The following is a 72,089-nucleotide window of genomic DNA, read 5'->3' as shown; positions in this document are numbered from 1 at the left end:
TGGGCGTCACACGCACATACAAAACAAAACCGCAAAAACAAAAACCAATAGCGGGTTATTAAACTTTTAACAAATGTGCCCTTTCACAAATTTGATTCATCTTGTTCCGCCTGTGAGTGCGAGTGTTAGCCGGACAGATTTTACCATTTTTCCCTTTACACACCGGGGGGAAAAAGACGGTACTTTTTGGGCTTACCTTGTTTCTTCTAAAACAAGAGGTACACGCATAAAATTTGAGTAGGATAAAAAGATAACCTTCCCGAGAGCAACACATCTGGCACACCTTGCGAAATTCCAATTCCATACGTATACATTGGGGCACGCTAACGTAGCTTTTCAAAACGTTTATGTCTGTTTTTCTCAAAGCTAAAGCAAGATGTGGAAAAACTTTAAAAATACAGCAAAAACGACTCCGTCAGGGTTGAAACGAAGGGTGTGATTGATTGTCATGCGACGGTTACAAAAACGATTCCCTCATTCGCTGCTCCTGATGTCACGTGGCCTTGGTGTGCGAACCTGGGTCGCCGCTGTGCTAGATTTTGGCCGTGCTTGCATCCGGCACATGACGCCGCATGTACTCGGAGTTTTCGAGAAGCGAGAACCGGGTTTTTTGACACGTGTAAAGGAACTATGCATCGCAGAAGGCTCAAACTCTGTGACAATGGGACGCTGCCGGTTGGGATGGAACGCGAAAGTTTGAGAACATGACGTTGCCTCGATAAAAATAGAATCGAGAAAAAAAATTCTATGAGCCGAAGTCCGCCTAAGCCTAACATTTTTAAAACAAGAAATGACACTGTGGGAGCATGTAGCGTCTACCTGAGTTAAAAAGACTTCTCAGCAAGAAATTGCTTTGTTTTGTGCTAACAAGGTTTTTTTTTTTTATTAATGAAATAGATATTACAAGCGCCGAGAGTAATTTCTTGTTTTGATGATATTAGGCTTAGTTGAACGTCGTCCATAAAAACATTTTGTTTTTCCTCAATTATCTTTTGATTCAGGTGACGTCATGCTCTTAAACATTTGCGGCCTATCCCAACCACTAGGGTCACATTCTGACGAAGTTAAAGCTTGCATAATTCATTTACTCCAGTTGAAAAACACTGTTCTCCTTTCTCAGAATCTCCTTGTAGATTCGTTTGTGAGCTTGCTCCCAGGTAGTCATAGTTCATATGTTTCGTTAAAAGTGTTATTTACTAAGATCATCATGCTCATTGCCAACCTCTGCTATTGGTTTTTGAGGGTGCTTGCGTTCAGCAAGTCACCACGGTACGAGCTCATAAACCAGAGTGCAGACGACAAACAAGCTGGTATAGGACAGTGACACACACAACCTCCTAAATTTACTTTACTTTTAATATTTCAGTACCTAGGAATTGAGAAATTGAGCTCTAAAAAAACATATACAGAAAACGTCTGGCGAAACTACGTTCCAGTGTCCATTTCCAGGTATGTACGTTTGGACTTCAAAGTTCGCAAGGCGTGCCAAAAGTGTTAGTACTTGTCCGATCACACCCTGTACCATCTGTGAAAAGAAGCGTCAACCAGAGGATTTGTACTGCTTCCTAATTTGCACAAAAAAAAAAAAAAAAGACAGAATAAGAAAAATTATTTTAGAGCGCAGCTCTTTGGCGCTCGTTTCCGGCTTGAGTGGCGTCGCCGTCGGCGTAACCGCGCGTTGCATTACGGGACGTTTCCTATAATGACATCACGAGGTTCACGAGTGACGTCACTGAGGTCACGGGTGACGTCACGAGGCTCACTTGTGAAAGTCGCGACGAAGGTTACGACCTTCACGTAGTGACCTTCACGAGGCCTTTACAAGGGGGGGGGAGAGAAGGGGAGGAGGGTGGATGAGGAGAGGAGGAGGATGGAGGAGGAGCGGAGGAGGAGGAAGGGGTATCCTCTTTTCCTTACCTCTCCGGCTGCAGACTGTCCTTTGTATGACATATTAACAATGCGACCGCGGCTTTAGAGTGTAGTCTACCGTACAAGCCACTATATTTTAATTTTTTGGTCGATTGCGGTCTCTCGCTTGTCGGTGCCATTTCCTGTCAATATAGGTCCTTTATAAACCCCTTCAATAGTTACGCCCCCTTACAAGCGATCTGAAAATACTGCTCAGTGGCGTGCGGAAAAAACACAATCAAGCTGGCGAGTCTATAACTGATATAATATTCGATCACTTCCAAGGGACTACACAATTGAAAGACCTGCTATTTTTATGGTGTCTTTTGCGCACGCTACTGAGCAGTATTTTAAAGACTGTAAGAGGGCGTAGTTGTTAAAGGGAGTCATACGCCATCTCACATATGTCTGCAGTACTGCTAAAAGTAAAGACCAGCTCAGCAGAAGCCCAGCCCAACCCAGCTCAGCAGAAGGCTTTTGTTTGTACGAGAACTCATGGATTGGAGGCGCTTTCCAAAGCCACGCGCTCGTGCTTATGCCTTTATCGGCACTGTAGATGTTTGTGAGATGGATTATAAACGCTAAGCACTAAACTAATGGTTCGAGTTGCTCGTTTTCTTGCTGCACGAGTATAACATTTTTACAATGGCTCGCGCATTCATAATTGTTTTTTCGTTTCTTTTGTTGTTCATCATAAATATGCGGTGCAAAATACAGTTGGCGTGGGGGATCGGTGCCCGAGTGGGCTAGCGCATAGAGTTAGTGCAATTAACGCTAGAGGCCCAGCTTGCGCTAGTGGCTACGGGACTTCCGGTTGCAAATTGAAGCAGACAGCAATTATTCTAATTTTTCTGTCTTCCTTTGCATTCCTATGGGAAAACGTAAGTGATATTTTCCTCTTCGGCAGAAAATAATAAAAATTAGCGTAGTTTCTTTGCTCGTGATGGGTACTATGGAGATTCATTCGCATTATAAAAGTGTAATTTATTTAGTTAATGGTTTTTTTTATTACTAAGCGATGTTTGAGTCAGCGAAATTCGAGGCCCAGGTCTAGGTTGTACAGCAGGCTATCGATTCAAGCAAAAAAAAAAAAAAAAAGTTAAAAACTGTGTAGGGTTTGACATTAATCCAGTACGTTTGTTACTAATTCACAGTTTGTTACCACTGACCCCACTATAGGGGGCTGGATGGCGCTTAGTTGCTCTCCGAGCCTGGCGCAAGTGAAGCCACCGGAAGTTCGATGCTTGTCCCAGAAATCGGGCCTGTGCTAGGCTGTCCAGTGCATTCAGATGATATTTTGGTGCATGTTTTTTGTGTCTTTGATTGGGCTTTAATACTCCCGTTCTGAATTAAATCCTGAAAATAAGGCCTTTTTAACGTGGGATACACACACACTTGATCAACTGAAATCTAAAAACTTTGAAATCGAATAGCTTCCCAGCAGACTTTTCAGGTCCACATGCGGTGTTACTTCGCAACCAGCTGGCTCTCTTGGGATGACAAAACATATATATATTCAAAAGATCCAGCGCCCTGAACGCTGTTTGATTCAGCACTGGGTAGAGTTGAAAAGCCTGCCAAGCGCTTACTTCTGGGACAAGCCGCTTACTTCCGGTGGCTTCATACCTGTCTTCTCAATGCGCCATCCAACCCCCTATAGTGGAGATCCGTGTTTGTTACTAATCCAGTACGTGTTCCTCGTTTCATAACTTCATGCTTCGTTTTTGTCGTTTGTTTTGATTGTTTGATTTTGCATATATTAGCATCATTTTGGCGTTTTTTGAAACTGATTTACTCTGTGTGCTATAAAGCATTGGCTATACGTGTAAATACGTGGCCCACTATAGCGCGCAGTCTGCAACGTCAAAACGTATTACACATGTGCATTCGGCTATTGCAGCGCAGTGTTCGACTCCATGAATTCTAAAGAAAAACGCTCTGACACATATTTTAGAGCGCAGCTCTTAGGCGTCCGTTTCCCGGCTTGAGTGGAGTCGCCGTCGCCTCGGCGTCGGCGTAACCGTGAGGTCACGTGACCCCCTAATGTCACGTGACCCCCTGAGGTCACGTGACCCCCGAGGTCACGTGACTCCCAAAGTCACGTGACCCCCCCAGGTGACGTGACCCCCCTGAGGTCACGTGACCCCTCCCCCCCCCCCCGAGTTCACGCGACTCCCCAGGTCACGTGACCCCCTCAGGTCACGTGACCCCCCGACGTCACGTGATCTCCGGGAGTCGCCTATCTTTCAGTATCCCTTCATCCTATCCCTCAGTACCCTTCCATCCTCCTCCTCAAGAGCAGCGCTCTAATCCGGCGTTACAGGGAGTTGTAAACGGCTTTCATTTTTAGTAAATCCGATTGTAAAACGTTCCAAACTTTTCATCTTCTCAGACCACTAAGCAATATTTTATCTTATAATCAGGCGAGAAAAGAAAACGCATTTGCGTTTTCCCGTCGTAGTTTATTACCGGATGTCAAATTTAGACTGGTTGCTGTCTGCATAGAGTTATTATAATGTACGCTAGAAGTTCAACTGGCGCTAGTGTCTATGCAACTTCCGGGAGGCAAATTGAAGCAGACTGCAACCAGTCTACTTTTGCGGTGCTCCTGTGCATTCCTATGGGAAAACGCGTGTGAAATTTGTCTCTTCGTCGGAAAATAACATGAATAACTTTTATTATTTTGGTTGTACCGGATAGTAAATACATTTAACCCTTTAACTGGCGAGATAAAAAGCAGTGAGACTAGAATTTTTTCGTACCTTTATTTCGGCTCCGCAACACACTAATACATACCAGAATAAATATAAAACTGTTTCATCAAAAACTATTCTAGGTACAAAAGGTCGACAATTTTGTTGATCTGCCAGTTAGGGGTAAAGTTACGGTACAAGGTCAGCGGGAGTGCACTAATGTTAACATTAAACCTGGGCCCCGCAGAGGCAGTCACAAGCAATTTTACCGCTGGACGGCTTTAGCGCCATCCAGGAGGTCTTCATTATCAGGAAAGAATGGATGTTGAATAATGTACCCTTGGTACAGGAGGAGGTCATGAATGATCCCCGTGGAGCTGGATCTGCCAAAAATTTTGAAACCCCATTTGGGTGGCTTGTTGCGGACAAACTGTCCCAAGTTTCCTGCACGTGTGCCTTTGTAGGCTACCATCACCTCGTCAATGTTGTCTTTGCTTTCTGTTGGAATATTAAAAAAAAAAAGAAAAAAATTGCGTTCTTAGGTTTTCAAACAGAGGCCGCACCTTGAAAAGCCGCTCACCACTCCCAGGTTGAGCAAGGTTATCAGCAAAGTGCACCTAACGTCTCAGTGCCTCAAACCTTTTCAACGGCATGTCGTCAGCAACTGGGGAAAATTGTCTGTCCCGTGACCAGCAGTCTTCCAGTAAAGGAAAATTTTATACGCCCATAAGCACCCAAGAAGCTTCGGATTTCCTCGAGCGTTGTTGCTATAGAAGTTCCTTGCTGTTGTGTGCTGTATAAGCTTCTCTGGAAAGTTCTCAGGCCAATCAACTCGGCTCAGTGAACATAAACGTGTGGTAGGCGTACGGAGTAAACCACCTCATGAGGTGGCTCGTGGACCTCTTCTGGAACTGGCAGCTTGGGGATGTCAGCTCTGTTCTATTCCCTTGATGTGGCACGACCCTTACTCGTTCCCTGTGATCCCTCATCCTCCTCGTCGTCGGGAACGGAAACGAGCGCACGACTACGGCTCTTTTTCTTTTTTGGAGGGCAGGTGCTAGCAGCTGTGAGCGAGCGTTTACGACGCTATGAACCCGTTCCTCATTGGAATCAAAAGTTTTGGTCACGCATTCGTCTTTGCTTGGTGGCCTTTCTGATGTGTCCGCACCTTCTGTTTCACGAAGTATGCCGTCGTCGGTTGATTCAAGTTCAGAATCACTCAAGTGCAGCCAAAGAAGCGCTACACCTCACTCCTTTCTGAGTTTCCCGTAGAACGTTGTCTTGTTCATGGCTACAAAAAGAAGAATACTCCTGAATTGCAACCAGATCAATAACCAGAGTCTTATTTCTAGATGGATATTACCTGCTGCACAAAATCATCTCTAAAAAAAACCACGCGGGAACTAGGACATGAGGCAACAGCGCGCTAGAGACAGATACTTTAAAGTCGCAAGCACACACAGACACACACACACGTACAAACACACATACAAAAGGAGCATTTACACAGCGCTTTGTAAGTGTTTTTTTTTGTGCTTAGGACATGAAATGTATGCCTAAATGTTTTCCACCACTTTAGCTTTAATACGAGCGCTATTGTCGATAAATAATTTCAGTATCAAAGCCGTAGCGGCATGCCTGCAACACTTTGGCTGTACCAGCATGAGGTGCGCCTCTTTGCCCTGAACTGGCAGCTCAACAATTTTGTCGACTATGATCGCGAACCGCCAGCGAGTCTTTCAAGCACCTAAACATAACAATATTTCTATACTGTGTTCCTGATGCATGCTCTTTTGAATGTGGAAAATATGAATTTGCTCGCCTAAGATAAACGCTTCCCACAGCGGCCAGAATGCGGTCAATACAAAGAACGCCAGCGAATGACAAAACCCGCGCTTTTAACCATTGAAGCAGCCGCATCCGCCCTTTGTTAATAGTTTTATCGACTATAATGAAGAACATGTGTCTCGAAAACGCTAAATTTAGTGAATTGCGTTTGTATTTAGATTCCACCTTATTTTAGTGTCCTTTTAACTTAGGTCTACAATATTGTTGATCTGCGGGTTAAAGGGTAATATTGTAGAAGTGTAATTGCTTTAATGAAAGCATTTTTCTTTAGCACTGAACGATGTTAAGCTTCGCTATATTTCAGGCCCAAACCTATGTTCCATAGTAGGTATGTAAAACGAGCGACGATTCTAAGCAAACTAACGATCGAAAAGAATGTAGAGTGTGTTCAAGGTTCGCTAGCATTGCGGTGGCGCTTATATATTGCTAATATGCCCGTCCTGACTGTGATGGCCAGCGGAGCCACGCGACCACCAAATATCAAAAGCGATCTGCAGCCAGAGCGCGTGCCCGGAGAGCGCGATCCAGAGACACGAGCCCCGATGGCGCAAGCCAGTCGTCCCCGAACGCTGATCCGCTTCTGATCAATAAACCTAAGTATTTGGGCGGTAGCCACCTAGTCTACGCGAATACAACACTGGCGACGAGGAACCAAGGACCAACGAAGCCTGAAACCACCGACCAGAAGCCATGGCCATGCAAGGGAAGCTGGAAGCCTTCTCAGGCAAGTCATGGACATCGTGGTTCGAACGTCTCGGATTTTACTTCGTGGCCAACGGCATCAACGCCATGGATAAGAAGCGAGCGCTTTTTTTAACGCTCTGTGGCCCAGAGACTTACGAAGTGGTACGAGCATTAGTGGCACCCAGAGGACCTGGCGAGGTTGAGTTCGACGAGCTCGTGACCATCCTTAGTGCGCACTTCGACCCTCGACCTTCAGAGCTCTACAGCCGGTTCAAATTTCAACGGCGAGACCAATCGCCGGAAGAATCAATAAGTAGCTACGTTGCGGCTCTCAAGCAGCTAGCAAGCGACTGTAATTTCGGCATCTTGCCCTCCGCAACTCCGCAAATCGCTTCGACGACTGCGCAGCTTCCAGCGTCGGGTTTACCAGCGTCGTCTCAAACATCCGGTGCTGCAGCTAGCACTCAGCAACAAGCGATGCCACAAGTGGGCACCAAACTGCCGCTGGAAGTGATGCTGCGCGACCGGTTCGTCTGCGGCATCCGCGACGAACTCCTGCAACAACGACTGTTTGCGGAGAAAGACCTAACGTTCTCCAGTGCATTGGACATTGCTGTCAGAGCAGAGAGCGCCTACAAACAACAGAAAGCCATCAAGAACCAGGAGGAGCTCCAAATTAACAAGACTGTGAAAGCCGACAAGAGTTCTGCTTCACACAAAGAACGTCGTTGCTACCGATGCACGGGTCAGCACGAGCCACAAGAGTGCCGATTCCAGAAGACTGAGTGTCGGTACTGTAAGAAGACTGGACATATCGAAAAGGCATGTCTGACGAAGAAGCACCAAGGCAAAGCAGGACGCAAGAAAACAAATCACAACGTTGAACCATTGATGGAAGGCGGGAGCCAGCCGACGTGTTCTTCCAGAAGTTCATTTTATGAACTGAACAAGCTGTCCACCAGAAGGCACGTTCCCAAATTTCACGTTTCTCTTCAGATTGAGGGCAAGCCTCTTCAGTTCGAGGTTGATTCTGGCGCCGCTTGTTCACTGATTAGCGAAGAGACATTTCGCTCCACGTGGCCTAAGAATCCCCCGAAAATCACGAAGAATGACTTGGAACTTTTCACTTGGAGTGGTGAGGGCCTGAAACTTCTTGGTTCGCTTCAAGTGCATGTACGTTTCAAGTCAAAAGATTATATCCTGCCGCTGCTAGTGATGAAAGGGTCCGGCTGCAGCCTTTTGAGCAGAGATTGGTTCGACGCACTCCGCATCAGAGTACAGGGGATCAACCTGGTGCAGCAACAAACCACGCCGCCAGAGGTGGAAGCAGTCCTTCAACGACATCCCAAGGTGTTCCAGGATGAAATCTCCGGCTACATGGGACCCCCAGTGCACTTGGAACTGGAGGAAGGAGCAAAGCCGAAGTTTTGCAAAGCTCGCCCGGTTCCCCTCGCGCTCCGCTCAGCTGTAACGCTCGAGCTTAAGCAGCTACACCAGCAAGGAATCATTGAACCAGTCCAGCACGCTGAATGGGCTACGCCGCTGGTACTCGTCCGGAAAAAGAGCGGAGCTATCAGATTGTGTGGCGATTACAGGAGCACTGTGAACGCCGCACCAAAAAAGTCAAGTTATCCGCTACCTACGTCAGGAGAAGTCCTGTCAAACCTCAGAGGAGGGACCATCTTCTCCACAATGGACTTGTGCCAAGCGTACCAGCAGCTGAAGGTGACAGAGTCCACAGCAGCTGTGCTGAGAATCAACACAATTAAAGGATTGTACAGAATGACACGGCTGCCATTTGGAATTTCAGCAGCGCCAGCGATCTTCCAGAGGATGATGGAGACGACACTAGCTGGCATTGAAGGTATAAGCGTCTACCATGACGACATCATTATCAGCAGAGCAACCATAGAAGAGCATAATGAACGTCTGGACCAAGTTCTATCCAGGCTAGACAGCTGCGGTCTGAAACTCAAGAAGGAAAAATGCAAGTTTGCAGTCAGCGAGGCTACATTTCTGGGACACAGGATTGACGCCGCAGGTGTTCATACAACCGCTGACAAGGTGCAAGCGATCCTCAATGCTCCAGAGCCAACAGGAAGACAGGAACTGTAAGCCTTTTTGGGGTTGCTTGCGTTTTACGATCGCTTCCTCAAAAACAGGGCTACGGTCGCAGCCGACCTCTACAAGCTTCTTGAGAAGGACAGGCCATGGCTCTGGACGGACAGTCACAGGGAGGCATTTCGCAAACTTAAGGAGTTGATTAAGGACTCTACCGTTCTCAAGCATTATGACGAAAATAGGCCCCTGCTGTTGTCTTGTGACGCGTCTCCGTACGGCATTGGAGCAGTACTCGCTCAGAAAGACTCCGATGGACGCGAAGCTCCAATCGCTTTTGCGTCCAGAACACTAGGAGCCGCGGAGAAAAACTATTCCCAGTTGGACAAAGAAGGGTTGGCCATCGTCTACGCTGTATGCCATTTCCATGAGTACATCGCTGGACGACAGGTCGTAATCTACACCGACCACCAACCACTTTTGGCAATACTGGGAGGCTCGAAACTCATACCGCAAGTTCTATCCCCCCGTATGACGCGATGGTGTATAAAACTCGGCGCCTACGACTATGAACTAAGGTACAGACGAGGAAAACTACATCAAAACGCAGACGCCCTCAGCCGGCTACCCCTTCCTGCTGATATCGACGAGCCCTGCACCCCAGGTGAGGTGCTCATGCTTGCAGGCTCGCCGATTCCTCTACTATCTCCAGGACGCATTGCAGCACTCACTCAAGAAGACGAAGCCTTAGCGACAGTTTACAAGGCTGTACATCACGGCAGCGTAAAAGAGCTCAACGGTGATAACTGCAGGCAATACAAAAGTGTCGCCAAAGAACTCTCGACGCTCAACGGCTGCTTGACCAGAGGATCACGAGTGGTCATCCCCAGCGCAGCCAGAGCTCAGGTACTCGATTTACTGCATGCTGGTCATCGAGGCATGGTGACAATGAAGGCGGCTGCTCGTGGCTACGTCTGGTGGCCTGGAGTAGACAAGGATATCGAGGTGAAGGCAAGGACATGCTGCATTTGCCAACAGCACCAACGAGCACCGCCCAAGGCACCTGTTCCGGAATGGCAACGACCATCGAAGCCATGGGACACTCTACACGTCGACTTCGCCGGACCCGTGGAAGGAAAAATGCTATTGATAGTTGTTGATGCCTTCAGCAAATGGCTCGAAGTTCGCCAAATGAACAACATCAACTCCGGTTCACTGATCCAAGAACTCCGAAACTTGTTTGGAACGTTCGGAGTACCACGTAAGATTGTCAGCGACAACGGCACATCGTTTGTATCCGCCGAGACCAAACAATTCTAACTGAATAACGGTATTCGTCACGTAACAAGTGCTCCATACCATCCGGCGACAAATGGCCAAGCAGAAAGAATGGTGTACGATACTAAACAGGCCTTATCTAAAGACAAGACGGGAAGCTTGTCGTGCCGGCTTGCTCGATTTCTGCTTAAACAACATACCACAATCAGTCTCACGACAGGAAAGACGCCTGCTGTGCTCATGTTCGGTCGAGAATTGTCAACAGCACTCACACGTCTACAACCGCAGAGAGAGCGAGATGAAGAAGCGACAAAACCAGTCACGTCTCCTAGGAAGATTGCGGTCAACAGCAACGTATTCATTAGAAACTTCAGAGGAACGCCGTTGTGGATACCAGGAACAGTGGTTAAAAGGCTCGGACTCCGTTCTTGGGTTGTGAAGACAAGGGATCGCACTGTACGAAGGCACGAAGATCATATCAGATATTCCGCAGAAGACGCTTCAGGACAAGTGGTCACGATACCATCTTCAGCAAAAGGCATCAGCAACAACAGCCCACAAGCTTTACCCGCGCAGTGGACCATTCCGATGGTTGTGCAGCCAGCAACAAAAGATGCACAGGAATTTATAGAGGTTCATCCCGATGGGCAGATGGTTCCGCCACCTACCTCTAGACCACAACGTTCAAGACGGCCTCCTGATAGATATGGCGACGGCATCTAGAGGGGGAAGGAGTGTGATGGCCAGCAGAGCCACGCGACCACCAAATATCAAAAGCGATCTGCAGCCAGAGCGCGTGCCCGGAGAGCGCGATCCAGAGACACGAGCCCCGATGGCGCAAGCCAGTCGTCCCCGAACGCTGATCCGCTTCTGATCAATAAACCTAAGTATTCGGGCGGTAGCCACCTAGTCTACGCGAATACAACACTGTCACTCTATGAAAATGGCTCTTTCGTGCTTCTTTACGACGGTTAAAAAACATTTGAATGTACAAAATAAAGTACGTGGACTACGAAAGGTTTTACTTTTTATTATTACCTATGTCGGGCAGTTTTTATCGGGCATCTGCTCTCTGGCTTCTCCCTATTTCCAAAGATTTGGAGCGTGTGGGTGATGATTTGAACCCAGAACAAGCATCTTCGCAGATATTCATGAGCAGAAAGTAAAGCAGTACTTATTTATTGCAAATCGGACTATATTACGTGCCTTTCAATTAATTTTGATCGCCTGCATGCACAAGGAGTTACTTATCCAGTGTTACTGCGTAGTTCTTGCCGTCTCTCTTGGTTTTCCACATGTCCTTCGTTCGTAAAGCGGCGATGCCGTGTTCGCGCTAACAGTGTCCGACAGTGCACATAAATACATGCAAGAAGCGGGTTTTCGCACCGTTTTTCATGCCACGAATTTCAATTTCACTCGTCACGTGACCTTCCTAGAGCCGTGACGTCACCGGTAACATAGCAGCGCCCAGAGCTGGCGGATGGATGCGAATTTGTTCGGTGCGCGGTAGCCGTGATGTGCAGCTGCATTCCGACGACTTCGGACTTCTTCGTGCTCTCTGACGCAGGTATAATGAGAAAACATGAAGGAATGAGATTTTATACCCTTTTCGCGCAAGATTGCTCTTTATCATCTGGATATTAATGCCTGTGAGACAGCATGAGCCATATCGCTGTACCGGTGCTGGAATTCCCGGATGTGTTCGAGGATCGATAGTGCTTTTACCATAAAATTTTCGCATTCTCTTAGCTTTGTTTGAACGTTGGAATCTCTCAGAAGCGACTCGAAATATATGCGTCGGACTTAGGGCCTAGGGGAATTCGTTTCAGCCTTAGGTAACTGCATAATCACAGCCAGCTTTTAGCGAGGAAGCTCCTGCGATCTTTACGTTTTGTACTTATCAACAATTTGACGATATAAGTACTAGCATAAAATATTATAATTTTTCTAGCTTCGTTTGAACGTCTGAGAATCGAAGCGAAAAATATACGTCGCGTTGGGGCATAGAGGCCTGCGTCACCGAATAACCATAGAAACTTTTAGCGAGGAAGCTACTTTCCTCTTTTTGTGAGTGCAAAGTGCACACTTATGTTCAGCTGCGAGGATGACGTTTTACTGAGTGTGGGGATGAATAAATCGTTGCCGACATCTGCTTCAAAGCTATTAGACTTGCTATAAGTACAACCGATTTGGTGTACGCATAGATTAACTGTACATTCTCCTCTTTCGTAGGATTTATTGCAGCAGTACTTTTTTTCATCAAGAGTGCGTATTAGTTGGTCAAATATTTTCTTGTTCTAATTACCTGGACAATATTCTTAATATTTGTGTTTATCCCTTCCCCGAAGAGCAGTCTTGTTGAAAAATGTTGACTGCCATTCCTTTCGGTCTCTTCAATAGACTTTTTTCAAAAGTGTGGGCTGCCTATACTTCGTATCGCAGTAACTTGGAAAAGGGCAACCGCCACAGCCCCCTCGAGCAAATCAGAGAGACGGAGCGAAGGTGTGTGACAAATCTGTGCAGACGAGCACTGTGACGATATGTTGTCATGTGCCTCTCTCCAACGTGCATATTGACTCACCAAGACTGTATAGCCTTTGTCGTTTGCCAAATCGTAATGGAACGAATTACGGCAGCTACTACTTTAATTACCCAAGGCCTACAGACCTTCTGCATTTGTTCAACAAGAATGTTACGTCCGCCATCACTGTGAACTCGGCTGAGCGCCTATCGGGCTCAAATGCTGCACTACTGTTCGACGAACTGGGGCCCGTTCGTGTGCTTTACGCCGAAAAAAAATGGTGACAGTTGCGTTGCTCCATGGGGTTTTGCAAAGGGTGTATTGTGTCATACGCATAAGAAGTGCACATCTATATAACAATGCATCAACACATACTATTAAACTAGATGCTCAGAGCTGTGTTTGTTTTTGCAATTAACAAGTTACAGCAGTGTGCTTTAATTTTATTGCCCTGTATGTAGTTTTAAGTATCCTCTCTGGAATGCCTACAAAGGCCCCTGGATGGAATATATTAATAAATAACATGTTCACATCACTGGAGTTGGTTTTCGGATGCGCCACATGGTTCAGGAGAAGTGGAACCAGTGCAGCCCAATGCAACTAGTCTGCCAGTCTGGTATGTCCCAATAATTAATATTGCGGGGTCAGAGATGCGAGTGTCCTCAAAAGGTCTAGGACGCGCGGTGAACACAATTCTTTGTGTATAGACTCTAAAGGCGTAAAGGGGGGAGGAAATATGTTTATTTGGTTAGTGTATCAAATATCTTTATTTCCACTTGCAAATGGTTTCATAACGAATTCTTTCTGCGACAGTCCTGTATCAGGTGTTCAGTCGTAGTACATGTGCTCTTTGCTCTCGGATGACGCTCCTGGCACGTCGGTGTTCAGATTGGTCGAGCGACAACTTTGACCGAAAGATGAAGTCTTGTAGTCATACGTCATGTGTGGCCACTGACATCTGATGCACTGAAGCTTCAGGGCTGGCTTCTAATCCGCAAAGTTTCGTGGTAGTTTTCTGCACCAATGCAGCAAGCTCGGGCACGTATTGCTTACGTGGCTGTGCCTTTTGCTGTACCGTTGACTTGATAGCTGGCAAAGATGTTTGTTTGCTATCCAAGTCATTTCACTTCCATTTCGTAATGGCGATTTTTTCTGCATCCTGCGATCACTGCAACATGTGCAAGTCTCGTGTGGCAAAGTAAGTCTAGTGATGCTTGGAGTCCACCTTTGAGAACAGCCAACCATTCTATTTCTTCAAGTCACTCAGCGACATACTCCCTCAAGTTGGAAATTGTGTGCTTCGTGGCGTGGACACACATCATCAGTGTCAGCAAAGTATTAGGTATCGTCCTTGGACGACAATCGACACCAAATCAACTGTCCTTGCATTGTCGCTCACCTGCTTACCTCCCGTCGAGGAGAAGGGGATCAGGAGCTTCGGGGTAATGTCGGCACCAGGGACAACGGCTGCCCAAGATAATCCTTAATGTTTCGCGGAGGCTCGTCGAGATGTGGTCGAGGGTCGTTCGGCACGAACGCTTGCAGGCCAATTCATTGGTGTGGGCACCTCCAGTAGACATGGTCGGCCTCATGCAGTGGTAGCAGAGTGGCTTTCGGTCGACCATTCGCAGCACCTCCGTTTTCTTCGGTGTACTTTGTTCAGCGCTGACCTTCACTGGTTCTTCCCGATGTCGGGAATGCTTCGGCGTTGGGGTGTCTCGTTTAATTGGCATTGAATAGTAACAGGTAGCCGGTGGCGAGCATCGTGACTTTGTTGGTATAAGTCGCCCGCGGTTCGTCAGACGTCCCTTCGCTCGAAGAAGTCTCCAGTTAAAATACTTGTCGAAGTTGTTCCGAAACAATCTCGGCAATCAAATTAAAAGCTGGGCAACTGATGGCAGGAAGTAGCTTCCTGATCTCTTCCCAGACAACGTTGTGGATGATGTTGCAGGTGCCTGGGAGGCTGGTGTCGAAGTTGCAGCTGGACGACTTGAGTGTCGAGACGCTGGGGAAGTGTTGATAGTGACAGGCTCAAGGCTGGAGTGCACATTCAATGTTGGAAGCCTCGGTGATATGAACCCTTCGACTGCTATCGTGGAGGTGAAGACAAGGCTGCCGAAGGTGTTGTCTCTCACATGAGGTACATGGGATTCTTAGCTTCTTGTCTTCTGTAGCATCAGGGTTTGCGGTGGTGCTCGACCAGGCTCAAAACATCATCCACGAAGGCGGTGACACTCTCGTTGGGGCCATGTCCTAGACAGGATCTGAATTCAGCTCTCTCTCGTCAATGGTGGCTGATGAGCGCGCACTTCAGCTTGGTCTCGTAAACTTTTCATGAGAATAAGAAGGATCTGTGGTTCTCAAACCAGTGTCTGCAGTTTCTTCCACGAGAAGCATAGGTTCTGCAGGAGCTGGTCTTCTGTCCACCCACTGTGGCGGGTGACACGGTCATATTGTTCAATCAAGCCCTTAACATCTTCATACACCTTGTGTGGAAGAGCATCAGAGTGTGAGGTGCGACGGGCATACAAACAATGGTGAGAGCGGAATTGGTTTGCTACAACAGGTTTGTCATTGTTGGCTTAGTCAGCTTCGGTGTTTCTGGCAAAAGACCGAATTCCGGTGGTTCTTGCTGGTAGCAGCGACTGCCTCGGATTTCAGGTTCTTCGTGGTGTATTTCCGAGGTTTGTCCTTGCGGTACTCGCTAGTTTTGCGGTTTTTTGCCGGGCTCGGGATAGGACTTGGTTCACGGCTCGCCGTTGGTTTAAGACGCGGGATAATCCGCCACCCATGCCCTGCTATCAGGCCACTCGGCTGAGGAGCTGCCAGGGTGCACACAGAGTGAAGGGCTATGGGTAAAGTGCGCAGCAATTCCACCAGAACATACAATGACAGCTGAGCATATCCTGGAACGTTCCATAATAGCAAATATTGATAGAAAATAGGAGTGAAAAAAGCATTTGTGACAATTTAACAAAAACAAACAGAAGAGGGTCCACCCTGATCACTAAAGAAGCTGCATTTTTCTTAGTTGCATTCTGTCCGAATAAATTCTCTCCTTCGGGGTTTGGCGACTGCCGTGGACGAGCTGAACTGAAATGGATGTTGGACCACTTTTCTGGTAATGAGCCGCTGCAGACTGTCGTCGCAAAGCAGCGCGAACGGGTGGACTGGGTAGGTAACACGCGGGATGAAATGTCCATACAGCTTACAATTCGAGTAAAGAGTGTTGACAACCTCAGCATTCCTGGACACGATCTTCTTGCGCCCTCTTTTGGCTGTTCTCAGCGAAACTCAGTAAAATGATAATTTTACAATAAAATTAAAATTCGAATTCTTTATTGATCCCAAAATCTGAGAAAGGAGGCAGAGAAAAAAGCAACTGACACGCTGCTTGACTAGCCTCTGCCCCCCCATAGCAGCCCAGGGAAGAACAAACATAAACGTAAAGACAATAGCATTTGACATATTCATAATAGAATGGGAAAGACATATAATGTATATTGCTAAAAAGGAGAATGTAAGCAAAGGGAAAGAAAAAATCAACGAAAATTATGTAAAAAATAAGAACACTACCAAAACGCATACAATCATGTTATACTATTTTTTTACATGGGAGTAATTATTAGACAAAAAGTGAACATAATTGTTTGGCGGAGATCCTGAAGATATCTATATCGCTTTCATAGAAGCGATTCAGAAGGTGGAAGATGGTACATTTTAACATCTGTTTCTCGTTGTTTGTTCTTGAATGTGGCACGTTCCATATCTCAGCATTGCGAGTTGGATAATTTGCTTCTCTAAGTTAAAGTTGGGAAATTGATAGATACATATTTTCGTTCTGTCTGAAAGTCCTTTTGTAGGAGAGTGCGAGTTTATAAATATAGTGATTTGAAATTTGCACTATATTTAATTTATAATATAATGGCTGGGTATGGCTATCGTATGCTGCAAGACATAAACCTTGAATTGCTTTTTTTAAAGATTATGTATTATCTTAAGATATGTAGCAGTCGTGTTACCCCATACTAAAAAGCAATAGTTGTAGTATGTGTAAAAAAGGGACTTGTATATAAGTAGCATCACAGAGATCGGAATCATATTTCGGTATTTATATATAACCCCGACAACTTTCGATAGCTTATTACTTATCTGTTGCTCTGTTTCGTCCCAGCATAGGTATTCATTAAATATTATGCCTTGTACTTTTACATTTTCCGCTATATCTATTTCATATCCACCAAGTGAAGGGATAGTCATGTAGATACAATTTGTATTACGTGTTCTGAATAGAACGGCTAGTTTTATTCACATTTATTTTAAAAAAAAATTATATCGTCCAAGCATTCAGCTTGTCAAGATATTGATTTGCCTTATGCATAATTCGGTCAGCGTCGTTCCCTGAGAAAAAGAGAGATGTGTTTTCTGCATATATGATGTAACTAATGGTATAATCAATATGTACTATATCATTGTTATACAAATCAAAAAGAAGTGGCCCGAGTATACTGCCTTGAGGCACGCCTGCTGTTAATTTCCTGAGATCTGATCTATTTTTATTGATTTCTGCACACTGATAGCGGTTTTCAAAGTAACTTTTAATCATCTCAAGAGCGACACCGCGAACACCAAGCATGTAAAACTTATGAATTAACGTTAAGTGATTAAGGCGATCGAATGCTTTCGAAAATCTATGAACACACCGAGTGTAACCACTGCAGTTTATTTTCAATATTATTTAAAATTAATAATTTTTGCTTTAACAGCGCGAGTTCATTGGAGCGATCTTTTCTGAACCCATACTGAAAGGGTGTCAGGATTGAAAATTTGTCACAAAAACATTATAATCGTTTATGTAAATTTTTTCTACAACTTTTGAAAATATTGGGAATACGGAAATAGGCCTATAATTTCCAAAGCTATTTTTATCCCGAACTTTATGTAAAACTGAAACATTTCCGCCTGCATTTTCTTAGGAAAAGCCCTCTTTGCAACACTAGAATAAAAATATGTGTCAAACACGGAACAATAGAACGTTGTACATGCTTAATAGGTTTAATTTGAAGTTGATAAAAATTACTGCTCTTTATATTTCTTAAGTCTTGAAAAACTGAATATACTTCATCTTCATCAGTTGGATGAGGATGAATTTCAGCGAAACTACCGCAGAAGTCCTTAAGTTCCCCGGGATACCTATAGAGGCCACTAATGCACTCTTATTTAATACCTACTTGAGCCTCAGGATTGTATACTTTTTATTTCTGGGCCCAATATAATATTGTTGCATTGGGTCCAATGGACCACTTTGAAACAATTTTAAATTTCTTCTCACTGAAATGAAGAATTGTAAAGTTCCCGGGGAATATAATAGCTGCTGAATCATAGCGCACACCGCAGTTAAAATTTCGGTATTTTACTTAATACATTTTATTCCTCGAGACTTTCAAATTCGGCCCGTTTTGTGCCCTTTAAAGTTAACGCTCCGCCGTGCACCTTGAAGCTTGCGGCCAAGCTACCTTTACGTAGGCTTATCGAAAAAATATTTGTACGGTGCGTTTGTGATAGCATATTGAAACAGAATGTGGCGGTTATAATGTGACTATATAATAATTATGTGTTTACAATCAAAATGTGTGCCCTGGATTTCAAATATAAGCAATTGTTATGTAGAATCAGAAACACTTGCATTGTATATATTTTGCTTTGAATTTGCCTGTGTACGTAAAGTTTAAGCTCGGTTACAGACACAAACTGAACAATATTGTTTCAGGCGTGTATAACTAGAAATAACTAGAACTAGTCCTAGAACGGCGCGCCGCTGGCTGTTCGATTGTGTGTCTTTTTATCTATCTTTTTTTCTTTAATACATATATACGCCTATAAATAACGAACACAACGACGACGACGCTGAGAGGATGACACACCGGGCGACGGCGGTGCCTCAATTTGAGCCCTGGTTCCTTGGAAGCGGCAGCTTCTACTTTCACTGGCCTACCTCCTTGGAGCCTGATGCTTCGTCCCCAGTGGACCCTGTTCTATTCTGCGAGTCGCAGAGTAAAGACCTCATGACCGGAAAATGAGAAATAGAAATTAGAACATTTATACCATTGAAAGAACACCAACCTATTTACAGATCGAACATCGAGTAGCCAGCCATGCCAGCGGAGCATCCACCTCGTGAGCCCAGCGTCACTGCTCGTGACCACCGGTGTGACACGCGCGAACGCAGCCGTGCTACGTCACACATCTCCCCCCTTTTTTTCAGAAACGAGAAATGAAATAATGCTGGACTGTATACAGTCCTACAGTCCTGCAAACGTTCGTTCTTTTCGGCCAGCACCAAGGTACGGACGAAAAGTTCTCTCCCGCGCTTTGCCTACGACGTCCGAAAGCGTTCAGGAGGTACAAGGCATCTTCCACTCCTTCTGTGTGTATGAGTTGGGTCTTGGCACGATGGGCTCACTTCTGTACTTGCGTCCGAGTCTTCGGTAATGTCGACACTACGGGAAGTCTGCTTTGGAAGCCGGACTAAGTGTGTGTGGTTTCGCCGAACAGACTTTCCATCAGTTTCCAACCAGTAGGACCTAGGCTCCTCTACTGGGCTGCTGACGGCACCTTGGTGTTGTAGGTCAATCAGCCAGACGTCTATATCGTCGTCCAATAAGGGCAGATCCCGGACACCGTGACGTCTGTCGTAGTCTTGCTTCTGCTTACGGCGATGCTCAACCTCAAACAATCTTAGCTGCGTGTCGTCAGGCGTATCGGGACGAAGACTTTCTGCTGCCACTGGGAGTGTCGTTCCAAGCCTTCTTTCCATCAGCAGCTCAGAAGGGCTGTAGCCATTCTTGAGAGGTCTGGTCCGGTACGCAAGGAGCGTCTCGTAGGGATCTTTTGGTTTATCTAGAGATACTTGTCGACGTTTAGCGCACTCGAAAAACTGTCATTCAAGCATTCACACACCCAAAGAACACTCCTTTCACACAGCGCTCACTAACAACTTTGTATTTCGTCTTTTACTTCGGCTTCTACTTCTTCAAATTTTAGATGATTTGCAAATAGAAAAAGAAGACATAAGAGTAAAAATTCCTGTCTAACGCTTCGGCTAATTCGCGGCTAAATAATTAATCTCTTTTTGTGATAATGTTATCGAAGGCGTGCTAACACATTTGTCCTCTAGTCGTATGATATTGTCGGCTTCGATGATTTCCCTTGTTAATTGGTTTACACTTTTGCCCAACACGGTGCTGTTGTTGAAGGGCGCGACACACCCACAATCCCGACAGTGTATCCCCAAGTGGCCAGAGTTAGCGTTTACAATGTTGTTCGAATGTTCTCGAAGGCGGTCATTTAAACATCGCACAGTTTGTCCAACGTTGTCTTCCACAGGAAAGGGGGAATGAATAGAGAACCCCCTCGACGCAAGGCACAAAGTTGGTCGTATGCTTCTTGGAGCAGCAGATTGCGGGATTTGAGGGTGTGGTGACGTTCTTGCAAAGACTGGACAGTTTGGTGGGTACTGAAAACACGATGTCAACATTGACTCTGTTCGCTGTTTTGTTGAGGCCGTGGGAAAAATTGTGGATGTAAGGGATGATGACTGGTCTTCTTGTCCTGTCTCTGTGTGTTTGTTTGACACAGTTCTTTTGCTTCATTTCTTTAAGAAGAGTTTCGACCACTGACACCAATGAGAACACAGGGTACCCTGCTGACTTCAGTCTTGCAATTTGCCCGTCGAAACTCTTTTGTATGGAATGCGAGCACGACTTTGCGATTGAGCTCTTAAGGCATGACCGCACTATGCCTCTTTACACGAGTTTTGAGTGCGCGGAGTTGAAAGGGAGGAGTGGTTTTTTACCCGAAGACAACGAAGACCAGTTTTGTCGGGAGATAGAGTTGCGGTGATGACCTGATATCGGGCGAGTCATGGTAGACGAACAAGCAAGTTTCTTCTCAACGAATGGTAAGTGTCCAGTGTCAAGCACAACACGTGGCTACCAACGTTGTCGATGTTTCGAACACTTACCGCTTTCGACAAAATTCCTGGCACCTGGGCTAACTTTGTGGAAAGACTCGAAGACCTCCTTGAGTCCGACGCCATCATGAACAGTAACTGAAAACGATCCACTATTCAGTCGGTGGGTGGCAAAACGTATCCACATCTGCGGAGTCATGGGCGATGCGTACTCTAAGTGGCTGGAAGTTTACACGATGCCTGCCACGACGCCCACGCACGTCGTTGACGTTCTACGGTCTCTTTTACCTACTTTTGCCGTACCGAAAATACTTTTCTCTTATAACGCGCCAAATCTTGCTTCAAATAAAATAAACAAGTTTTTGAAGAAAAAAAAAACCGGCATCATGCATCACACTAGTGCACCATACCATCCTGCAACTAGCGGGCAAGCAGAACAGATGGTGTGCGGAACGAAAAAAAAGCCTTTTTGAAGCTTACGGAAGAAGCAGTTCAGTGAAGAATCGCCAGGTTCTTGTTCCGGCAGCACGCGACGGTCTCATCTTACACGGAAAAAAACTCCGCCGAAGCAATATTCGGCGTACGAAGAGCCACACCCCTCGATCTCATGATACTATGGCCTACGAACAGAGATCGAGAGATTCCCAGATCGGGAGTAATGGCAGTTTATTCGGGTCGGATATCTCGTCTACGTGGGGAATTGCAGCGGAAGTCGGGCCTTCCATGTAAAACTTGAGTAGAAAAGGGTCTAGGTTGGTTGACCAGGAGGTGTCATCTCTTTGAATACGTTGGATATCAATGCCCTTAAGTGTAAATATAACTAAATCACAAAACTCTCTTTGTGTATTGTGTAACTGCCCTTATATTTGATAGTAGAAGCTATGGTGGTGATTTGGACCTTTCACACCAGGCTCCTTTTTCTTATTTTTCACCTCATACTACTTTGCGGTGTAAGTATGCTTCAAGAATCTTTTGGAACGGGGACACTTTACGTCAACGAGGCCATTTGTTTCAAGTAGTCAATCAGGGAATGCTGCTAGAAATCCGTCCTTCATAATAATGAATAAGCCGCACTTCTGCACAGTGCAGTTTTCCCGTTCCACGTACAGTTGTAAAGCAGCATCCTCATTGATTCTATCTTATACTGTTGCGGGTGAAGAAAGTCTTTGGGTACACGATACTTGAAACAAGTCTGGCACTGTACGTTGTGGCTCGACACCCACTAATGTCATCGTCCTTATAGAGCCTCATCATTTAATCATTACCTCGGCACCTCATATTGCTCTTCATCAACAGTATAGGCTACCGCCATATTACAATCCAAGAATTGAAAAATTTAGTTGTTCAGTCCTTCAACAAGTTTATTATTTATATAATGTTATTACGTTACATTACCTCGAGACGATCGACGTCCATCGTCGATCTTCAAATACTTATACCTGTATATAAATTAGACGCACAAAGGGGGGGGGGGGGGGGGGCGGGGGGGGCCTGTGGCCGAGTGCATGATCTAGCGCACACCAGCTCGGAGCACTTGGAGCGAAAGCTCGCGCTGCAGAACCCACCCCACCCCTGCCCGTTTCGATCTGGAAGAGCATCGTACCGGCGTGCGGTCGTGTATCACTACTGCGTGGTGCACGTTAAAGACCCCCGGTTCGCGGTTGTACCGCACTGGCTAAATTGCTCATCTACAGGTGAGACGCCAGACGCCCACTAAGGCAGACTAACTTCCGGCTGTATGAACATACACATAACAATTTGCAATTAGACGCATAATAACAAAGAACACAGCGTGCCGCCTCTTTTCTTTGGATGCCCTTTTTTTTAAACCAGCGCAAGCTCGTGCGTTATCTTTTTTAAGACGGTTACAACGGTCGCACATAAAACCCGCGTTTCTCCTACCCGCCCGCTTCCTCCTCTTATTATGTGTATTTGGTTATAACTAAATAAGCTATAATAATGTATTATTCATATTTACTTTCAGTTTCAGTCAGGGAAAAGGAGTTTCGCGGGAACTAGAGCCAATAAATGAGCTGCGCTTAGAGTATCGGCACTCTCTTCCCGGACAATGTTGTGCACGCCGCCATTTTTGTGCTTGTGCAATGCAGGCGCAACTGCCGATCGTCATGATTTAAAAGTGCGACATCCTCAGCATTAGATTCGGTGTTAGGAAGCTCATGTGACGTTGCTTTGCTTTGTCGCAAACTGTTTAAAGTGGAGGACGGAAAAGCGTTTCTTCTGATTTCAGATAAAGCTTCAAATAACTGGTAACCATGATTTTAAGCCGCAATAAGGCCAAGTGTCGCTACTCTGAAGCGTAGCTTATTTAATGACACTGTTCATGCTCTTGTTCAAGAGGCTTGTAATACCTGGAGAGGCTATGACGTAAGCCCCGTGAATTCCACAAGCCAACCCCTTTTGACACCTGCCTCTTCTTCATTTTCCCGCTTGTGCCAGTAAATTAGCTACGGTTCAGAGTAACGACACTTGGTCATATTGTGGCTTAAAATCATTGTTGCCAGTTATATGAAGCTTTATCTAAAATCACAGGAAACGCTTTTCCGTTCTCACAAATGTTTAAACAACCCGCGACAGGGCATTGCAATATTGCATCAGCTTCCCAGCACCGCATCTAATGCTGAGGAAGTCGTACTATTGGATCATGATGATCGGCAGTTGCGTTTGCTCTGAGCAAGACCCAAAGTGGTGGCGCCCAAAACAATTTTGGGGAGCGGAGTGTCGATACTTTAAAGCTGATTTAGTGACTCTAGGCATAAAGTGAACTCGGGTGTATTCTTTTCCTCTTCGTTTGGTTGTTTATTGATTTCAATCATATCGAATAATGAACACATTATATTACGCTACCCTTGTGCAAATATTTGTCTTAGATTTATTAGCCTGACCCAGTACTTAAACCATTCAGTTAACGAGAGCAAATCTTCCAATATATTTTTTAAATGTGAGGGTAAAAAGACACGGAGATTGATGATGATACAGACGCCAAGGCCGCCCTCGGAACGTTTTTGAACATAAGAAATCAGCAGTTTGTCTGCCATTCGCCAGGTAGCGCAACAAAACACCCAAACAGTTTTTAATTGTTCTTAAAATTAGCTAAGCTCTACACCTATTAAGAAACCAAAGCAAGATCATTGTGAAAGGTTAATACATCGCAATGTATATCTATTCCAAACAATAAACATTATTAGATGCCAATAAATCTGTTTGATGTCCAAAAAAGATATGCGTCAAAACAGGTAAGTTTGAAACGCTCCTGGAGCGTTATGACTTTGAAAATGAAAAAAAGCCATCGCCCACCACTTGGGCAACCTTTGTAGCTCTAAACGTTATAAAAGATTTTATAATAGTTTAATTATTTCCTCAGCGGTATTTTAAGTACCATGACTCGAAGCACAAAAAAGTGCTACGTTTGATATAAAATATCTAAACAAAAAATGTTTATACAACGTTAAACTTTTTTCTGCATATTACCCATGATAAGCAATACAGCTGTAGCTAATTTAATTGCCCTAGCGCGTGTCATTAAAAAGATATTTGTGCTGAAAAATGTCAATTTTAGGGCAATATTTGGAGGGATGAAAAAAACAAAGTAGCGCAAATACCAAAAAAGTGTATCGTTACATTCTGCTCCGACATCATCTTAACAAAACTGCTGTATTGGAACCGTGCTATCTTTAATGGATCGTTCATAAAACATGAACTAGCGGAGCAAGTGAGGGTCCGCGCCATCATATTCGCAACGCTACAAATGCGCATGAACAGTATAAACCAACACATACATAATATCAAATGAAAGAGGATTGCATTGCCGTTCGAATGACATCAATCCCACAAAACAGTATTTAAAAGGAGATGAGTAATGACCTGTCAAAAAGTACCTAAACTGCCACATTCAGTGGGACCGTGGCCTTAACGTTGATTTATATTATTGCTTGAAGTAGATTTGGATGAGATCGGCGACGACGACGACGAAAAGGGGGAAGCGAAAGAGAAAACGACGAGAACGATATACGAAATAATGCAGAACAAATCGACGTTTTAGATTGACCAACGAGTGCGTTATACCCATCTATGGATCATTACAAATTGGTGCAGTCGACAGGATTCTCAAACGGGAACCAAGGTGTGGGTAACATTTACCGTGGATAAAACGGCAGACTACGAAGTCTAGGAGGAGGAGGAGGATTTCCGTGAAGTAGTAGAGAGGAGGGAGTTTGTCATGCGGGAAAAACGCCGACGATATCATGTCCGAAGAACAGAGGGAAACGTAAAGAAGAGCAGAGAAAGGAAATAGGAGATGGGGAAGGAGAAAGGAAGGAAAGAGAAGGAAAGCCGGCGGTCAGTGTTAATAATCATTTGTCGCTACACATCCACACCCACGCACACACACACACGTGCTGTTCTAGAATCGGCTGCTTTTAAAATTGTGCTAAAAGTCGAGAGTCCTTTAAGAAACGCAAAAAAAAGGACCTGCATATGTCTGCGACGGGCTCGAGAGCCCCGTGGGAAAATAATGTGATCAGTTTCCTCAAGTGGAGGACGAAGGTCCTGAAGCTGCTGGGAGAATCTCTGCCTTTGAACGTTGTATTTAGGACATTCCTAGAGCATGTGCTCGGCGTCTTCTGAGGCCTTGCAAGCGTCACAGAGAGGCGACTTCCTTCGGCCCCATCGATACAGTACTTTTCCGGTTTTCGCACTTCCAGTGCGGAGGCGAAGTAGAACTGTAGCTTCTGCTCGGCTAAGACAACCTAGGAGGCAAGGTTGGTGCCCTGATTCTGCCGCTGGACCCAGTGATGAAATATGCAGGCGAACTTGCTTTTTGGAGCCAGCGGTCGTCTGTCGGACACTTGAGTGTCGGAGCGAAATCGTGGGCTCGAGAAGCGAGATGATCTGCTGTTTCATTTCCGCTTACCCCCAAGTGAACGGGCACCCATTGGAAATGAACGGTGAAACCAGCGTCTTTTAGTGCATAAAGAGCTGTTCTTGTTGTTTCCACGAGTTCCCCTATTTGGGTTTGCTTGCGTAGACAGAAAAGGGCTCCACGGGAGTCAGTCAGAATGACGGTGGGCTGAGGCGGATACGTCTGTAGAGCCTTTAAGGCCCCAAGTATGGCACAAAGTTCGGCTGTCGTAGTGGAGACCATTCTTTCTAGCCGTCCAGCCCACTCTATTCCAAGGCTTGGGATGCAGAAGGCAGAGGTGCTGCTTCTTTTGAAATGGTCAACCGATCCATCGGTATATACTCAAAGAAAATCTTTGAATTCGGTCGCAACGTGTTCATCTGTACAATATTTGAGATTCGGGGGAGTTGAATTATTTTTCTTCTTTACGCCTGGAACGTGCTCATGGTATAAGATGGTGCGAACAGCCCAAGGAGGTGTAGATTTTCTGGCGATGACAGGTGGTTTTGGTTTCCACCCGAGGTAACGCAGGGTGCGAAGAGAAATGCCAAATCGTGATAGGGGTCGTCGGGTGATTCTTCGAAGTAAAGAGAGGCCCGCAGTAGTTTCTTCAAGGCGGAGCATCTGTGGCAGGAGGTGCTGGGAAGCCATTAGAGGCAGTGGCACTGCTCGGGCTTCTTCGTAAACCTTGAGGTTGCTGGTTCCTCTCGGAACGCCAAGGGCTGTGCGAAGTCCTTGTCGATGAATGCGTTCCAGTTTGAGAGCTGGCGTGGGTAAAATGTTCATATAAGGCAAGGCATATAAAAGGCGGCTCACTACTAATGCTGAGTGAAGCGAGAGCATTGAGGGAGGGGAATGGCCCCAGTTTGCGCCACCAACTCGGCGGACGGCATTTCTAGCCGAGATTGTTGAGCTTGTCATCGCCTTCACTAGGTTTGTCCATTTCACCCTTTGATTAAAGCTGATTCCTAGAAATCTATGGTTTGCGACTTGACGTAGGGGAGAACTGCCAAGGCACAGGTCAAGTTTGGTAGATCGTTGATTTTTCCCCGGAAAAATCATGAAAACAGTCGTTTCTCCGGAAATGCGCAGGCCACAGTCTTTAAGGTATGTCTCAACAGATGTTATTTCCGACTGGACAATTGCTTTCAGGTTGCAGTGCTTGTGACCTGTCGTCCAAATACATATATCATCCGCATACACGGACATGTTGACCCTTGGTGTGGTAAAAGGAACCGCGCTTGGGAGACCGGAGAGGACAACATTAAACAGAAGAGGTGAAAGCACGCAACCCTGTGGTAAACCGCATGGGGAAGAACGGTTGGCACTGAGCGTTTTATCGAGTTTTACTCGGAAAGTTCGCTCTGTTAGAAAGCATTTAAGAAAGCGTTGCACAAGCCCAGTGATGCCTAAGGATGTGAGTTTTCTTAGCACAACTGACGGGGTCACAATGTCAAAAGCCTTTTCGATATCGAAGAAAACCGCCAACGTTGATCTTTTTTCATTCCAACTGTGTTCGACTGCGCTGAGCAGGTCTAAGATATTGTCTGCCGTTGAAAGCCGAGTTCTGAAGCCTGTCATAACATCGGGCAGTAGTAGTTTAGCTTCAAGCCACCAAGAAAGTCGAGTGTGTACCATGCGTTCCATTAGCTTTGCCACACATGAAGTAAGCGAAACGGGTCTATAAGATGAAGGTTCGGTTCTCGGCTTTCCGTGTTTGAGGATGGGCACAACCCAGGCTGAACGCCACTCACCAGGTACGTTTCCCGTCGACCATATAACGTTAAACTCGGACAGAAGCAGTTGCAGACCCTCATCAACCAAGTTGCAGAGCATTTGGTGGGTAATGCCGTCTGGTCCGGAGGCAGTGCGCTTTCTGGTGGAACGGAGCGACGCCTGGAGTTCATCAAGGGTGAATGGTACATCAAGAGGGGACGAAGTTGAAACTATGACGCACGGTTCTTGCGATTGGCTCCGGACCGAGGCGTAATAGTTAGCGAATTCGTCCGCTATAACCTGGAGGTCTTTTCCTCGTTGGAGTGCGAGAGAGGCTTGGGGCGACAGTTTGTTTCTTGCTCCCATAAAGCAATCGAGAATATGCCAAATACGGGAAGCTGGTGTGTGAGCATCTGATTTAGCACACACATCGTGCCATTGTTGTCTGCGTAGCTTCTTCGCATAGCGCCTAGTTGCGGTGTTTAACTTGTTGAAATGCGATTTTAGTAGCGGATTTCCAGAACGCTGCAGCTTTCGTTGGGCCTGTCTCCTGCGTGCGTAAAGATTCAGAAAAATCATGTCCGGTTTGGGGTAATGTACTGGGAGGCGTATTTGCACTGTTGATGCTTTTGCAGCGTCTACAATAGCCGCACCATACGTCTTCCTTTACCAATAAAAGGTGACTGCGGAAAGTATCCCAAATGATCATATCAATTATGCTCTGCTTGGACGATTGGTAGCCTTTTAAATCCAGGAAAATAGGAAAATGATCGCCTCCCATTGTGTCGGCTAATACTTGCCACGTGACTTCGAGGTCTGTACAATGCGCGGTTATATCGATGGCGCTATAGGTGCAAGGAGGGCGGTAGAATGTAGGACGGCCATCATTCGCCACGACGAGATCATGCTTTTCTAGAGCTGTAGCCAGAGCTAGGCCCCGTGCGTCTCGTTTAGCGCAGCCGCACAGTTCGGGGTGGGCATTCCAGTCCCCACATAAAAGTAAAAAGCTTGGGCAATGTTTCTTAAGCTCCGCCACTACACGGGCAACAGGAAGGCCGCTTTTTCCCGGGCGTGCGTATACGGACCCCACACACAAAGGCTTACCAAATACGCTGACTTGCACTGCGACGATTTCTAGATGGTCTCTACACAAATCAGTGACATCGATAGAGCGTTGAGGGAGAGACTTTTTGATGAATAGTGCAGCACTCCCGTTAGTAAATCCGCTCATAGTGGGGTTTGAGTACCTCACGTAGCCGGAGATGCTCTGATCATTAGGGAGGCCAGCTTCACATAATGCAAGAATAGGTATGGGTACAGTCAATAAGTAAAGCAACAGTTCTGCAAGACGGTTTTGGAGACCTGCACAGTTCCATTGCATAACTAGCAAAATGTGTCTGAGCTTTGGCGACGATCTGTGAGGTTGTACTTATCATGCAGAGTTTTTCATCCAAGAAACGCAGCCACAAGGGGCATGGCTAGATCGATGATTTTCAATACTGACGAGGCAAATGGGTTGTTGATGCCCGCCACCAAGCTGCGAAGAGCTTGCGGGAGGGGCATGACGAGGCTTTGCCAGCTTGAGAAAGAGTGAAGTGGAAGTGCAGTTGCTGGAGGAATTCTCTGTTTCTTCTGACTAGAAGATCTTTCTGATGACGCCTCACGGCAAAGGGCTTGTCTGGCGACTGTTTCTCTTTGATTTCTCAAAGAAACTGGTTGAACCTTCCCTGCCTCCGCAGCAGCGGGGTTACCTGAAATCGTGGGGATACTCGACGTTCCGTCTGTCTTTTCAGGGACAGCATTCGCTTCCACGACGCTTGGCCAGGTTGATTGGTATTGCGAAGCTTGCGGCAACTGTTATGGCCCCAGCTGGGAGTCTTCTTTTGTTTTGTTAAGCGTAGTGACAGCTGTTTTTGCGGTAGCGCGTTTCACTCCATTTTGCTGTCGGTAGTCGTTGATCTTTCTCATGAGTTTGATTTTCGGGCAATGTGGTGATGCCGCGTGATGTTTTCTTCCGCAATTCACACATTTGGTTGGGGCGTTTGGCGGGCATTCCTCGGTGTCATGGGCGTTGAAGCAGCGAAAGCATATCTTTTGACGCGCACACGTTGGGGTTAGATGGCCAAGTTTCCCGCACGAGTGGCATTGCACTGGACGTGGTGAGTATGCGGTGACTGGATGCCGGACGCAGCCTTCAGCGACATGACTTGGCAGCTCACTTCCGAGAAAAGTGAGGCGTACTGTTTGGGAATCACCCAAGCGCCTCAGTTGAGCAATCTTAATTGTGCTCTTAAGCTGTGCCTTCAGCTCTTCATCAGTGATGTCCTTCGCTACGTCCTTTATGTTACCCACGGCATGAGTTTTGGACCTTGGTTCATAAGCGTACATCGGTACACCTAGCAAAGTTTCACGCTTCAACAGCTGCGCTGTAGTTTGTAAGTTCCGGGTGTCAATAGCAATGACGTTTAGTGCCTTATTTGGCCTGATTTGCAGGATACTGGACGGAGCGATGTTTTCTAACTCCGCGGTCAGGCGAATGCTATTAAAGCTTGTCACTTGCTTTGTGGCGTCTTTCGGAGTGAAGACCACTACATTGCCCAGAGCCGAAGGGAACGTGGTGGTGTGTGCCATTATCTTAGGCGCAAGGTTGAGCATTCTTTTCCTCCGTTTGCTAGAGTGCACAGTTTGGAAGTCCCGCATATCGAACGTGATCTCCGAGGCGTCCGAGGTAGATTCTGCGTAGTAGTGCGATGAGAGCGGTAGTGCGTTCGTTGGGTCCATCACTTCGGTGAGATCCTCATCACGCTCTATCATATTGACGTCGGCCTGAATTTCTTCTGGCGGGCACTTTAGACCGGACAAAGAGGCTGCCTCCTCGGCATGCGCCAGGGAAGCATTGGTCAAGGTGGGGTTGGTCGCATTTAACGTTTTTTGTTCTTGGGATGTCATCACCGCTGGATACTTGGTTCTCCCGTGCCGGGAGAACCGATGTCCTCAGTTGCAACTTGCAGATGCCATTGAGTGAAAAATAAGAGTGTTCTGGATAAAATAATACAAAATATTGCTGACTTGCGAAAAAGTACTGCTCGCAATCCGAACACTTCGTCGTCCTTTCTTTACGAAGTGGTCTTCGTAATCAACCAACAAGACAATTCGCAACTTTCACGGCCTATAGGGGTCGCCCTGGTGCCTATCAAAATAAAGCCCCTCGATGTGTTTGCGTTCGTCTTGCAAGTAGCGTCAAATGCGCGACTGCACGAGGCCCATGTCTCGAGCGGCCCTTGGAAGCAAATGGCGGCACAGCACTGAAATGAGGGGGCCTTGGAAGCGAATGGCGGCGGAGCACCAGCTCATGGCACGTGTCTCGCGCGCTTCCACAACAGTGGTTGGCGGTACTTGTAAAAAACGCTTTTATCAAGGGGCTTTATATCAAAATGGCTGTCATCTGGATGATCGTCGTAGAACAACGGTACGAGGCTGAGTCTGCGACGCGTAACTAATTCTAGTTTTGGTATATATGACCAGTACAAGAGCCTAACTCTATTGTTTCACGCCAGGAAGGTGTAGGCATGCTATTTATTATGAGGCCGATCATCCAGGAGCTAGGGAGCGCGATTCTCACACCGCGGTACCACCATCGCTGAAAGTTGCGCATAATGAACGACAGCTACCAGGACACGTCAGCACTCCGGAGGTCGTCAAGTTGGTTTTTCAAAAGGCCAAGCTCTTACCCGAGGAACTCATGAGCAAAGGGTCGGCTAAGATGAATATCCAGGTTTTGGTATTTTAAGACCTGATTCTAAAACCCATCCTCCGTCACTTAGATCGCCCGGACACGTCAGCTTCTACTGTAGAATTCATTATCGAGTCGCTACAGTTGCAGCAACAGCAAATGGCGCAGCAAACTGAGCTAATGGGGGCGATCGTCCCGGCACTGAATCCCAACAACGACCTCGTTTTGAGCTCGTCAAGTCAGATATATTCTATTTTTTATCTTCAAATACGGAAGTTGGATTGATTTTTATGAATATGCCGCAAAAGGAACTACTGGGTAACCGGAGAAGATAGGATTAAGAACATGCGCCTTTATCTTGATGGAATCACAAAGAAGTGCGTGGGAGACGAGGGTGGAAGACAAGGTAGAGGGCACGTGACAGGCGGTCGGCGGAGAAGACATGAACTGGCGCGAAACAGTGCGTGCTGAGCGAGGCTGAAGCTGGGGGGCTATGTTGCGCTTTTTGCACTCCCAGGAGACTAGGGAGAGGGAAGTGACGTCAAAGACACAACAAGCGCAGATTGGGTGTTGATTTCGTTTTCTTCTGTCAACATCCAATCTGCATTTGCTGTGTCGTTGACGTCACTTCCCTCTCCCTAGTCTCCTGGGAGTGCAAAAAGCGCAACATAGCACCCCTGGGCAGGAACGATGCAGCCGGTCTGCCTGTTCTGGTCCATGGCGAAACCCGGAGCGGTCCACCAGCGAGGTTTGGAGCAAGACCGGTGGAAACGGCGAGACCTGGCCATAACGACGTGGGCCATGATAATCCGGGGGTGGTTCCGCAGCGGGACTCGAACTATGATAGCCCGGGACAGCCAGCCTACGCAGTGCTGGCGTTGGAAGGGCGATCTGCTGGCCTGGACACGGATTCCGACTGCGAGCTCTGATCGACGGGCGACAACAAGGGTCGGCGAACCCGGACTGCCGGCTCTCGACGACGGGCAACAGGGAGGTAGAATAAACCGATTTGCTCTCTTCTCGTTGTGTTATGTCACTCCCTGGGTGACGAGCGAAACGCATACCGATCGGGCTGCGGTTATTAGTAGAGTGACCTCCCTAAAGAACCTCGCATCAAGATGGCGCTCAGCGTGGGGTCCGTTCCGTATGCCTCTGCTTCCAGTCGTCCCCCGGGAGTCCCACGGATTCGTTGAGCGGGTAGTTCACTAACGCTAACGATGCCCGCTGAGACAAAGTATGTTGGAGTATTGGTGACTTGTCTGACAGAAGAGCCCAGCAGGTTTCTCCTCGAATCGAGTACTTAAAGGGCTCCAAGCACAAGGTTGCGGACGCGCTTTCTTGGGTACTTCAGAATAGTGGTTGGTAGGAGGTGAAGCAACCGGGGGGAAGACGTGGATTGCGGTTAAGATGTAAGAGAGTCGTCTCGGAGGCAAAGGAGATGCACGGCAGTTTCGCTAGAAGGCAGGATAACGACTGGCAGCATGGGAAACAGTCCGGACTCATTGCAGATTGAGGATTTAGGCTTGGGTTGATACGGTAAACAAGTACACTCTCAACTAAAGGGTAGTCGTAGGGTACTACATTTGGGGTAGTCAGAAGCCGTCACAGATATCGCTTCCCCACCTTAGTAATACTAACGACCCCATGGGTAGTCACACGGCATGCAATCAACAGGTAGTCACAGTGAGCACCCCCAAAAGCAACATGGCGGCTGGCAAGCGACAGTGGAGCAATACGAGTAATGGCGAATTCGCGTGGTCATTTCCCGGCAAAATATTTTGCCATATCTCCGCCAAGGGCGTTCGCGTGGTCAAAGGCTGGCGAGTGCGCGCCGTTCGGGTGGCAGTTCTCAGGCGTGTGCTGGCAATTTACCGGTACAATTTTTGCCCGAGCTCCAAGAGGTCGGGCAGCTTGTCTGCCAGACTATCCGGTATCGTCATATCCGAATCGGGAAAGGGAACCAAACGAAACAATGGTCGCCGAGAGCGTGTTCGAGTAGAAAACGAAGCCATTGAGACAGACACTCCTCTGTGGTCCGAGAAAGACAGCAAAAACAACGGAGATAAAGATAAAATATTTTAAAGGAAGCTTCCGCAAGATCAGTTTCCTATAAGACACAGCGTGTTATTACACCGCTGTAAAAAATGTAATGATAGTGCTGCAGCTCGACACTTGAACGCGCATTACTATTTTAGAGGGCTGGGTCAAATCAAAATGCTGAGGATTCCAGCAAAAAGGTAATAACAAGAAAATGGAATATAAAATGGCGACACTGGTGAGCCTTCTAGGATCCTTGTAAGATGGCAACAGTTCCTCGAGAATCTAAACAAAATATATTACAATTTGTTTACCCACATCTCAGAGTCAGAATATATGTTGCTGATGCCTAGAGCGTGCCTATTGTATCATAAAATAATCGTGGAAGAAGTTAACAAAGTTTACGCGCGACCCAAGCAGACGAAAACGCCAGTTGCAGGCGCTTTGTGTTCGGGTGGAGAGGGTCACGTGGTGCGCCGCTGGCGCGGTTTTCGTTGCCTGTGCCGCCGGCGTGAGCTCGCCGGCGATTGACCACCCGAATTCGCCATAAGGCCTAGCGAGCTGGACTGCTTTTTGCTAAAATACGATTCTCAAGTGCGTACGCCCGTCCGCTGCCTTCCGTGCGCACTAAAGCACTCCAAAACGCGCCTCGAAGCACCGGCACCGCACCCATTACGAGTACGGGCGGCGATGTGAGGGGGGGCATTCGAGGTGGTTTGTTTGCGACTGCTTTCGCTCGGCCGGCTGCATTTACTTCGCGGCCAAAACACATCCAAAGAGAATCTGCTTGCTGTGCTTGCCCCAGGTGATCCGGCGTTTTCGGTTGACAGCGGCGAGGCGAGGCATCACCAATTCAAGCGGCGTCGGTTCCGATCGCTCAACGCTCCTGCTCACCTGTTAGCATTCGTTATCCACTTTCAAGTCCCTGGTAATTCCCACCGCTTCTGTGCACGCACTAGTCACCGCACGGAACACCTATTCAACTGGCTATGGGACTGATTCCACTGGGACGAGAGGCCGAGAACCGAACCATTTGTGGCTGCTCTGTGGAGCCATGGAGCGCCTCCATGTTTTTCACTCAAATAAGTAGACACATAAACGAGCGACTCCTTGAATTGGGCGGCGACACGCGCCACCTAACGGACAGCGCTCAAAGATCAAACTAAGAAAAAAGAAACCAACAGTCCTTGCTCTGAGCGCCTCGCCAGACATGCACGTACTACATATTCCACACCAACCTTCACACATACGGGACATACAGACACCATACAATATTATACATGAACGCGTTCACAAACAGCACAAGGTACAACATGGGATATTGACACTCTGCATTCCTATACACACGACTAGTCGACACCACCAGCTTATATACTGCTGTATTTTCTGTGACCGATTAGGAGGGTGACCACTGCCATATTTTGCATAAATACAAAAAGACTGTGCAAGATTTATCCGTATATATTATTTTCCTCTACTGCCCTTAGGAAAGCGCTCGTATCTCTAATGTAATCTATTGCAAAAGTGAACTGCAGGTTATAAATCAAATTCAATAGTCGCTACACGTCACATTTTGATCAGTTTCGTTTTCTCGCTTGCCTACACTTCAAGTATACAGAAGCCTGTTTAATTATTTGTATTAATTATCGAAACCAATTTCTGCAATCACAACTTTCTGAACACGCTGACGCATTTTCTTTTCTCTTTTTACATATCCGAATGACTTCAGCGGCGGTTGAGTAAATGTTGATTACACTGAGCGCGCGCAGGTGATTCTAGCGAAGCCCGTCCGCCAGTGCTCCCCGAAGCATTGCTTCAGTTTTCTTCTTTTCGCTACAATTGTTTCTGCTCAAGCGCGTGTCTTTCGAATATGCGTTCTATGCGCTCGCGCTCGCGCCAAGAGGACAGTGCAGAATTGTTGTTTTCGAGCCCGTGCCTTCACCTACAGCGAACGCGAAATACGTATGATAAATTAGACAGTTTTAGTAGATCGTACGCTAAAGCCTTGCGTACGCAATAAAATTGCGGGTCGTGAGTGCGCTTGCGCAGAACGCAATAGAAGGGCTAGCGTATTGCGTACGCACGCAACGCTGGGGATTTTGCGAGGCGGGCTAGCGGGCTTTGCGGGACGCTCTCGAGAGATCTCGGACCCAACGAGAGCGCCAGTTTCATGATGGCGGTTACCTCGACTGGCGCAACAAGGGTGACGTGGTGTTTTCGAAGTTCTGTGTTACGTAAAATTGCGTGGTGTTCAGCTCGGCTATTCTTTCTGGGACCTACCGCGGTCAAATAAGATCGTCGTGCAGCTGAAGGAGTGCACAGTGAAAATGTTCGCCGCTCGGAATATACAACGCTGCGATCTGCTCAACGCTAAGCCTATTCACACAGTTCATTGCCGACGGACGAGCGACTCTAAAAGAAATCGCCGAAGATCTCGCTATGCACTGGACATCAGGGTCATGAATTTCATTCCGCGATAGCATTGATAGAAGGTGCCTTTTCAACAGGACGATTGACGGAGGCTCCGTGTTCGAATTTGGCTACGCACTCTTAAGCCTGGTTCAGACAGTTGCGTTTGACTGCGTTGCGGCAGCGAGAAACCAGGACATCCCTGCTACTTATATCGTTTGCTAAGATGATTCTTTGAATTGGATTGCACGCTTCATACGAAGCACAGATGCGCCGGTGACTCGCTTTCGGTTCTCAATGCAACGCGGTCAAACGCACTCAAACGCAAGTGTCTGAACCGGCCTTTACTCGTATAGCCTCTGTACCCCGCGGAAAAGCACGCTTGACGAGGCAGGGTACGTTTACACTTGCGGATCCGCCAGCGGATCCGCCCAGCTTTTGCCGCTGGGGCGAAACGCTGGGCGGAAAACGCGGCGGCGAGCCGTTTAGGTCCGGGATCTATTTCTGCCGCCGAACGAGGCGTTTCGCTGACCGGATGTGACATTCTTGCGCAGCGCGACGCTGCCTACGTCACTAGTACGCGTTCTTCCGGGAGCACCAACGCCCGGGAGAGAGAGAGCCGAGGCGGGAACTCTCGCGCCTTCTCGTCATATTTGACGAGACGTTACGGGAACCGCTGCCGCAGCCGGCGCTGCCGCCACTGCTCGAAGGAAATAGATTTTTTTTTTTTTTTATTCGTGCAACAAGCAAGGCTTGAGGGAAGGAAATAGATGTAAACACAACCAGCTCGTCGCCGCCGCCGCCGGGAGCGGATCCGCTCCCGCGGCAGCGGATTTCTTTTCAGGTGTAAACGTACCATAATTTGAAATAAAATGATTGGACACTTTTTCATTTTTGATATTTCTTTCCAGGAGCATGGTTGGGCTATAAGCACGCGGAATTCTGCAGCTCTAGCAAATCTAAAAAGAAAAAAAATTGGGTTGCGTGTATGTTTATACAGCCTAGAACTTGGTCTGCCTCACAGGGGCGACGAGCCTCCCAGCTGTAGATGAGCAATTTAGCCAGTGCAGTACAACCGCCAGCCTGGGGTCTTTAACGTGCACCACGCAGTAGTGATACACGACCGCACGCCGGTACGATGCTCATCCAGATCGAAACGGGCAGGGGTGGGGATTGAACCCAGGATCCCTGGGTTCTGCAGCGCGAGCTTTCGCTCCACGTGCTCCGAGCTGGTGTGCGCTAACCAAGATCATGCGCGGTGTTCACTCGAAAACGTAACGCACAACTAAATTCGGTCCGAGCAGGTCATTTTTAGCGACGCTATACTATTGCGTATTGCGTAGGCAAGAGCCAGCAACGCTATACTAAAACTGTCTATTATTATCTGAAGCCTAGTTCAAACAGTTGCGTTTGACGGCGTCGCGGCAGCGAGAAACCAGTACATCGCTGCTGCTTATATCGCGTGCCAAGACGAGTCCTTGAATTGGATTCCACGCTTCATACGAAGCACAGATGTGCCGGTGAGTCGCTTTCGGTTCTCGACGCAACGCTGTCAAACGCATTCAAACGCAAGTGTCTGAACCGGCCTCAAGCATCAAAGAACGCCGAGAAGGTAGTTCTCTGCGCTGCACCTGCTGGCTTCTCCAGCAGTACTATTTCTAAAAAGAAAAAATATATCTAAACCAAGTAGCACGTGTATGTTTGCCAACGCCTTATTTTTGGAAATTTACTTGGAATCTTTTATATAGGTAAAAGGAACGCGTGCCGAAAAGCCTGAAATCCTATTCCCCTTCAAAGTACTCCACCTTGGATGACACACACTTGTGTTAAGCATTTTTTATCGAGCATGCTCGATGAAATGTGCCAAATGAGCCAGTGAAGGCGAATTATATATCCCAAGACAGAGAAATACTGAAATACACGGGCATGATCCCAGATATCTGTGTACGTTCGTCCTGTCCGGCCTCAGTCGTGGTGTTCAATGATTCATACTTCACTGCACTTGAAAGCAACAAAAAAATTGGATAAGACAGGCGTGCAAGTTCGGCGAAACCGAGGAGGCCATTTGCAACTGATCTGCACGCAGAATTGACCGATCACACCTTTAATGAGAGCACGCTCTTTACTGAACCGCACAATAAGAGATGACAAGAGTATCTCGTCTGGCGAACATTCCAATCAACTCACGCCTGTGCGTAGCTTCCTGTTCTTTTCTAGAGATTTAGTCAAATTCCTCGAGCACGACGCCAGCTGCCAGCTGTTTACTAGCAGTACATGGTAAAACCCGCGACGGAACCAAAAAGGACAACCGCGATACTTTTTATCTGCCTCGGGTTTTAGTAGGTGCCTACCAAAGTTGCCTGTACTCTTTGGGAATGTTTGTTTTCTGCCAGTTTAGGCGAACGGAGCCCCACGCCTGTTTCGACCGGTTCAAATTTGAATAAATGGTAACCAACGCACAAAGAAAACAAGTTTCAAGTACTTTTTGAAATTTTTGAAGTGACTTTTACTATCGAATGACTGCATGCACTTGAATGTTCAATTCAAGAGTTTATAAAACGTGACTACCTCATGCTTGTCACTTGCCAACAGGGTGGTAACGCTCAATGGCTCGAGCCCAGTGGGTAGTTAAGTAAGCCTGTGGGGTAGTTACAGCCGTCAAAACGCATGATGACTAGGGGGGTGCTCGCTTTTTCTTAGAGTGTAAGCGCTTGTCGAGGCCTGGGGTGCAGATGGGTTTTTGGCAGTGGGTGTCGGAAAAATTGCTGGGATAGCAGTTGACATCGGGAACGCTGGCAGGCGAGTTAATGAGCACTATGATTTGTAACTGATGGGCCAAGACGGCTAGTTGCTTCGCGTCATTCCACCATTCGACGAAGGGTAGAGGAACGGCTCTCCCTTCAAGGGGGTCGTTTCTATAGAAACCTACAGGGCCGACTTAAAGGATGCTTTTGCGACTTCACACTGGCCGGTCGTGGCAGTGATCGCAAGACTTTGAATAAATTATGTCGCGCCACGGCTTGACCGGGGGATGAGGCGATAGACATTTAGGTGGGCTTGTAGCTGTCCAGCTTGCCTTGACGCGTCAACGGTTCAAGCAGGCTTGCTCGTTAAGCTGCTGCCCCTTCCGAGGACCGATCAGTCCCTAGAGCTCGTATGCACGTGGACGGAACGGGATGCTGGCGTTTACATCGAGTAGCAGATGGTATATGTAGTTGTTGCGGAACGCGGGCATTTTATATGGCCATCTCGCCGTAGGCTTTGGATCCCTTCGCTTGGGCAAAAGATAGGTTTACACCATCGTTAACGAGACCTGAGGGAAACTCACTCTTTGAGGAGCGCAGCTACTGGTTTTGACGTATCGCTTGCTCCGAGGTGAGAGGACCCTAAGAGGTAAAGACCAAGCATCATGTCTTACTTCTAGGCTTACTCGGCGAGATAAAAACGAGGAGTCTTGCCCGGTTTTCATCACTGGCTTGACAGGATACTACCGTCGTCGCGATCGGGAAGACGATTAACATGAGTTTGCGGTAGGACACAAAAAATCCCCTGTTCCTAGCGACCAAGGAGCGAGCTTTGGAATGCTTACTCGCCTAGTTAGCCACATGGTACACGAACCCGTCGGCAAGTAATTTGGCGGTGGAAGCTATGGCCACTGCCACAATCTTCGGCAGAGTATGTGTTCGTTGTGTGATGTTTTAAATGTTTTAACACTTTGTTCTGCACAGAATGGCTCCTTGGAAAGGCGGCCATATACGGCGTAACCCAGGAAGCCCACCCGGAGGAAACACGCGCCCATTCGTTTATTGAAGTGCTCAGGGTGACTGCGACTTGTTCGTCCTGACGAACGGTTCAGGCGGGCAGTCTTAAGCCCGCTGCGAGCTCTAAGTGGAACAGGGCAGGTCGGTCCGCGTCGGGGAGACCAGACCAGCTTAGACCAGGCCCCCTGCTGCATCGCGGTGAGTGGGACAGCGAGCAGCGGACAGGTCGGCATTGTCTGCCGGCTTCGCTAGAAGAGCCAGCTCATGCCGGCACCAATAAAGACCGACGCCGATGGACCCACCACCACCTACGCCGCTTTCTGACTCTGCAACGTGGCCACTCCGGCAACAACAGCGGCCGCCTCGTCGACACCTCACACGGCGCCGAACAGTGTGTCCACCTGTCTCCCCAGTCCATCGACGTGGAAGAACTCCTCCCTGAGGCCCATGAAGTCAAGTGTATCGGAAGTCCCCCGAAGTCCGGGCCTTGAGGGGGGAGAGTGTGGGAGATGAGGGTGGAAGGCGAGGCACTGGGCACGTTACAGGTGGTCGGCGGAGAAGACACGAGCTGGCACGAGACAGTACGTACTGAGCGAGGCTGGACTGGGCAGGAACGATGGAGCCGGTCTGCTTGGTCTGGCTCATGGCGAACCCCGGAAGGTCTTCCAGCGTGGTTTGGAGCAAGACCGGTGGAAACGGCGAGCCCTGGCCATACCGACCTGGGCCATGACGATCCCGGGTTGGTTCCGCAGCGAGACCCGGACTATGATAGCCAGGGACAGCCAGCCTACGCAGCGCTGGCGTGGGAAGGGCAATCCGCAGGCCTGGACGCGGACTACGAGTGCGAGCTCTGATCGACGGGCGACAACAAGGGTCGGCGGGACCGGACTGCCGCCTCTTGACGACGGGCAACCGGGAGGTACAGCAAACCCATTCGCTGTCTTCTCGTTGTGTTATGTCACTCCCTGGGTGACAAGCGAAATGTATACTGATCGGGCGGCGATTATTAGTAGAGCAACCTCCATAAAAAAAAAAAAAAACCTACGAGTTGTATGACCTGCACCTGAGAGACTACCCCGCAGCAAGCTGGAGCGACTGCAATGGCAGCTTTTTGACGAGTTTTAAGTAAACGCTGTAGAGAGATGGGACCGCGCAATTTTCTTCAATTTCCGATCAGGCTCTCCACTGGAGTACTTCTATGAGAATAGATGACTGCTTCAACTCTCTGAACCAGAACTACCACCTCCTGCAGCAGTAGCCCTAATTACCCATGTGCTTCTACGAGACCTGCAAGAGCAAGTTTAAGATCACCAGAGTCGGTTCAAGCACTACACCAGTGTCTTCAGGACCTGCCCAAGCCACTGGCTGACAAGAATTTGTGTCAGAGCAGTCCAATGACTCAAGATCCAGTGGGTAGATAGCATGATCGTCCACGCGATTGTCCGCAGCGGCGTAATTTCGACTGAAACCGGTCTTCGAACCTGGTTGCAACACAGGCTGGTCCCATGGAAAACTGCCCTCGCACGGGGGAAAAAAAACAAAAAACTAATAAACGAGGGTGAATCCTTCCACTCAAGGAAAACCTAAAGACTGTTTGTTTTGCTTAATCGAGTTTATTACACATCGAAATCATACTGGACGGGTCAAAAATACAGGGATTGGTGGACAGTTGAGCATCCATTTCTATCATCAGCAAGAGCATGGCCAATCTTGACAATGTTTAAACGGAAAGACTGTATGCGTACAAAGTTACGACGGAAAACGCCAGCTTATTAATTATTGGATTAACATTGTGCTTGTGTTTCAAGGGCAATGTGCTGACACTTCAGCACTAATTATGGATGGGGTAGAATATGACTTTCTGTTGTCCAGGCCTGACATGAGGCAACTCTGAATCAACATCTCTTGGAATGATGAAGTCTCGGTGGAAAGACAACCTGATACCAACAGTTCACTTCTTCCAGAAACTCGTAGACGAAAAATGGAACTGGTTCGGACAAAAGAAAAAGTTAGCGAGAAGTATCCAAAACTGTTTTGTGTCACCACCTATCCTCCTGTCACCACCGAATTTGAAGTCCTTTTCGTACTCACCGACAATACGATTATGCGTAAAAAGCCGTACAACATGTCAAGAGAAAAGAAGTCATTGCTGAAAGAGGGACTACAGAAGATGTTGGATGCGGACATCATCCGACCTTCGGTTTCACCATTTGCCTCACCAACGACCATCGCACCTAAAGAAGAAGGGTCCTTCAGGTTGTGTACGGACTATGGCGCCCTCGGCCAACAGACAGCCCTGATTCCTTTACCGATTCCTCGAATTGACAACAATATTGATAAAACGGGTGGATGCCAAGTTTTCTCGGGGATCGACCTCTGTAAATGTTTTGGGCATGTACCGTTGGCCAACCGATACAAAATTATACATGGTCTTCACTACACCTTTTGGTTTGTATGAATACAACAAATTACCGTTTGGCTGGAAAAACTCACCCGCTTGGGTATAGAAAATGATGACAACAGTTCTGAACCAATACATCGGAACCTTCTGCCAGGTCTACATCGATGACGTCCTAATTTATTCCGAATCAAAGAAGGAGAATGTTGAACACCTGTCAAGGGTATTGTCAGCACTAAGTAAGGCGCGCCTAAAAATGAGCTTTAAAAAGATTGAGCTTTCACAGAACAAGGTGATATTTCCGGGCGGGGTAGTTGCTGCTTCCACGGAGAGTGCTAAGGACGAATCCGCCATTAGGGTTTCGAAAATGGTCCCACCATACAACGTGCATTCTTTGAAAGTTTTTCTGGGGCTCGCTGGACACTTTTAAACATTTATTAAGGAATGTGCTTTGAAAACAACGTGCCTCACCAGGTTGATGCAGAAAGATGTCGAGTTTGAGTGGACTGACGAATGTGAGACAGCATTTCGTAGCTTAGTCCAGATAATTTCTTCTCACCCGGTTCTTTGTATACCCGATTTCAGACTCCCTTTTGTACTTAACACCGACGCCTCTCATTACGGAGGAAGAGCTATCCTATACTAGCCGGACATCACACAGCAAGGTCATTGCAAAATGCGAGTCGTTTGCTATTAAAACTGCACACTTCAAAGCCTGAATCGAAATACACTACTCCCGTGAAGGAAGCACTAGGGGTTCTCATAGTTGTAAGGTACTTCCGGTCATACCTGGAGGGAGCAAGGTTTACGTAGTTCACTGATCATCAGGCCCTCACAGATCTGCTCAACATAATTCAGCGTAAAGGAAAACTAGCAAGGTGGATCAATGAGCTCCAACAGTTTGATTTTGAGGTATCTGACCGGCCCGGATTCTACCTGACAGATGCGGATGTGTTATCGAGATCGTTAATTTCACCAAACGTAGACAATCCACAAACCATAAATCATGCGAAACTCTGGGAAGTGACCGCAACTTTGACATTCAGAGACGGAAGGTACTATACTCCCAGCACTCTTGTCCCTAAAGTTCTGATGCTTTACCACGACAGCCCAGCGTCGGGCGGCCATGATGAATTTTCGAGGGTGTCCAAGAAACTAACAAAAACGTTCTCCTGGCCGAACATGAAGAACAATACGATATGGTACGTAAAATCGTGTTATCGCTACCCAATGCACAATGTCAAGTTTGAACAAACGTTGGATGAGATGGCGCTTCCCGAATACTCGAAAAGACCATTCGAAGTTGTCCATCTATAGATTTCGCAGATTCGAAAAAGAATGGTGAGGGAGTCAAGAAGAGTCAAGCATTTTTGCCTTGCATAGATGCATACACCGGAACAGTGCTTGCAAGACCCGGGAAAGAGGATGCGAACGCCGTAATCATCCTCTTAAGTCGAGCCATCTTTAAGAACCTCAAAGTGGTTCGGTCGGACACCGGACCTGCCTTCCAAAGCAACAAACTAAAACAGTGGCCACAAAAGGACGGCATTCTTCTTAAGTTCACGACCCCGTTCCACCCGGCTGCAAATGGCTTGCTTGAACGCCCAAGTATGGGCATAAAGCAGTTCTTCAGCTTGTACCAAGATTTTCCAGGTGGATTGAAATGGTGCTTCGAAGCCACAGTTGTTCACCCCAACCGATTTTTAACGGCATGTCTAGGTTGCAGGTCACAATTCGCAGCGACTGGAGAGGAATCTTTCCCTCCAGCAGACTACGAACTGGGACTGACAGAGAAGCTGAGGCTCGAAGAAAGACTGAAGACTGACGCCAAAAAGCAGAATTTACAAAGACTCCATGAAATATAACTTCGACAAGCGTCGCAACACCAATATCCCGAAGCTTAAAGGGGCCCTGCAATGGCTTTTTGACTGGTTTTTAATTAGCACTGAACCTGAGCGTACTGAACGTAGTAACTTAATCAAACTTTTATGTTCTCAAATTTCGCTTTATTTTAAAAGTTATAGGCAAATTAAAATTACAAAAACAAGAAAAAAATAACCTCCTTCATGACGTCGTAGGTTCTGGCTTGTGTGGCCTTGAACTAGAGGAGGAGTAGTGAGCTCATCGAGCACTCACGGCTGCCGCACTCTGTGTTGACGGCTCGAGAGGGCGGCACTAAAGCACGTATTGGATAGGCTGTATGAAGCGGGCGACCAGGGCGGCTCGCATTGCATTTGCTGCGCGATTAAGGACTAATTCGGCATCACACTTCATTGGCCACAAACGACAGCAAACACGGGGTAAAGATGATTTCAGAACGGGAGCCACTCGCTCTGACGCACCGCCAAATGGCCAAATCGCCAGCAGGGCCCGCGCCGAAGGCCTTCGGAACGCTTGGAACCGGTCGGATTCTTGAGCCGGTATATGACCACAGCGCCGCCGCGTACATCCGGGACCTTTCTACGCTCCTCGTTCGTCGTAGCCTCATCCCACTAGCCTTTTCTAGTATGCGCCGTTTTTTCCCGCCGCTTGGTGGCGGGTATGTCGAAGGGTCATTTCTCGTTTCTGTACTTTCTAAACTGCATTTGTTTCTTTTCTGATCTATAATAGTTAACAAAAACTACTTTCATACATAAATGAAACAGTTCGCGACACTTATATTTTGTATCTCGACTAAAAAAAAAGTGCTTAGTGGCTTTGACCAGCGGCAAGCCCAGGACCAAAGACGTCACATTTTGCGCGCTTTCGGTACTGCGGGTCGCCCTCGTCGGTGGAGGAGGTTTCCGCGTCGTCCGGTTAAAATATGACGCACTGATATTAAGTTACTCTCTCCGTGCCCGCTGGCTTGCCCGAACCCCAAGAGACGTTGAAACCGCAAAAAAGGTAGACGCTTAAATATGATTGCAGGGCCCCTTTAAGGTTGCGGTCCCACGGCAGCCATCTTGAACAAGGCGTTAGTTCAACCAATAGATGGCGACACGCACCCGTGGGGTGTAAAGCTCCTTGATAAAGTCGTTTTTTACAAGTACCTCCAACCATTGTTGTGGAAACGCGCTAGACACGTGCCACGAGCGGGCGCTCCGCCGCCATTCGCTTCCAAGGGCCGCTCATTTCAGTGCTGGGCCGCCATTTGCTTCCAAGGGCTGCTCGAGACACGGGCCACGTTCGCTCGCGCATTTAACGCCACTTGCAAGACAAACGGAATCATATCGAGGGGCTTTAATGGGGTGGCCGAACATTGGTTCAGAGTGGGATGGCTCGAGCACCATCACGTTCCCCTTGTGGCCTTGCTCGCGCCGCTGCCAGCTGTGCTCAGCTAGCTCAAGTAGCGTGGCCCAGCAAACGGATGTATGCGAGAATGTCAGGCTGAGTATAAATTGTTCTCTGATATAGGGAGATGCGGTTTGGCGGTTGTAACGGGCTTTCGCAATAAATCTTACCAAGAAGGAATCAAATGTTGATTGATGTGTTAATATTCAATCAATGAAAATTTCTTCTGGAGGAATGCACACTCAGTAACCTCAATCTTCTAAGACACCACTGGAAGCGGACGTCAAGTAAACTGCTTCGCGATTTACGGTACTTACCTCATCATTTTAATGACGACTAAAGTAACGTCACAAAATATTGTGTTTCACAGGATCCAGAAGATGTTGTAAAGGTTGTTACATTATAGGGTTCCCAGAAAACAAACGCCGTTGCAATATTTTTGGAAGTACCGACACACATAGTGTTGTAAGTACAGCTTAGGAGGAATACGATTAAAAGTATCAGAAGAAATAGGAAGACGTTTATTTGCAATGATGACGCTATGAATGAACGGCGTTTAGTGACGGCAAGTTATGAGCGTTCGGAAATTTATAAGTTCACGTTATTGCTAACTATGGACATGCGTTTTTGTCGGGAGTTGGTGTTGCGGTGATGGCCTGATATCGGACGACTCGTGGCAGATGAACAAGCAAGTTTTTTCTCAGCGAATGGTAAGTGTCCAGTGTCAAGCACAACACGTGGCGGCACATTGATACTTTAGACCCATGTTGTTGTAAAAAAAAACTATCTCCAAACTCCGGTCTAAAAACATGCTTTTCGTGCAAGGCTCGTCAAATTATGAGGCGCTGGAGAAATGCAGCCTTCTGCGTTAAGTCCTTATTTCGAACTCTTTTTGTTCGCCTTCCGCCCATTGAAAAGCATGCGGGAAGGGCCTTAGAACGCGCCTGGTATCGCTGCGCCGCAGCGTTCTTCCGCATCAAAAAGTTCGTCTGCTTTCCTCGCCGTCACCATGGCAACGAACGCCGAATGAATAGAAGCACGCACGGTACCGCCGCGTGAAGCTAGCAACAGCTGACGCCATTTTACGAACGCCGTCTGCTAGCCAAAGCCGAACGCGGTTTGGCAGATCAACCGCCCCCGCCGGTGCGCCGCTAGCAAAGACGACGAAGCTAAAACACGCCGACGGCGATCGAGCAAGCAACAACACCGCGGGACGACTGCAGCGGCGGCATTTATTCGGATCAAAGGCCGCCTTCACCGGTGCGCCGCTAGCAAAGACGACGAAGCTGAGGCACTCCGACGGCGAATGGGCGAGCAACAGCACCGCGGGACGACTGCAACGGCGGCATTTATTTTGATCACAGGCGCGAAATAAGCAAGAACAATTTTTATTTGAATCATAACACCCGATATCCAAGTTGGGGACCACATACCTTTGCTGGGTCTTTCCTGTGAACTTTTTACAGAGACAAGGGGTGCGGCATTCAAAAAACAGCTCCGTTTGCAAAATATGGGGCCCTGAAAAGGGCCGTTTAGACCGCTGCCAGAACCTATAACTGACATAACGAGCACTTGACAAGCGGTTGGCGCATAAGTCGTCTTTATGCACGCAGACGGGTGACAGGCTCAGCGCAGCGGATCCCTCGAAGTCACCGGGGCCGTCAGAATCCTCGCCCTGTCTGCGTCGGGGCTCTAGATTTTGGCGGCCGCGGCGACGAACGACTGGAATCTATCAGTGTTTCCGCGCGCCTTGTCTCTCCTCCAAAACATGAACTTTGCAAGGTGACCAGTGAAATGGTGGCTCTCGCGCCGTCCAGATGGAAGAGAGTTTTTGACGTGGGCCCAGGTGCAATCCACCGTATTGGTGTGCGCACCAGTGTTCGCGTCGACAAAGTTAAGCTTATGGTTGACGGTGAGGTGCGTGAAGTGAGCGTCATCTGCAAGCTTGTGATAGCCAGCCCAACAGTCAGTAATTATTCTTGTTCCAGGGTGGACCAACTCGGCTATTAGCCCTTGCAGGGTTTTAGCGTCACGGGTCTCCACGGGAACAAGAAAGCAGCACCCGCTGCAACGCGCCACACCGCCGAAAACCCACTGACCAGGCCTTAAATACCCGCGGTGGTACTTGTGCCTACCGAACATACTCTCGTCTGGTTCTACAGTCACGCCGTCGCCACCAATCATGTCTGAATGCTTAAAGACGGCATTTAGCACAACCTCCCGACAAAGGCTCGCCCAATCAGTTATTGTCTTACTTGCGATATCAGCCTCCCGCTGAATGACGGCGCACGGTAGGTTCTGGCATCCGGAGGATGATTTTCATGAGTTGGAGAAGCGTCAGGTGCGTGCGATCCTTCGAAAAGGGAACCGCTTCGTATCGAGACTTCGCCCCGGCACTGAACTTTGACCGACTTCCTCTTGGGCACCTCACGAATCATCCACACACCGCACCCCCCCCCCCCCCCCCTTCCCCCCCGTGTAGCCATCCGCAGATCTAGCGCGGACTTGCAGCTTGTCATCGCAGCTTCGCACTCTGGACACGCACGAAAACCCAGGAGCCAGGAGCAGGCCAACGCGCTAAAGCAAATTAATTGCTTCAAGAGGGTCTTTCATGGCGCCAAGAAGACGGCACAAGTTGAACACCATGGCACTGCGATGCTCGCCTCTGGAAGAACAAAGCGCCGAGGGGGAACTGCGCGCTTCTTTGCATGTATTATATTTATTTCATCCGCCATTTTATACCTCGTGACACAATTCTAACAAACTCATTGGTTGATCGGTCGTACCACACCATCGCGTAACAAAAAAAAAAAAAAAAACAAAAAAAACGCCAAACGTATGTCCACGGACGGCATCGTCACAGAAAAGGGAGCAGTCGAACCCAACAACAAAATGAAGTAACAAAGTGAATAAAAAAAAATAAAATAAGAAGGGAGCCGTTGCGGTTTCGGACGGCGTCTTTGATGAGAGGAGCTGCTCTGGCCAGAGCGGCCTGAGCAGCCGTGCTGCTCTGACTGCTCGGAATATTCCTTTTTGTTCTTTTTCTTACTCTACAGGGTGCCACGACCCTTATTTGAAGCTGATTTGTTAAATAATAACAAACAACGCGTTGGAACGGAGGAGGTAGAGAGTCTTGGCGTCAGAATTTGACGTGGTAGAAAAGAAAAGAAAATAACGAATGCACAATACATACCGTATGCCAAGACCGTTATACTCCGCACTTGGCGAGGCCTTATGACGCAGCCGACGACCGTAAGGCTATTTATTTTGTTTCTTTAGATTTGTTATCGTGACGACTACTCCAGTGTGCCTCGGAGTCTCCAGCGGAGATCCGGCATGCAGGTTTTAGTAATTATTATTGTCGTTTTGAAGGGCGCTCTTTCTATGCTGCTTCGTCCCTGACGCCATAAAAATATTATTTCTGTTTAGATTATAGGCGCGAAAAATCCACACTGACTGGGGCCTGAGTAACAACTCTGCATTACTCAGGCTCTAGCCCGTGTGGATTTTCCCGCCTACAATCTAAAAAGAAAGAATGGCATAAACACACATCAGACGCGCACGCACTCAAAGTTGGTCCAGAAGTCCAATGTCCCCGACGTGTTTTTGTATCGCTTTCAAAGCGATACACTGACACCGCCAAGTGTTCCCCGCCCAGGAATTCGGTGACATTAAATAGTCTACTTTTTGTATCCCTCACTCCCTCCCTGTCTTGCGGCGCATTTTCTCAAAAGTGGTCTATGGTCCAGCAGTTGCAGCGTTGTTCTCGTGTCTTCTCGTTGGGTGTTGTATTTCACGCATGCACACAAAAGATGCTAATAATGAAGCTAAATAATCGTACTAATCAATTATTGGACTAATTTTATTGGACTAATTGTATCCACAAACCAATCCGACCATGAACTAAACTTCTTTTATTTTTGTTTATACGTGGTGCAAAGTAATCCCGCCCCATATTTTTATGGCGTCAGAAACGAAGCAGCGTACGAAGAGTGCCCTTCAAACGACAATAATAATAATTATTAAAAACTGCCGGATCTCCGCTGGAGACTCCGAGGCACAGTGGAGTAGTCGTCACGATAAAAAATCTAAAGAAACAAAATAAATAGCCTTACGGTCGTCGGCTGCGTCATAAGGCCTCGCCAAGTGCGGAGTATAACGGTCTTGGCATACGGTATGTATTGTGCATTCGTTATTTTCTTTTCTTTTCTACCACGTCAAATTCTGACGCCAAGACTCTCTACCTCCTCCGTTCCAACGCGTTGTTTGTTATTAATTTAACACATCAGCTTCAAATAAGGGTCGTGGCACCCTGTAGAGTAAGAAAAAGAACAAAAAGGAATATTCCGAGCAGCCAGAGCAGCACGGCTGCTCAGGCCGCTCTGGCCAGAGCAGCTCCTCTCATCAAAGAAGACGCCGTCCGAAACCGCAACGGCTCCCTTCTTATTTTTTTTTTTTTTATTCACTCTGTTACTTCATTTTGTTGTTGGGTTCGACTGCTCCCTTTTCTGTGACGATGCCGTCCGTAGACAAACGTTTGGCGTTTTTTTTTTTTTTTTTTTTTTTTTTTTTTGTTACGCGATGGTGTGGTACGACCGATCAACCAATGAGTTTGTTAGAATTGTGTCACGAGGTATAAAATGGCGGATGAAATAAATATAATAAATGCAAAGAAGCGCGCAGTTCCCCCTCGGCGCTTTGTTCTTCCAGAGGCGAGCATCGCAGTGCCATGGTGTTCAACTTGTGCCGTCTTCTTGGCGCCATGAAAGACCCTCTTGAAGCAATTAATTTGCTTTAGCGCGTTGGCCTGCTCCTGGCTCCTGGGTTTTCGTGCGTGTCCAGAGTGCGAAGCTGCGATGACAAGCTGCAAGTCCGCGCTAGATCTGCGGATGGCTACACGGGGGGGAAGGGGGGGGGGGGGGGGGGGGTGCGGTGTGCGGATGATTCGTGAGGTGCCCAAGAGGAAGTCGGTCAAAGTTCAGTGCCGGGGCGAAGTCTCGATACGAAGCGGTTCCCTTTTCGAAGGATCGCACGCACCTGACGCTTCTCCAACTCATGAAAATCATCCTCCGGATGCCAGAACCTACCGTGCGCCGTCATTCAGCGGGAGGCTGATATCGCAAGTAAGACAATAACTGATTGGGCGAGCCTTTGTCGGGAGGTTGTGCTAAATGCCGTCTTTAAGCATTCAGACATGATTGGTGGCGACGGCGTGACTATAGAACCAGACGAGAGTATGTTCGGTAGGCACAAGTACCATCGCGGGTATTTAAGGCCTGGCCAGTGGGTTTTCGGCGGTGTGGCGCGTTGCAGCGGGTGCTGCTTTCTTGTTCCCGTGGAGACCCGTGACGCTAAAACCCTGCAAGGGCTAATAGCCGAGTTGGTCCACCCTGGAACAAGAATAATTACTGACTGTTGGGCTGGCTATCGCAAGCTTGCAGATGACGCTCGCTTCACGCACCTCACCGTCAACCATAAGCTTAACTTTGTCGACGCGAACACTGGTGCGCACACCAATACGGTGGATTGCACTTGGGCCCACGTCAAAAACTCTCTTCCATCTGGACGGCGCGAGAGCCACCATTTCACTGGTCACCTTGCAAAGTTCATGTTTTGGAGGAGAGACAAGGCGCGCGGAAACACTGATAGATTCCAGTCGTTCGTCGCCGCGGCCGCCAAAATCTAGAGCCCCGACGCAGACAGGGCGAGGATTCTGACGGCCCCGGTGACTTCGAGGGATCCGCTGCGCTGAGCCTGTCACCCGTCTGCGTGCATAAAGACGACTTATGCGCCAACCGCTTGTCAAGTGCTCGTTATGTCAGTTATAGGTTCTGGCAGCGGTCTAAACGGCCCTTTTCAGGGCCCCATATTTTGCAAACGGAGCTGTTTTTTGAATGCCGCACCCCGTGTCTCTGTAAAAAGTTCACAGGAAAGACCCAGCAAAGGTATGTGGTCCCCAACTTGGATATCGGGTGTTATGATTCAAATAAAAATTGTTCTTGCTTATTTCGCGCCTGTGATCAAAATAAATGCCGCCGTTGCAGTCGTCCCGCGGTGCTGTTGCTCGCCCATTCGCCGTCGGCGTGCCTCAGCTTCGTCGTCTTTGCTAGCGGCGCACCGGCGAAGGCGGCCTTTGATCCGAATAAATGCCGCCGTTGCAGTCGTCCCGTGGTGTTGTTGCTGTCTCGATCGCCGTCGGCGTGTTTTAGCTTCGTCGTCTTTGCTAGCGGCGCACCGGCGGGGGCGGTTGATCTGCCAAACCGCGTTCGGCTTTGGCTAGCAGACGGCGTTCGTAAAATGGCGTCAGCTGTTGCTAGCTTCACGCGGCGGTACCGTGCGTGCTTCTATTCATTCGGCGTTCGTTGCCATGGTGACGGCGAGGAAAGCAGACGAACTTTTTGATGCGGAAGAACGCTGCGGCGCAGCGATACCAGGCGCGTTCTAAGGCCCTTCCCGCATGCTTTTCAATGGGCGGAAGGCGAACAAAAAGAGTTCGAAATAAGGACTTAACGCAGAAGGCTGCATTTCTCTAGCGCCTCATAATTTGACGAGCCTTGCACGAAAAGCATGTTTTTTTGGCCATCCCGCGTCCTGTTTTTTTTATCCGGAACATGGGTCTAAAGTATCAAACTGCCCACGTGGCTACCGACGTTGTCGACGTTTCGAACACTTACCGCTTTCAACAAAAGTCCTGGCACCTGGGCTAACTTTCTGGAAAGACTCGTAGTTTTCCTTGAGTCCAACGCCATCATAAGCAGTAACTGAAAACGACCCACTATTCAATCGGCGGTTGCGAAACGTATCCGCATCTGCGGAGTCATGGGGATGCGTTCTCTAAGTGGCTGGAAGTTTACACGATGCCTGCCACGACGTCCAAACACGTCATTGACGTTCTACGGTCTCTTGTGCCTACATTTGCCCTACCGAAAATACTTTTCTCTGATAACGCGCCAAATCTTGCTTCAAACAAAATAAAAAAGTTTTTGAAGAAAAAAAAACAACGGCATCAGGCATCACATTAGTGCACCATACCATCCTGCAACTAACGGGCAAACAGAACAAACCATGTGCGAAAAAAAAAAAAAAACAAAAAAAAAAAAACTCTTTGAAGCTTACGGAAGAAGCAGTTGAGTGAAGAATCGCCAGGTTGTAATTCCAGCAGCACGCCACGGTCTCATCTTAGGGCCGCCCACACTAGCGAGAAAACGCGCGTGGCACGCCGATCGCGGGAAGACGCGTCCCGCATCCTGAAGACAACACTATAGTCCGTTACAGGTTAAGAAAAAAGCTGCACATCGATATGTATTCATCCGCCGTCAACTTACCGCCAATCGCGCCCGAGCGTCCTCGTGACGTCACGGCCTCTGCGGACCAATCCTGATTTTTTTCCGGACGAAAGCTTCCAACATGGCAGCCTGGGCCTAGCAACAGGACACCAGGGGCCGCTTGCTAGAAAGTCTTGACTCAAGTCTTGGCTCAAGTCTTGACTCAGGCGCCTGGCGGTCTCGGCTGAGACCGTGACTGAGACCAAGACGGATCCAGCACGGTCTCCGGCGCGGTCTTGACTCAAGTCCGGACTTGAGTCTGGCACCCAGACCGCCAAGAACGGAGTGAGCAGTACCTAGAGAGGGAATATAGGGAAAACTGAAGAAATACCGGAGAAAACAGAGGGTGCGTTCCAAATCTACTCGAGTGGCTCCGAGTTACCCTGGCAGATCATGTCACGTGACAACAAAAATCGAGTAATGCCGGATTCGGGTAGGTTTTCGATCGCAAAGGTACAAAACCTTTACCCTAGAGTGAGACCGAGTAAATTTTGGAACACGGCCGAAGATTCCGGACGTGGAAGTGACGAGTTGTGACCTCCTGTCCAATAAGAAAGCGCCGGCGACGCGAGGCGGCAAGCGAGAGATCGTCTGCTTCTGCTACGCTGCGATCGGTTTGAGCAAAGAGAAACGACGACAGTCGCAAAACTGCGGCACATGTCTCGTACATACCGTGGTTCCGTGCAAAATAGAAGAAAGAAAAAAAAAAGAGTCAGCGATGCGCGGTTTTGGGTAGAGTTTAGTGCGCACCAACGCTGTCATATTGCTTCGTATCGCGATCGTCTGTCACCACCGTCGTCGACGTCCAGTGCGTACGCCGAATAAAGTTGTTTACATAAATGCCTGCGTGTCCTTAACGCCCAATTTTTTAAGAAAAAAAAAATGCGCTGGACGTATTTTTTCGGAAGCATTTGCAATAAAAGTTGATAATTATGTTTCGATCATTAAGTTAGCAGACGACCGTCTGAGTTTGCTGCACGCAGACATGGATGTTGCCGGTCCATCACGGATGCCTCCCAAGGTAAAGAAATCAAATTGGTCCGAAGATGATAAGCTGTGTTAGAGACGTGTCCTCGACTGTTCATTTTTCTTCTACTTCGAAACTTTCCTCTTTTCCTGCCTCAGTCTCGGGCTAAGAACAAAATGGTTAACAACCATTTGTGTTTAATTAAGATAAGTTTCAATTGGTTTACGAAATCGAGAAACGAAAACGTATAATTAAGAACAAATTTAACAACAATATTACAAAAGCTGCTAAAAGAAAAGCGTGGCAGGAGATCGCATCCGTGATGAATTCGCGGCATCCATCGACGCTGCGCACTGTGCCGCAACTCAAAAAGCAGTGGCAGAACCTCAAATCTCGCAGCCGCGCGGAACTGACCCTCTCGAAGAAAGCACACACCACGACCGGTGAGTTTACTATAGATATGTTTTTACTACACATAAAAATGAAGCACACATTCTGTTGGCTAAAGAAGTTTTTTATCCACTTTCTCATTTTCTTGGCTAAATTATAGAAGAAATTAAGATATCAAGCTATTAATACACTAAAATCAAAACAATGAATGTGCTTGCTGCAATCAGATAAAATTTAATGCTCAAACAAAATATAGAGAGAACCTTGTCTTCCACAGGCGCAGGGCGCAACGACCACACGCTGACACCGCTGGCTGAGGCTGTGCTGGCGGTCATCGGTTCCACAAGCCCCAACCTTCTGGGTATCGAAGGAGGCGTAGACACCGACGAGTGAGCTGTCATGTTACTGCTATTTGTACGAAGTCTAGCCTTTCGAGATTCACACGATTGGGGGTTCTACTAGCAAAGCTAATATTGTATTCATAATCATATCTGAAGTTCGCAAGTACTAAATACTGGGCCACTCAAAGAAATGTTCTGGTGTGTTCTCTCCAGAGCAAGAAAGAACCGTGCCCTTCCAAGAACTCTAAAACTTCGAGCCATGTTACCTGAAGTTAAAGTCGAGCTAGGCATGTGAATGAAAGACCACTGCGCTCATCAATGATGATCATAAAAATAATATAAACAACAATAATAATAATAGTAATTATTGGATTAGGAGAGCCACGGCACTGCAGAAAGGCAGCAGCCCGTGCAAAGTACGCCCGCAATGCCACATCTTCTGATGGTGATTATGTGATGATGTAAGATCACGACCTAATCTTGTGAGATGCAAGATTAAAATGATGGTGATTATGAGCCGACATGTACATGGGGAGGACGACGCAGTCTTCTGAACATCGCAAGCGCCGTTGGCCGAGTCTTGAAAGTTTGGGAAAGAAAAATGATAGCAGACTTAGGCTGGTATATCTTAAAAAGGTATCATGCAATCCGAACAATACAAAGGGGATTGTGTTTCTACTACACTACCATTACAAAATACATTATACTCTCATGATTTCAAACTCCAGGAAGCCATGAATTTTGTTTGATTTATCGGAAATTTATCTAAATAATGATGCAAGATAAATATATGATTTGCCTTATGAGTGGCTTCACATACACAGAAGATATTTCATGCTTTCCTTTACATAGGCCTACTGATCATAACCAGGTATGCTACACATGAAACATTCGTGAAATGTAAGACAAAAGTTTATTTATCCCTCAAAAATGTTCATTGTTGTGGGCTGTTCAAAGAGCACATGACAACTCAAAACGAAATTCAGTTTGTTCATCGGGTCAAGAAGTTGTCTATTGTGAACTATTAAACGGGGGACACGTGAACAATAAAAGCGGGCACTGCACCACAGTTTTCATAGCAACTTGTGAGGACGTTGTGACTTGCCCATGCTATGCCACTTAAATTCAATGCCGTTGTGCTGTAATTCATATTTTTTGTTCTTGCAGCCCTTTTGTTTAGTACACATCTTTCCGAGCATCGGTGCACTGCAGAGGGAACACCCATGGATCTGTTGCTTCTCCGCAATGTGCCGGCGCTCGGTGTACGCCATGCTACCAGATCACAGCGTCTGCGCAAGTTGCTGCAGAAATTTCCGCATGAGCCCCGTTGAGTGCGCTTATCACCGAGCACCGGTGCATTGCAAAGAAGCAACAGCTCCATGGGTGTTCCCTCTGCAGTGTACCGGTGCTCGGAAAGAAGCACACTCAACAAAAGGGCTGCAAGAACAAAAAATATGAATTACAGGAAAACGGAATTCGGTTTAAGTGGCATATGGATACACTAAGAACATAGCGACACAACCAAACTTAGGAAATTTGTTTGAATTAACCAGAAGTATAATATCCGAGTTTGAATTATCGCAAGACTACCGTATAAAGGCTAGACTTTTATGAAGTCAAGCTGAACTATGACAAACAGCAAAAAAATATATTGTTTTATGTTGAAAATTGTACTGCTACGTAGACCCAAAGGTCACAAACACAAAGCTTGGACCTCATTTGCTTCAGGTCCGTTGTATTGAGATGGCAAGTCAAATGAATGAAGGCACAAAGCTGAGACAGTCTGTTGCATAAACATATTTGTGCGAGATTAGTGCTCTGAAATCTCGCTCATTTCGTAGGTAGCATTCACTGTCACAGCTGAGTTCGCTGCTGCTGAGCATATGCTGACGTCAAGCTCTTGCAACACTTTCAACATGCACATTGCATACCATGAGGAATGTCTTTTCTAAAATAAAACCACCTTGAAAGGGTGAACAGTATTGATAAATAAAAGAAATCAGAAGTAATCCTGAGCAGTCAGTTCAAATATGGTGTACAGTGAGTACAATTTATTAAGCACCGACCAGTAGACACTACCACTAAATTTGGAATCACCCTGAGCAGATCTGTTGCTCAACATGGTAGTCTTTGACATAAAACAGAATTGTAGGGACAAGCAACCAGAAATATCTGGCCGGCATCAACACTGCACACTGGATCTCCATGAAGCCAGCTGTTTTCACAACTAATAGCCGCAACAGTCAAGATCGGGCTTGACCTGCACACTGTAGGCTGGCTTTACTAAAGCCCACATACTTTCACAACTAATAGCAGCAATGGCCGAGAGCTGAGGAGTCGAGCTTGATCCACATGCACACAAAAAGCATGAATGAAATACAAATAAGAGTGTTTCAAATTATGTACAAGGGTGACAAGACTGACATTCTGGTGTATTTTCCTTAGGGCCAGCACAGCACCAGTCAGCGTGCAGCCAATTACTGATGAGGAGGTTGGAGAGGACAGAGACCTGAACTACGAAGTTGAAGTGGACCCCGGGGTCGCATTCCTCGAGGTGCCGGAGTCCGAAGAAACGCAGGACTACGAGCCTCCGGACTGGCCGATGGACGAGGATGAGGCACCCGTGGAACCTGGTGCAGCAGCTGCGCTGCTACGTCGGGAGGGGCCTCCTCCTGTGGCAGGGGGACCGCCTGAGGCAGCAGCTGCTGCTGAAAGGCGACCGGCACCACTGGGCCGGCAGGGACCACCTCGTTCACGACCGGTCTGGAGGCCCAGCGCACCACCCGCAGGCTCGGCAGCCAGCACACGGGCTGCAGACAAACAGTTTTATAGGGACATCATGGAGCAACAACACGAGAACGTAAAGTTAGAACGGCAGTGCCTCCTTGCCAAACTGAAGGCGACGGAAGAGCAGGCAAGGGCAGCAAGGGCAGCCTGCGAGGCTGCCGAAATGATGAAAAAGGCTGCAAACTTTTATATTGAACAGGGAGAAAAAATTTTCATGTTACTTGGGAAGGCCCTACAACAAGACCCTTAAAGGGGAGGAGGGGCCTTCAGTTTGGCAAAGAGGCACTGCCGTTTTAGCTTTACTTTGTAAATACAATAAACAGTTTTTTTTTGGTTAGTTCTCTTCAATGTCTTTTTGGTTCCAAGTAGGCAAAAAAATTCCACTGCATTATGTATTTCATTTAGCAACATGAAAAACTAAAGAAATGATGCATCATAAAAAAATGCAACGACTTTTACACACTCAGCTAAGTAAAAGTGAAAGTCATTAGTGTAATAAACACGCGTAAAGACCGCACCCGCAAAAAAAAATGTTTGCCTTGCGCACCATTGCATTTGTACAGGCCTGAGCGATGTCACCGCCGACGTGGCATGCAGTCAGCATCAAAGCTTTTTTTTCCTTTGCAATCCTTACAATCATCTCCCTTCTTGCTGCCTTTGTCGAAGTTGCTTAAGGCATATTCAGCCAAAACACCTAACTATTCATCTCCCTTTTTATGTTTGAGCAACCTTCATCTATGATCCACGGACGTCAAAGCCGAGTGGGAACGACAACGAAAGAAAGTACAAACTGCAGGTCCAAAATGGAAGCGCAGCGGCGTAAAGGCCCATACACACAGTTTCGTTTCAGTGCGTTTGACTGCACTGTATCGAAAAGTAGCCACAACTCCTTGGGCTGCCTGTGGTTCATATAAAACAAAGCAACTAACTTGCTTATCAGACGGCAAACAAACGGGGGCCCCGCACCATGCTGGTGATTGACTTCCCACCACATGGAAGCACTTACCAAGGCATAGGATGCCACAAATTGCCCGGACATGCACTGATGTGCACCATATTTTCTACAAAACTACCTGGTTTTTGGCATGCCAACTTGAAAAACTGTGCCAAACTTACGATGACGACATTCAACCAGCCTGTACGGGATATTTCGGCGTTGGTAAAGTGTGCTACGAGCAGAAAGTTCCAATATGCCACCGACAAAGTTTTGATTCGAAAGGCTATTGTGTCGGAAGAACAAATTTAAATATGCGGTTCAAGGCGTAACTGGAATCCCGCAATTATTTGACCAGCGGCTCTAGACGCCACTCATAGTAAAGTTATGAGTTAGTGAAGTATTGATAAACAATGCAAGGATCCATATGTCATGGAGCGCAAAGGCCGATGTCTCGGTGGCAGCGTTTCAGCGAGCATGCATTTGGGGGCCACTGCCGACTGATCATTGCCTGGCCGAGCTCGCGGCGAGGCATGCTTCCCGTACTCGCCGAGGAGGCCCCGAAGGTGCGCTCAAAACATGGAAACTACATCATGAAGATAAAGGCAAAGGGCATCGTTATCACGAACAGGCAAGGCTGATGCAAAGAGTGTGTGAACATAAATGTTAAAAAGTGTTGTCACTGCACCGCCACGAAGAGTCCTGCCAACTGTGCAGCCGCAGCTCTCCTCTGCCACTTGGACTTTCTTTTCTTTGACGGTTACTCTGTTGCGGGGCGACTCAATGAAACTATCGCCGCGATACATAGCAAGTGCTACAGCTGAATCAGGCGCATTTTACCATAGCTCTCGCTGCAAATGGCCGTCGCCTCAACCACCAGGATACAGTCGACTACAGACATGATGGCTGTAATCACATTCTGCTTGTACAGTGGCGTCGAAAAGAAATAGGGGGGCGGGGGAGAGACTGCCCCCCCGACAGGTCAGAAATTTAATGGAAAAGATATGGGGGAGGGGTGCAAACTTGCCCTTCCCCCCCACCACTGTCGCCCTCCCCATCTGCTGAATGGTCCTGACGTCTCTGTGCTTGTAATTACCCATTTTTTCTGACAAAAACTTTTACTTCAGTGTCCTATTCGAAAGTTTCTGGCAATAGCCACAGTATCAACAGATTGTTCATGGTGACTGTTGTGTGTAGAGTGGTGGCACCATCGGGGACACGGACCGCAATCCTAGAAGATTACGCCACACCGCGGAAAAAATGCAAAGCACGCAGTCAACGGCCAATGCCAGCCAGTGAACCTATCATGTCTTCATTACGTAGCCTTTGTATCTTGAGTCAATAAATAGTTCATGTTATCCGGTCATCATCTACTGGCCAGGATCTATAATGTGGTGATGAGGATAAGATTGCATAGAGACTGCCGCACTCTACGGCCTTACATCAGAACGTACAGGTGAGGCAGAAGGTTTGTGAACATCGCCCTTTGTTCGGGTACCCCCCTTGTACCCTCGACAAGAAATGGCGACCCTGGGACAGATAGCAGAATTCAACCCTGCGTTTCCGGAGAAGTGGGACGCCTACGAGGCAAGATTGAACTTCCACCTCGAGGCAAACGATATCACCAACCCAACTAAAAACGTGCTGTTTTTTTTTTTTTAGCGTTTGCGGAGCTGCCACTTTTGACTTAGTACAGTCATTACTCGCGTTGGCAACTCCCAAAACGAAGACCCTCAACCAACCGTCGGAGATTGTACGCCAGAATGCCTTTACCGGCGGAATCAGGGTCCCGAGAAGTCTGTGGCCTTATTCATTGTGGAACTACGGCGGTTGTCACAAAACTGCAACTTTCCAAATCTCACGGAAACACTGAGATCTACTCGTATGTGACCTGAGGGATGAAACTCTTGAAGCTCGACTTTTCGCAAAAAAAAAAACCCTCGTTCAAGATCGCTCAGGAAGAAGTGCTGGCAGCTGAAGCGGCGGCTCAAAGCACCACGATGTGAGGGGAGGAGAACCAGCTGTGGCAACCAACGTTGCCATACATCAGGACTAAGAGGAAGGAGAAAACACGCTTAGGCAACTGACAGGGAAACAGTATACCACGGGAAAACAAAGCCTTGCAATGGGTGCAGAGGAGCTCACGCACGGGAGTATTGTCAATTTAAGGATGCCCAGAGTCACTTATGCAGAAAAATCGGCCGCATCGACTGTGTGTGTCGCATGAAACAATGAGCGCAGAGCGGGCCATGGGAACAAGAGGATCCAAAACCATGGCGAACGTTCTGAACTTGAACACACAATCTGATGATGTGTACGATACTAACCAACTGGCCCCGCCACATGCATCCCAGACACGTAAGCACCGGACGTCGGCAATGATGGAAGTTGACTAGGGGTCAGAGTTATCGATCATCCCAGAACAAACAAATGAGGTCATGAAGAAGATGCTGTACCGGGTGAGCCATTTCAATCGCAAGTCAGATTTCCATTGCAATACGGTGCAGATCAAGGGGGTGTATAAGGTCCATGTCAAGCACAGCAGTTTCGAAGTAGACCTGAAACTGCTAGTAACACAGGGACAGTGGACAACCATCCTTGGCATGGACTGGTTTAAACCATTGGGAATCAGGCTGCTAGGGGTAAATAAGGTCACAGGGCTGTCTATTGAAGGTGTGCTTGCAAAGTATGATGGCGTTTTTGGGTAAGATTGAGAAGTTTGAGGGACCCCCAGTATCGCAGCACCTTGACTTTACAATGATGCTAATCCGCATGAAACCCTAGCAAGTGCCCTTTGCGCTTACGCTTAAAATTGACGCTGAACTTGATTGCTTTATTGAACAAGTCATTTTGGAGCCGGTCATGCAACCAAAGTGGGAGACCCCGATTGTGACGCCCATGAAGGCAACTGGAAACATTAGAATATGCGGCGCCTACAAGTGCACTTTCAACAAGGCACTGGCTCAACACCTGTACCCGATCCCCATGGTACAGCACCTCCTGGCATCACTCTCGGGGGGGAGGCTGTTTGAAAAACTGGATTTGGCAGAAGCTTACCAGCAGCTGGTGGTTGATGAAGAAGCGGCGGAGGCACAAACGATCACAACCCATCAAGGAGCATTTCGAGTAAAGCGGCTACGGTTTGGAGTAAATGTTGCTCTTGGGATCTTTCAGAGCTTCATGGACGACCTCCTGAAGGGGATCACCGGGGTTGTGTCATAATTCGATAACGTTCTAATTGCTGCAAGCACCAAAGAAGAGTTGGCAGGCGACCTCGAGGAAGTCCTGCACCGTCTTGCTGATACTGGACTCAGGGTAAAAAGTGAAAAGTGCCATTTTGAAGTGTCGCAGCTCGAGTTCCTGGGATTTCTCATTCCTGACGAGACGGGCGTGCACCAAACAAAAGAAAAGGTGAAGGCGATTCATGAGGCACCAGTACCAACAAGCAAACAGGAGCTACAGGCTTTCCTAAGACTGCTAAACTTCTATTGCATCTTTCTACGAAAAAGGCAGCAGTGGCCGAGCCACTACATCAGCTACTTGACAAAGAGGCACGGTGGGAGTGGACGCCTCTTCATGAACAAGTTTTCAACGAACGCAAGCAGCTGCTGTCCTCAGCAAGTGTGCTGCACCATTATGATGAAACAAAGCCCTTTGTGCACACTTGTGATGCCTCGCCATAAGACATACATTAAAGCTGTACTTGGTCGTCGACCGGAAGATGACAAAAAGGTCCCCGTCGCATTTTACTCCCGCACATTGACATCTACCAAGCCAAACTATGTTCAAATCAACAAAGAAGCCTTTGCAGTGCTGGGAAGTGTAAAGAAGTTCCATGACTACACGTATTGCCTTCGAGATCATAACACCACAAACCACCTTTGGGACTGTTCAGACCTGCAAAGCAAATGCCATACATCTTGCTTCCACGAATGTTGCGTTGGACGATCCTACAGAATGCTTATAACTACAGTTTGGATCATTGACCTCGGAAGGATATACAACATGCCGATGCATTTAGTTGCCTCTCACTTACCATTCCAGAGTTTGTGGTGCCACCTCCTCTAGAAGTTTTGTTTCTGGAGAACACATCCAATCCACCGCTCCACGCCAAGGACGGCGCACAAATGACAGCAAAGAACACCGTTTGAAGGATTCTCAACTGGGCTCTGAAGGGTTAGCTGCAAGGCGGCCTTGAGGCAAATTTCCAGCCATTCAAGATTCGACAACATGAGATGCCGGTTCACAAAGGATGTATACTTTGGGGGAACAGGGTCGTAATTCCCCCAGAAGGCAGGAAGGTGTTGCTGGAGGCCCTCCATGTCGGACATCCTGGCATCGACCAAATAAAGGCTCTGGCTCGCAGCTATGTGTGGTGGCCCATATGGACAGAAGCATAGAAGAGCATGTGATCAAGTGCATGGCATGCCAAGAGTAACGACCTGCACCTCCTCGTGCCTCAGTAGATGCATGGAATGCAACTCCAGCACCGTGGTCTCGGATGACGGGGCTCAGTTCACCTCCCAAGAATTCCGCACATTCTTGAAAGCCGGTCTCATCAGACACATCACGTCAGCACCCTTCCACCCGTCAACTAACGGACAAGCAGAGCGCATGGTGCACACAACGAAAGATTCGCTACAGCGTATTGTAAAAGGGAACATGAGGGCAGCATCTGACCAGTTTTCTGCTACAGGAGCATGTAACACCATGCATGATGACAGGCAAGAGCCCAGTGGATATGCTGATGAACAGGAGGTTGAAGACGATACTTGACCGACTGCACCCAGACCTGACTGAGAGCATGAGGAAGGGAGCTGATGAGAATTCCAGCGAAGGAGCCCAACCGAAGTCCCGAATGTTTCAAACAGAAGACCCAGTATTCATATGCAGCTACAGCAGTGGCCCTTCATGGATACTGGCGACAGTGGTTGAAATGACGGGTCCAGTTTCCTACAAAACCCACACCCAGGAGGGCATTATCATGCGACGTTCTGTCGACGAGATGTGTAGGAGCGGTGCATTGAGAGTTGCAACAGACAGCATCAGCCACGGAGAGCGGCAAGCTGCTCGTCCTGAACCACCCGGGCACCCGGATACAGGCAGCGCAGTGCAAACGTCGGTGATGGGCCCAGTGCAAGATGTGGATGTGGCCAGGCAGAGGAGATCAGACGGGGCTCGAGCTCTTCGAGAAAGAGTTCACTTAGGGGGAAGGAGTGTTGTGTATTGAGTGGTGGTACCATCTGGAAACAGATGCCAAACCTAGAAGACCACGCCACACCGCGCGAACATTGCAAAGCATGCAGTCAACGGCCTACACCAGCCAACAAACCTGTCACGTTGTCATGTAGCCTTTGTATCTTGAGTTAATAAATAGTTAATTATATCTTGTCGTCATCTACCGGCCAGGATCTAACAGTGACTATACTTGAAGTGTACTGAAAAAAGTTTTTTTAGCTACGGCCTCATTATTTCAAGCACAGTATGATCAGACCGTTTAAAAAAAGTTGGCGCCGATATATTCGTAGACAGCATGATTAGTACTTGTACCTAACTAATTCAAAAACAACCCTTACCTTTTTTTTTCCAGTTTTCTGTGCACCTGGTTGTATGCGCACTCCGCTGGCGTGTCTACCCAGCGGTACGGCACGATCAATCACGGCCATCGTAGCCGATCGCCATCCACGATGACGAGCCCGTTTGAAGTTCCTCCTCCGAAGTTGTCTCTGATACAGCTCTGCGATAGCATGTGGAGGTCATGGGTGCTTCCTTGCCACTTGGCGACCACCTCACGATCTGCGAGCATATGCCGACCACCAAGAGTACTACCTACTTGTCCGGCGTTGGTTCCGAGGAGCTCCGCTGCTGGTGACCACCTGAAGTGGAGAAATATGTCTGAGATTCGTTCATGACAGACAATAAAAATTCTAGCGCAGTTTCGATTCAAATATATATAGCCACGCCATAACAATTCCTAGCGAAGGTTCATAAACACTGCTATAACGTATCAAGCTACTCGCTATCTTCCAAAATGTTTTGGAACATGACGTCCGTCGGGAGTTGACGCTGACATTTTGAGAAACTGTTTGCTTTTCCGACTGTTTTTAAACACGAAACACATCATTTTACAAAGGAAGGATTGCCTCGGAACTGTACCTCGGCCAACTCCGTGATCCTCGGGTTGAAAATCGTCTGAACAATAAGACTACGTACTACGTCTTGCTTTCCGTTCATTCTTGAATGGATGGCGCTGCATTTGTGTCAGAAACTGAGCCGCAAAAATAAGTTATAATTATGCCAAACTTATTCACATTTGCCTTTACGAAACAGCACAACAAAACAGTGGTGTTATTGATATTATTTCTTACCTGAGCACTTGCATCAGGACATGGGTGACCAGTCAAGCTCACAGGAAAACAAGCGATTGCGAAACCACCAAAACGAAAACGAAACAGTCGTGGCAGGCTTTCCTGTCGAAGACGTCGATGGCGTAGAAGCAGACTAAACTCGCTTCAACACAAGCATTCACCCATTAAAAATGACTTGTAGCCGGTGCGTAGTGGCTGGTGGTAGCCACGTCCGACATTTTGTTTTCTCAGGCGGTCTCATCTTGGGTCTCAGCTGAGACCCAATGTAAGACGCCGGTTGAGCCGCTTGCTCGAAACGAAATTGGAACCGTCTCAGCCAAGTCAGGACTTGAGTCCGGTACCTACAACCGAGTGAGCGGTGCCTCGAGAGGGAATCTAGGGAAAACGGAGAAAAACGAAGAATCCGGACGTGGATGTGACACGGGGTCGTCTGCTACGCCGCGGTCGTTTTGGACAGCGACAAACGACGACAGTCTCATAATTACTGCGTCGTGTTTTTCGTGCAAACTGTGGTTATACGTGAAAAGCGACAGCAAGCCGCGGTTCTGGGCGTTGTCTGTCACCACCATCGTCGACGTTGAGTGCGTATGCCGAATAAAGGTGTCCACAGAAATGTCCGTTCGTGCCGATGCATTTTCTAAGAAAAAGGAACAACACTGTACGTCCCTTCAAAGGTAAAGACGAATGTAATTTGGTGCAAAGATAAAAAGTATCAATTGGTGTACGAAATGCAGAAACAAAAACGCGTAATTCGAGAGAAATTTAACAAGATTACAAAAGTTGCTAAAAAGAAAGCACGGCATCTGTTCCATAGAGATCATACATACTGTCCGTACTGAACTAGCGGGACCAACCGAAGGACCAACCACGACACAAAAAGTTAAAAAAAAAAAAACCAGTTGCAGAACGTAAAATTTTTTAGCTGCAGAGTTGACGCTTTCCACAAGGGCGAGTTTGTTATACATTTGTCTTTACTGCACATAAAAATGAAGCACACATTCTATGTGCTCAATCAATTTTTTTCACTTCTTATTTTCCTGGTTAAATTATAGTAATAGTCAAGAGCTCTGGATTTGAACATCCCTTCTAATTTTCCTGGCTAAATTATAGAAGTTGTCAAGAGTTCTGGATTGAAAACTTTTATTACAAACAAATCAAAACAATGAATGCACTTGCTGCAATCAGACAAAATCAAATGACCCAAGAAAATGTAAAAAGAGCCGTCTTCCACAGGCACAGGACCAGTGAGCTGTCATGTTACTGCTGTTTCTACAAAGATACTAGAATGCAGTATGTGCCATTTGATGCAGACAAGTCTAGCCTTTTGAGGTTGACATGATTGGGGGTTCTAGCAAAGCTAACATTGATTTCATAACTGTATCTTGGGTATGCAAATACTAAATACTGGGCCCACTCTAGGAAACATTCCAGCAAGTTCTCTCCAAAGCAAGAAGGATCTTTGCACATTCAAGAACACTGAAACTTTGAGCCATGTCATTTCAGTTAAAAGTCAAAATCGGTATTTTTTAATGAAAAAACACTGCACTTATCAATAGAAGAATTAATCTTGTACACTGCTCAAGTGCTAGAAGGTACATTTTAAAAAGGAGTTAAGCAATGCAAACAATACAAAGGTTATTGTGTTTCCATTGCACCATCACCACAAAATACACAGGCTAGAAGCTTATGAAGTAAAGCCGAAACATGGCAAGCAGTAACATGAATTTGATGTTTTATGCCGAAAACTCTACATCTCCGTAGGTCCAAAGGCGACAAACACAAAACTTGGACCTCATTTCCTTTGGGACCCATTTTCTTTGGGTCCATTGTATTGAGATGCCAAGTCAAACGAGTGCAAACACAAAGCTGAGAGTCTGTTACATAAATATGTATGTGCAGGTGCTTTTACCCATCTAGCTCATTTTACAGGTAGTATTCACTGGCGGCCATAGCTGAGCTCGCAGCTGCGGAGCACATATACTGACGGCAAGCTTCCACAGCACCTGCAACATGCACATTGCCCACATGAAGAATGTCTTTTAGAGTGCAGCTCTTAGGCGTGCGTCTCCGGAGTGAGTGGTGTCGGTGTTGGCCTAACTGCGCGTTACATTGGGACGTTTCCCATAATGACATCCCATGTGACGTCACTAGGGTCACGAGTGACGTCAGAAAGGTCACTTGTGAAGGTCATGAGGGAGGAGGGAGGGGGAGGGAAGGGGTGGAGGGAGGATGGAGGGGAGGAGGGGCATACCTGTTGGTAGTGTAATGGACCGTTATCGGATGGCGACACGAATCCAGCGCTAAGGTCGTGCAGCCGTTCCCCTTCTGTTTGCATTTTCCCCCCTCTCTTCCCGCTTGATAAACAAGATGGCAGCTTGACAGCTGTATGTCATTTCTTCATCCCCAAATCCACTCGATCTGCGTCCCAGAAATGTGGTCACACTGTGCACTTAAGATAAACAAACATGTTATGGGCCCAGGGCGACACATCGACCATTATTTCGGAAAAGGGGTCACCTTTAATGAGTGATGAAAAGGTACGACCACATTGAAGAAAAAACTGTCAAGCAACACCGTCTTCGCGACGTCGTGCCGATGCCTGAAGAAGATTAGACGAGCATGAGTGTAGTGAAACTGTCAAGGACGAAGTGACTGACAAGCGGTGTGTGCCCGTCAAGAAAGTAAAAGGTGGCGCGTTCTTCATCAGACGGATGGAGCGTCGCCGGACACCGGTCTCGCTGCGGACTCCATGGGGTGCTATGTTCGGAAGACGTCTACACACACCACGCGTGGGTACAGCGAAGTTGTCGGTAAGAAGTGACCTTTGCGCTTTCCGAGCAGGACGGATCATCGTGCGGCACCTGTGGCTGTCGGAAAGAAGTACTGACATCGGTTCGGTGCGTGCCAGTGATGAAAGTGTCGGGAAGAAGTGACTGACACGCCAGTGACGAATTTCTCGGCAAAGAAGTGAACGAAGGAGAACTGCGTCGACGGTTCGTGGAAGACGTCGTCAAACCTGTACATGTGTTCCTGCTTCGCTGGGTGCCACAAGACATGCAACAAGAACCCAACGCAAGTTCATCGCTGTAAGCCTACTTCGAACCGCTCTCGACAAAGCAAAGCGATAGGATGGCGGCGCCGGACGAAATCAAAATACCAAAACTCTCAAACGAAAATTACCATGCGTGGGCGATTTGAGCCAGAGCGACATTCGTCCAGAAAGGCTGTTGGGAAGCCATGGAGCCTGGCTATGGTGGGAGAGAAGTGATGAACGACGAGAGGAAGAACACCAAGGCTTTGACATTCATGTTCCCAGTAGTGGAAGACACCTGTCTGGACGACATTGGGGAATGTTTGACAGCTCGTGAGGCCTGGAATACATTGGAAGAGATACATTTAAAGTGTGGGCTACTGCATGCTCTTCAGTTGATGGGAGACTTCTCCAGCACCAGAATGGAGCCAGATGAAACCATGAAGGATTACCTGGATTGAATAATGAACCTACAGAGGAAGCTTTAAACGGCAGGATACGCCTTCACTGACAGGGAAGTGGCACTGGTGATGCTGATGGGCTTGCCAGAAACGTATGAATCACTTATCCTAAATCTTGAGCAAGACGAAGGAACGCTCACGACGAAGAAGGTGAAAGCAAGGCTGCTGGTAGAAGAAAAGCGCCAAGTCAAACGTGAAAAAGACAAACTAAATGAGAGTGAAGAAAACAAGGCCCTCTAACAAAGAACAAGCCATTATGAGGAGCAGTCAGCTCCACAAACATAACGGGCAAGAACATTTTTCAAGGAAAGCAGCAACTGGCACTGGTACAAGCTGCTTTGAACCGAAACAATGAGTTCGGTGCGGAAAATTTGGACACATTGCCAGGGAATGCAAGGAGGGTCCCGATGACGAAGGATGCAACTCAAAGAGAAGACGAAATTCCAGTGAACCGAAGAAGGCGCTCTGTGCCAGAGGTGGAAGTTCCTCAGGGTCACACATCTGGTACCTTGGCAGTGGAGCAATTGACCACATGACGTCAAACAGAGCCAAATTCACCACTTTCAAGCCCTGCTGTTCGACTGTTGAGGCAGCAAATAAGGAGGTCATGGAAGTCGTCGGGAGAGGACAGGTAAAGATTGAACTTTCGAAAGACTGCGGTGGCACTGTCGTCGAGCTCCAAGATGTCCTCTACGTACCAAGCTTAGACGGTAACCTCTTGTCAGTTGGGAAGATTGAGGAACGTGGACTGAGCGTGACTTTCAGCAACGGAAAAGCTAAAGTGATTGAAGCAAATGGTGACCTAATTGTCGTAGCCAAGCGCGATGGTAAATTGTACACTGAGAGTAAGTCACTTGCAACATTGAAGTTAGCAAAGGCGACAGACGTCGCCCTGTGGCATCGACGACTCGGTCATCTCCACCATGAAGCTGTCGAAAAACTTTGCCAAAGTGGTAGAAGCAGTCAAGATGCAAAGTGCTCGACATGTGCACTCGGCAAATTGAAGAAAAGCAGCTTCCGAAGAAGGGTGGAACAAAGGCTAAGGCCCCACTGGAGCTAGTTCACTCGGATGTAGTTGGAAAGATCACACCTGCCTCGAAGGGAGGGTCGAACTACTTTGTCACATCCATTGATGACTACTCCAGATTCACTGTAGTGTACCCAATGAAGACGAAGAATGAAGTGCTGGACAGATTCGACCAGTACAGACGAATGGTCGAGATTCTCCACAACACGAAGGTGAAGACTTTGCGTAGTGACAATGGAGGAGAGTACACAAGCAAAGAGTTTGATGAGTACCTGGCCAAGCATGGCATAAAGCGTCGGCTCACCATTCCTGGCATACCTGAGCAGAATGGAGTTGCCGAGAGAATGAACCAAACTCTGCTTGACATGACGAGGTGTCTCCTCATCCAGTCAGGCGTCTCAAAGAACTTTGGGCTGACGCCGTTGTCACTGCAAGTCACATCATCAGGAACAAGTGTTCATCGAAAGCAGTCGAAGGAGAGTCACCAGAAGCTCTGTGGACAGGGGGAGAAGTGAAACTGGACCACCTAAGAGTGTTCGGATGCAGAACATGGAGTCTGCGAAACAGACGATGCAAGGGAAGCAAGTTGGACCTGAAAGCAGAGGAGTGCATACTGGTCGGCTACCCAGAAGGAGTGAAGGGGTACAAGCTGTGGAACCAGAAAGAAGACCGCTTCTTTGTGAGTCGAGACGTCACCTTCGAAGGAGACTCCTTCCCGTGCAAGCTTGCCCAGGCTCCAAGCACTGACGTTGATGTATGTGACGACACCGAGGGCACAATCATTTTTCAAGTAGAAGACAGCTGGAGCGGGTCACGTGAGGTTGGTGGTTCAGATCGAAATGATACTGGCCACAACAATGCCGAAGAAGTTAGCTCATCAGCTGATGAAGACGACAACGGAGCTACACAGCAGATATCCAACGTGACAGATTGTGGTACGCAAGCATACAGAAGGTTGGCGAGACTGGCAAAGAAGGGAACACGTCAAAGTGGATGTCACGGCTCCTGCATAGCCAAGCAAAACAACCGGGAAGATCCAGAAACTCTACACGAAGCCTTTTCTGCATCAGAGAAAGAGAGATGGAAAGCAGCTATACAGAGTGAACTGAACAGCCTTGAGGCTTCAGGAACATGGGAACTGGTGCCACGACCGAAGGAGAGACAGGTCGTAAAGTGCAAGTGGGTAATCCGCAAGAAATACGACGAGAATGGTGACTTGGAGAGGTACAAGGCACGGTTAGTAGCGTGCGGATACTCCCAGGTGGAAGGAACCGACTACAAGTAGACCTTCTCTCCTGTTGTCAAGCTGAAGTCCATCAGGACGCTGCTAGCCATAGCAGTCGAGAGAAATTGGAAGATCCACCAGGTTGAAATCACGGCAGCATACTTGAACGGTACACTGAAGGAGACCGTCTACTTGGAACAACCGCAGCCTTTCGGCGTTGCAAGAAGGATGAAGTCTGCCTTCTAAAGAAGAGCTTGTATGGACTGCGACAGTCTGGAAGGGAGTAGAATCTCACCTTGGACAAACTGCTGAAGTTGCAGGGGATGACAAGATCGAAAGCAGACCCCTGTTTATATGTCAGCAAAGAGAAGAAGCTCATTGTAGGAGTCTACGTTGATGACCTCTTGATCATCGCAGAAGAGGAGGAAGCGAATTTGACGCAAAAGACCTGGGGGAAGCCAGCCACATCGTTTCCATATGAATGAAAAGAGAAAGGGATGGAAAACTGACCCTCGATCAGACGGTCTATGCCGTCTGATCAAGGCAAGGCAGATGCTAAGGCAGCATCATCTCTTTTGGATCCTGGAAGCAAGTACCAAAGAGGAGAGAGCGACGACCGAATGAGAGAAGACCTGCCGCGCAAGTACAGAAGGCAATTGGTGCGTTGCTTTACCTTGTCGGAGGAACAAGACCGGACATGGCTTTTGCCACCACTTACGCGAGTCAGTTAAACGAACATCCCACAGAAGAGAACTGGAGTGGCATAAAGCACATCCTTCGCTATGTGAAGCAGACGAAGAATTGTGCACTAATCTACCAAAGAACTGGGAAGTGTGTGCAGGTCTTTTGCGATGCAGACTGGGCTAGTGACAAGGCTGACAGGAAGTCATTCAATGGTTATGTGTTGACGCTAGCCGGCGCTGCAATTTCCTGGAGCAGCAGGAAACAACAAAGTACTGCACTGTCAACCGTCGAAGCAGAGTATATGACCATGTGTCATGCTACAAAGGAAGTTATGTGGCTAGAGAACTTCATGAAGGAGCTTGGTGTGCACAAGTTTCTACAGGAACCACAGGTCTTGTTGGTTGACAACCAGGGTGCAATTGCGCTGGCGAAAAATCAAGTCACGTCGGAGAGAAGCAAGCACATTGATCTGAAGCACTTCTTCCTGAGAGAAAAGGTGGAAGAAGGAAAGCTGCAACTCCAGTACAACAAATCGTCGAGTAACTCTGCAGACCTCTTCACCAAGGCCTTGAATGGAAGGCTGACCCTCAAGCATTGTGAACGTTTCGGTGTCAAGAACGTGGACGTGGCGACAGTCCATTAAGGGGGAGTGTTGGTAGTGTAATGGACCGTTACCAGATGGCACCACGAATCCAGCGCTAAGGTCGTGCAGCCGTTCCACTATTGTTTCTATTTTTCCCCTCTCTTCCCGCCTGATAAACAAGATGGCAGCTCGGCAGCTGTATGTCGTTTCTTCATCCCCAAATCCACTCGATCCACGTCCCAGAAATGTGGTCACTCTGCGCACTTAAGGTAAACGAACAATACCCTCCTCTCCGTACCCTCCTCAAGAGCTGCATTCTTATTCGGCATTACAGGGAATTGTAAACGTCTCATTTTTTTTTGGAACACAATTAATAAGAAGTCATCCTCTGCTTGCACATATTGAGCAGTAAGCTAGTACCATCTATTAAGCACCGACCGGCATACACTCACTAAACTTGGTATCACCCTGAGCACACCTGCTACTTAGCATGGTATTCTTTTTATCACTGGAAAGAAGCACAGGGACAAGCAACCAGAAAATCGGGTGGCCTGCATCAACACTGCGCACTGGCCCAAATTGAAGCAAGCTATTTTCACAAAAAATAGATGCAACAGCTAAGATTGCGCTTGACCTGCACACCATAGACTGGCTCTATTCGAGCCCAGCGACTTTCACAACTAATAGCCACAACAGCTACGATCGGGCTTGACAAACACACTGCAGACTGGCTCTACACGAACCCAGCTACTTTCAGAAATA

The 72,089-nt window shown here is 47.6% G+C and overlaps 1 protein-coding gene, 1 long non-coding RNA gene and 1 pseudogene across 2 annotated transcripts; 2 read left to right on the top strand and 1 right to left on the bottom strand.

The window, feature by feature from the left end:
* Positions 1–53,940: 53,940 nt before the first annotated feature.
* Positions 53,941–64,129, bottom strand: LOC120844501. Its single transcript, XR_006078269.1, has 3 exons — positions 64,105–64,129; positions 63,525–63,824; positions 53,941–57,037 (listed from the first exon to the last, which is right to left on the bottom strand). It is a non-coding gene; the product is annotated as an uncharacterized LOC120844501 (long non-coding RNA).
* A 3,316-nt stretch (positions 64,130–67,445) lies between these two features.
* Positions 67,446–68,150, top strand: LOC121837800 (annotated as a pseudogene).
* Positions 68,151–70,757: 2,607 nt separating this feature from the next.
* On the top strand, positions 70,758–71,387 carry LOC120844513 (secreted RxLR effector protein 161-like). Its single transcript, XM_040216323.1, has one exon. It carries the CDS (start codon positions 70,758–70,760, stop codon positions 71,385–71,387), a length of 630 nt encoding a protein of 209 aa, XP_040072257.1.
* The last annotated feature ends 702 nt before the right edge of the window (positions 71,388–72,089 follow it).

Source organism: Ixodes scapularis, unplaced genomic scaffold (assembly GCF_016920785.2).
Source record: "Ixodes scapularis isolate PalLabHiFi unplaced genomic scaffold, ASM1692078v2 PGA_scaffold4__175_contigs__length_147842914, whole genome shotgun sequence".
In the NCBI taxonomy this organism is placed as follows: domain Eukaryota; kingdom Metazoa; phylum Arthropoda; class Arachnida; order Ixodida; family Ixodidae; genus Ixodes; species Ixodes scapularis.
The sequence above is the reverse complement of the archived record's forward strand: the minus strand, read 5'-3'. Positions and strand labels throughout refer to the sequence as shown.

Coding starts and splice junctions, on each gene's coding strand:
- LOC120844513 (XM_040216323.1), top strand. CDS start 70,758: ATGGCTTTTGCCACCACTTACGCGAGTCAGTTAAACGAACATCCCACA.